The sequence below is a fragment of the Dipteris shenzhenensis genome, chromosome 11 (genome assembly GCF_047967505.1).
Source record: "Dipteris shenzhenensis isolate YYH24624 ecotype China chromosome 11, Dip_SZ_1.0, whole genome shotgun sequence".
Classification (NCBI taxonomy): domain Eukaryota; kingdom Viridiplantae; phylum Streptophyta; class Polypodiopsida; order Gleicheniales; family Dipteridaceae; genus Dipteris; species Dipteris shenzhenensis.
In genome coordinates this window covers 273915-344649 of record NC_141606.1, presented here as the reverse complement: position 1 = coordinate 344649, position 70735 = coordinate 273915, and the positions used below count along the sequence as shown (strand labels likewise).

General features: G+C 41.3%; 2 protein-coding genes across 2 annotated transcripts in view; one reads left to right on the top strand and one right to left on the bottom strand.

Moving 5' to 3' along the window:
• Nucleotides 1-10001: 10001 nt before the first annotated feature.
• On the bottom strand, nucleotides 10002-34321 carry LOC147896446 (small ribosomal subunit protein bS1c-like). Its single transcript, XM_087381662.1, has 7 exons — nucleotides 33865-34321; nucleotides 32058-32333; nucleotides 13660-13740; nucleotides 13280-13561; nucleotides 10976-11086; nucleotides 10807-10893; nucleotides 10002-10658 (listed from the first exon to the last, which is right to left on the bottom strand). Exons 1-7 carry the CDS (start codon nucleotides 34318-34320, stop codon nucleotides 10557-10559), a joined length of 1395 nt encoding a protein of 464 aa, XP_087237788.1. The 5' UTR covers nucleotide 34321; the 3' UTR covers nucleotides 10002-10556.
• Nucleotides 34322-64878: 30557 nt separating this feature from the next.
• LOC147896445 (28 kDa ribonucleoprotein, chloroplastic-like) overlaps nucleotides 64879-70735 on the top strand; it is an 8597-nt gene continuing 2740 nt past the window's right edge. The window contains exons 1-2 of the mRNA XM_087381574.1: nucleotides 64879-65313; nucleotides 66677-66772. Of these exons, the coding sequence (XP_087237700.1) occupies nucleotides 64924-65313; nucleotides 66677-66772 (486 nt within the window). The 5' untranslated portion in view covers nucleotides 64879-64923. The remainder of the gene's footprint in view (nucleotides 65314-66676; nucleotides 66773-70735) is intronic.

Sequence of the window (70735 nt, the reverse complement as noted above, 5' to 3'; positions counted from 1 at the left end):
AAACTACACCTTTATGCGAAGTGTGGATCCTTGTGATTCGTGAGTATGCCAACTCCTTTTGTATCTTAGATGATGGCCTCATTGTGGGTTGTATATGCGCCTAGATGATGTGGACCTCCTACCATGGTAGCATCTATGGTCCAGATTATGCTCTAGGTTAGCATGAATCCTCGCACCTATAGTGGTCTCGTGGACCTTGTGGGAATTCATTATCATGCATGTAATCTTGGAGCTGTGGATTATTTCAGAGGATCATCATGTTGTTGTCCATGAAGCAGACGAGCTCTCAAGTTGCCTAAGCAACACTCAATTGTGGATAATTTCAGAGAATCATCATGTTGTTGTCCATGAAGCAGACGAGCTCTCAAGTTGCCTAGGCAGCACTGAATCATTGCTTTAATCCATTTCCTTATCCAAATTATGTTTAGGAGCTGAGGGTATCGTATGGGATGCCAGTGCTCACGAAAAGCAATTTGTACTGTATTTTTTCAATTGAACTTGAGAAATCCAAGTTGGGATTTGACATTGCCTTTAATTTTAAGAGACATTATATATGAATTTTATTTGAAAATCCCTGTATTTATATCATTTTTAGAAAAATTAAAAATCCAATCTTGTTTGACATTTAGGATTGCCCTTAATATTAAGGGCATTAAAAATGTTTTTTTAAAGCACTAGTGCATATCCATCATCTGAATGGTCTCTATGTATGGGAACTCTACTTGGATTAACAAGATCGATGGCTTTCTTAGTAAAGGTATCTATGCACTTTCTTGGTTCGAAAAAAATGTTGCAGCTGCATCTCGAGTGAGTGGTGTCGATCTTGGCAACGATAATTGGAGGCAGAACATTTCCTCGACCAAAGGGAGGGGATTTACTGTCTTTGGTGGCACATAGTGGATTAAAGGGGCGCTAGCACAAATGCGATGGTAGGACATGGTGCGATCAATAATGATATGGCAGCTAGGCTACACAGACATTGGGCACAACTGTGATTTTAGGAACACTTTCTAAACTCAGCTTGTCGTTGATTCACTAGCTAATCTAAAATCACAGGCGCTGGCATCCCGAATAACCACCCAGCCTATCTCATGGATCACATGTACAAAAGATACGTAATCCAATTTATTTTCATGCATATCCATAAGCCCTTAGTTCCCTAGATGGTTCCTTCTGCCACATGTCATCATTCTAGACTTTTAGCTTGGTACACCATTTACCCCTCTCTTGGGGCACACTTAAAACATTTGTCCCTTGACATTATTACACATTTAGGTGCACCTAGGCCAGAGCACTCAAAACCACCTAGTCGATGCCAATACACCCTCACCTAGGACCTTGGCAGTTACTTCCCTTGACCATTTTATTTATGTATATAAAATATTACAAAAGTCGGTCATCTAAGAGAAAATGCCCACCGATCTTTCCGAGGTCATGCTATCTCGGCTAGAGCATAACATTCCTTCCCTCTTCCAGCATCAACATCCTCGATGATGAAATCTGGGAATACTCTCTGTAACTGGTATATGGATTCCCAGGTAGCTTCTAATAGAGGTAGACCATGCCATGCAACCAACACCATGGGTATCTTTCGATTGCGCACTTGCATTGTTTCTCAGTCCAGGATTCTTGTTGGTTTGTGTCTTGCATTATCCTCTATCTCCTGGAACAAAACAACACCTTCGATTAGTGAGTCACCTGTATGCAAAAATTTCTTTAAACAAGAAACATGAAACACTGGGTGCACCTTACATCCCGATGGTAATTCTAATTTATAGGCTACCTTGCCTATTCTTTTTAGGATTAACCATGGCCCAAAATATCGAGGTGATAACTTAGCACACTCTCCTGCAGTCAAAGACTTAGAGTGCGAAGGAACTCTGAGAAAAACTTTTTCTCCTTTCTTAAATCCTCTAGCAGATCGGTTTTCATTCGCATACGCCTTAGCTCTATCCATAGCTTGGCGAATGTTAGCTCTCGCAGGTGCTAGCATCTCCCGCATTTGAACCACAAAGTTCGCGACAGTAGGCACTTTCTGAGGTACTTCAACTATAGTTGGATTCACTAGTCTATAACCATAGTTCAGTTCAAACGGACTGAACCTTGTAGAGGAATGTTTTCTATCATTGTAGGCAAACTCCAACAATGGCAACCACTTGTCCCATGTATGTTGCCTCAATGACACATATGATCTAAGCATATCCTCTAAAATTTGGTTGATTCTTTCTATCTGACCATCTGTTTCTAGATGATCCCCACTACTCATTCCCAACTCAGTCCTTAGTGTCTCAAATACCACAGTCCAAAAATGACTGGTAAATTTGACATCTCTGTCTGACAATATGGATCTGGGTAATCCATGCAGACGAAATATATGTCTAAACAAATCTGCCACTTGTGGGGCACTAACAGACTCTCTAGTTGGAATGAAGTGAGCTATCTTGGTAAGACAATCAACCACCACAAGGATAGAATCATATCCACCTTGTGTCGTAGGCAGCCCTACTATAAAGTCCATGGAAATGCTCTCCCACTTCCTTAGTGGTATCTCCAAGGGCTATAAAAGTCCGAGTGGCTTCACCCGCTCGGCCTTACTTACCCCCGACATGAAAAACAACGTGTCCCATATTCATGAATATGCTTTTTCATCTTTGGCCAAAAGAAATCTCGCTTCACGATATCATATGTCTTCTCGACTCCTGGATGTCCCACACATGGGCTATCATGGCACTGTCGAATGACTCTCTGCCTGAGATCATTCTGATTAAGTACTACTACCTTGCCATTTCTTTTCAGCATACCATCCCTTATGGCATATCTTGCATAAGTTTGGCCATTTCTGGATGCCAGGTCATCCTTTTCCCTGGGTTTTAACACATGAGCCTTAGGCCAAAGGTTCTGGACAAACTCGTCCACCTTTTGAGTTTCTCTAATCTCAGCCATTAGAGCACTCTCTAACACCGTGAAACTCATGTTATGCATAATGCGTGACAATGCATCATCAACTTTATTATCTTTTCCTCTTTTGTACCGAATCGTCAAATTAAACTCCTGCATGAGTTCTGCCTACCTAGCTTGGTGGCCTCTCAAGTCAGGTTGTTTACAAAAATGTTTTAGAGTATCATGATCAACATCCACATAAAACTCCGATCCATACAAATAATGTCGCCATGTTTTCAAAGCATGGACAATAGCATACAACTCTAATTCATGAGTTGGCCAATTTCTTTGAGAGGGAGAAAGCTTCTTGCTTTCAAAGGCTACTGGCCTTCCCTCTTGGAGGAGAATTACTCCTACTGCAATGCCACTTGCATCGGTTTCAAGGAACAACGATTTCTGGGGATCAACTATTTTTAACATCGGTCCTGTGACCATAGCTTGTTTTATGGTGTTAAAACTTTCCTGTCGATTCTGTCCGCATATAAAAGGTACTTTATCTGAGGTCAGATCAGTCAATGGCGATACTATTTCGGAATATCCTTTGATATGCCTTCGATAAAATTGGACAAATCCCAAGAATGATCGCAAAGCAGTCAAACTCTGAGGGATTGGCCAAGTCAATATCGTAGCCACTTTCTTTGGATCCATTTCTACCCCCTCTAGAGTAATTATGAATCCTAAATATTCAAGTCTAACCATACATAGTATAGTTTTCTTCTTATTTACATAAAGACTGGCTTTCCTCAAAGTACTGAACACTATTCTTAAGTGTTCGTAATGCTCAGTAATACTTTTACTGAATACCAGAATATAGTCAATAAAATGTACTATAAACTTTTCGATATACGGACGTACTAAATCGTTCATAAGCATTAAGAATGTAGCTGGAGCATTGGTAAGTCCAAAGGGCATTACCAAAAACTCATAATGACCAAACCTGCTTTTAAAAGCGATTTTATGCACATCCTCGGCTCTAATATAGATCTGATGGTAGCCACACTTAAGATCTATCTTACTAAAAATTACGGCCCCATGTAATGCATCTAGCAAATCATCGATCCGAGCCATCGGATACCTGTGCTTAATAATGATATTATTCAATGCTCTGTAATCTATACAGAGATGAAAAGTATCATCTTTCTTCTTTTTTAATATCATTGGCAAAGCAAAAGGTGAAAAACTTGGTTGAACCTGCCCCAGCTTGCGGTATTCTTCCAGTTGTCTTCGCACCTTAGCTTCTTCTGTAAAGCTTAATCTATAGGGAGGTCTATTTATAGGTTCTGCCCCCGGGATAAGCTCAATTTTATGTTGAACATTCCGCTCTGGAGTTAACCCATAAGGTAACTCATCCCTAAAAAAATCACAGAACTTCTCTGATATCTCTTTAGCTAACTCGGCCATTTCCCCATCTTGGGTAGCCTTAGTGCTAGCCGATGTATCATCCATCGACTCTACCGATGCTATACACAGACACAGAAACTCTTTTGGAGTCTTCCGAATTTCCATGGCTGAAATCAATGGTCCTCGAGGTAAATCCTTTTCACCTCACAAAACATATTCTACCCCGTTCATCTTGAACTGGTAAATATGCTTTTTCCAATCAATGGCTAGATTTTTACAAAAATGCCAAGCCATGCCTAGGGCTATATTTGCGTGAGCAAGCCTGGTCAACTCAAAGTCCAGCTTCTCAACATAGTCTTGTATTCGAAGTTCCAACTAGGTAACCCTCTAGTCCCATACTTTAGTTGAACTTCTGTCCGCCATCCTGACCGTATAAGCATAGTCAGACGGACTAGTTTTCAACTTGAGCCTCTTAATAAGCTTCGAGTTAATTACATTGTGCGTTGATGCTGAGTCAAACAACACAATCACATCCTGATTGGCTACTTGCCCTTTCATTTTAATTAACTGGGGCTCATCGAATACCGTATACCCCGTTGCTGTGGGCTTTGAAAGGATGTTATCAGGTGCACCACTTACTAACTTAGTAACAGACACACTTAACGACACAGGTACTAACCTCTAAGAAGGTCCCGCCAATTGGATCTGCATATATTCTGCATTGGGACTCTCCTGCATTTCCGTGTCGCATTCAGATATTATCATATTGGCCATGCGACGGTCTTTGTTTAGTGGACAATCTTTCCACTGATGTTGCTGAAGGCAGCCGAAGCACAATCCTTCTTTTCTAGCTTTTTCTTTTTGCTCAGGGGTCAACGAGGACTTGGACCAAGCCCGGGCTGCCATTGGAGTTACTTTCCTTTTCACCCCAATGGTGGTACTTGTCTTTGCTTGTCCCTCAACCGGTTTCACCTGCTTGGATTGGCCACTTGGCTGTGAGACACTTGTCTTTGAAGTCCATTTCCTCTGAAATCCCCCTTTTCTCGGGTACTCATGTTGAGTCCTTGCCTGCACAAATCCACTAGATCTGCCTCTCGCATCCTCATAGCTCCTAGGCTACTACAATAGATTCATCTAATGTAGTCACATATTTAGCCCAAACTTCCATTTTAATCTTGTCGTTCAATCCATAAATATAGTCTTTCAACTGAACTGACATAGGGAGAGGGTCTGTTATTTTCATAACACATTCCTTGAACTTGTCAGTGTACTCTGCCACCGATAAATTCCTCTGACGAAGGTTTCTGTAAGCATCCAACTCTTCATCAAGTGGAAGAAAGCGTTTCTTAAATTCAGCCTTAAACCCTTCCCAGGTGGTAGGGGCAACTTGATCTTTCTGTTGTTTGATCCACCACCTATCCGCTGCCTCAATAAACAGGTGAGTGGTCTCACAAATTTTCTTTAGATCAGATCTGATTTCACAAATGGCGAAGGCTTCTTCCCACTTGTGTAACCAAACCTCGATCACATCAGAACTGTGCTCGGTCATCCGACCAGGGTACTTTTCCGGTCTATAGTTAGCAATATTAGGCACCTTGACCTTCGCACGCTCTGATGAGTGTACACTGGGCTCTGGCTCTGCTGGAGCTTTGCCCTTTTCATTTCTAGATGGTCTAGCCGATAAGGCTTGTACCATCTCTCTAATTTCATTTTGACCAGCGTTCACTTGAAGCTACTGGTTCATGATCTGTTGTAAAGCATCTTCTAATACAAAAATCCTACCCACCAGAGTAGGTGTTGTGTGATGAAACATCCAGGAGTCGAGAAGACATATGATCTCGTGAAGCGAGATTTCTTTTGGCCAAAGATGAAAAACCATATTCATGAATATGTGACACGTGTTTATCATGTCAGGTAAGTAAGGCCGAGCGGGTGAAGCCACCCGGACTTTTACAGCCCTTGGAGATACCACTAAGTAAGTGGGAGAGCATTTCCATGGACTTTAGAGTAGGGCTGCCTACGACACAAGGTGGATATGATTCTATCCTTGTGGTGGTTGATCGTCTTACCAAGATGGCTCACTTCATTCCAACTAGAGAGTCTATTAGTGCCCCGCAAGTGGCGGATTTGTTTATTTTTTTTATTTTTATTTTTTCACTTCGAATTTCCTTCTGCTGTACAGGAACAAATCGACTGCAAACTGGAAACTAAAATTTATATCACAGGAAAAAATAATGCTCCCTGGAAGCTCCACGTAATTCGAGTTCGTGTCAATCTATTTCTCCCAAGCCCTGTCGCTTCAGTAAAATTGTTGAATCGCTTCCCAACTGCATGCTCTGCGCGATGTATTAGTCTTGGCCAGTTCGATGACAAAATTCCCACATCGTTGAGCTATTGGAGCTTTTTTAAATTTAATCCCGTAAGCAACCTGCGCATGCGAACCTGCGCTACCCTGATTTACTGTCTTGAGGAGCTGCTTTGTTCACAAACACCCCCTGACGTGCCTTCGACAATCTCGTCTGTCACCCATCCGTCGAAGCTTGCTCTCTGTTTTGGATTAATCAGCCGCTCATCAGCCTCATGCGTCACCGTTCCTTGGCTCCAAGCTAACCGTAAACCAACGGTTTCACGAAGACAGCTCTTAGAGCGCGATGTGTGGCCGTGTGGAGGTGGCATCCTTCATACGTAATCCCCTCGTCCACCTGAGCTTTGATACCAAATTTTACGAACACGTTCTAAACTCTCAGCTTGTCGTTGATTCACTAGCTAATCCAAAATCACAGGCGTTGGCCCACCCAGCCTATCTCATGGATCACATGTACAAAAGATACGTAATTCAATTTCTTTTCATGCATATCCACATGCATATCCACAAGCCCTCAGTTCCCTAGATGGTTCCTTCTACCACATGTCATCATTCTAGACCTTTAGCTTGGTACACCATTTACCCCTCTCTTGGGGCACAATTAAAACGTTTGCCCCTTGGCATTATTACACATTTAGGTGCACCTAGGCCTGAGCACTCAGAACCACCTAGTCGATGCCAATACACCCTCACCTAGGACCTTGGCAGTTACTTCCCTTGACCATTTTATTTACGTACATAAAATATTACAAAAGTCGGTCATCTAAGAGAAAATGCCCACCGATCTTTCCGAGGTCATGCTATCTCGGCTAGAGCATAACATGTGACATACTGTGACATGTGGTAGAGTGATGTGAAGCAGACGTGGGAAGACTTAGAGAGCCAACTAGTGCAAAGCAAACAAGGTGCTGACATGCAACTAATGTGTCTGACCATAAGCATAGACAATGCATGGTGTGACGGTGCAGCAATGGCATTCTGTACTGTCAATGATGTGGTGTGACGGAATGTGCAGTGTGGCATGCATGCCTAAATCTATCATTTATCAGATTTTCAATTTGTCGAATGGTAATTATGGGAGATGTCGTTTTCCTTGTTGATGTGTCATTTTTTACTTTGGTTTTACTTTTTTGATTGTCTTTTGAACCTTAATTTAATTTAGAAGGGGCTTTAATCATACGGTGGAGATATGTCTTCCTCTGACCTCCAACCTTGATGGTAAGATTATGTAGCTTGACAAAAATCTGTAGTTACTCGTCTGCCCCTTTGCTATCTCTTAGGTGTCTCAATCCCATGCAAAAGAGGATACGTCAATGGGAGTGGCAACAATGGGGTACCTTTGAAGTGTATGTTATTTCGTTTTAGATTCTATCTACTATTTTTTTTTGAACATGACTAAAATAGTATCTTCGATTGCTTTTGTCTCTACCTACCTTCCTATCAAATGTCTAAAAAGATATCCCCTATGTGCATCCTTGCTTTTGTCTATAATGACCTCCACGAGGTCTCCTTGCCATTAGTTTTCTAGGGAGCCTCCTTTGTCATAGGTTTCTTTAGCTAACCTTCTCAGTTCAATCCCCCACCTTGAACTCTTCATTTCTTTTTTATCAATTTATGTACATATCCCATTGTCATTCAGTATCCTATTCTAGAAATTTCCATTGAAATAATCTTTCAAAGTGTTTATGTTATTGCTAAGGCACTTGCTTTTTGCATCCAATTATATCTTATCTTGCATGTGCACTTTCGGTATCAATTTTGAGGGCATCCAATATGTAAATGTTTGTGCTTGAGTTTTCCCCCATGATTCATATGGATGGCATGTATTGTCTCTACTAATGGTATTATAAGCAACTCTGGGCTATCATGCATGTAGATAAATCCCCCCTTGGAAGTACCTACCCTTGATAAACTAAGGAGAAGAGTGAAGATTTAGTAGCTCTCTCTCCCATTTTGCCTAACCTTTTCTTGACTATTGGGTCGGTAGAAGGGTTTTTTTCCCACCCTCAAGATATTCTATTTTGGAACCCATCCTATGGATACCAATTCCTAAAAGCTATGGAGTATCAAGGATCGCCACTCAAATATAATCCCCTTCATAATTGGTAATAACGACGACCATTCAAAGGTTGGTGCATGTGACCAAGGCATGTAGAATACTTGCAACTACAAATCCTCTTGGGAAGGTGTGCAACAATGTGCTCTGCCCATTGAAAAGGTCACTAGTTTGTAGCAACCCCAGTCATCTCACCAACATACCCTTGTGGGAGGGCTTACATGACCAATAAGTGATGGGGGGGGGGGGGGCGGTGGGGGAGGGAGAGAGAGAGAGAGAGAGAGAGAGAGAGCTTAGAAGTTGTGCAATAGCATTAATACTTAGTAAAAAAGGCTGACATTTAAGGGAGCTTAGAAGTTGTGCAATAGCATTTATACTCAATAAAAAAGGTTGACATTTGACGAATTCAGATTGAACAAAGTTTGTAAAAATGAAGCAAGAGGTAGCATTACCTGTCGTGACTAGGAGTATGAGGTAAGCCTTCCCCCTTCCAACATCTCTAGAGAATTGTAAAGATTCAACTTGCGATGATTATCTCTTAATGCTTAATGTTGTCTTTAAAGAGGGTTACAAGCTTTAAAATCTTTGCTCCAAAGTTCCACTTGCAAAATACCAAGATTTGATGAAATTATTTCAAGCAAAACAAAAGTGTCACGTAAGGAGCTGAAGGGTGGTAAAGCATACTCATGGACAATGTTCTTGCTTTGCTTGTATATTCATAATTATGATAACCTGATTGTGAGTTTGGAAACTCACACATTGCTTAAAAGTGAAGGCTTGAAGGAGGGGTTATTAGTCCCAATACCATTCATATATTGCCTAACGATATAGACATCTTAACTTGGGGATTGGTTTGATGGTTTTAACAAGGATCTAGACTTGCTTTTTGGCTTGCCATGGAAGCCTTATTGACGGTGGGTGAGCTTCTCAAAGCGAAAAGAATTTCATCCATTTTTTGTGCCCTTCTCTAATTTCCACATTCCCTCTTCTCTCTTTCTATTTCAAGGCAAGCCCCCTCCCCCCCTCTCTCTCGTCTCTTCTCCTTGCTGCACATCCAAGTCCTCTCTCTCTCTCTCTTCTTTTTCTTCTTCTCCCTCTCAGCTTCTAGGCCTTTGTTCTCTCTCTTAGCTTCCAAGGCAAGCCTTTCCATTGGAAGTTTAAACATAAAAGAATAACTTTGGTATCCCCATCTTCGGATAAATAATGAAGGAGAATAAATCGTGACATTTACAAGCATTCTCCTGTGCACAAAAAGAATATGCCATACATAATAGAAATGTAAATTCACTCCCCTCTTGACTGACTGGATATTAAAGACCTTGTCAACAATTTTTTGCTACCATTGATACTTTTGTGATCTAAAAGGGTTTCAGTCTACATATACATAAATCACATGGCAGTCATTAAATTATACAGAATCTGGAAACCAGCGGTGTGTACAAATGAGTTGGCTTTGGACACAATTTTTTGCAATTAGGGGGCCGCGCAATCACGCCTAGTCACGCTAAGCCAACTTACAATTACAGATAAGCCATCACCTAGTCAATAACCAAGCACAACCTCAATAGAAAACCTCATTTGCAGGGGTTCATCCTTCCAAGCTCAAGTTATCTCACCTCCCCATTCCCAATACCCTACTTCCATAACAGCTAGCAGCACTCATTATATCATATACATTGCAATTCAAGCGTCAATACTAACGAGTAAATTGACACCGGCAGCTTCCTGATAGCAGAAACAAAAATCTGAAATAATTTACATCTGAAGAGAAGTTGAAAACTGCACCCAAATAAGTGGGATATATCCCGTTGCCTTGTGACAATGAGCAAAAGAGACTTTCACCATTTTTATAGTCTATGCCTCTACAGCAGGCGGTATTGAGCTAAGATCCAGTTCATCAAGGGAAAGACCCAGGTTTCCCAAAGCTGTGTCTGATCTGAAACCAAAGCCACCACCCTGCAACAAATAGCAAGCTAACATCAGCTGCTTATATCCACACGAAGGGTCAAAATTGTACGACCGCCTCAACGAGGATCGAAGTTACACAACTCCATATCATTGGACAAGCTACACCAACTTTACCACAGGACCAAATCACACTCACCTCTTGAGTCATACGCAGCTCTTCAGCCCGAGCTGCAGCCTCCGCTTGAGCTACTCTTTGCCGGAATGTCTGGGCCATGTCCTCTGCCTGCAAAAGGCACCACCCAATTAAACACAAAATATGCATTACATGAACTCTGATACTAGCAATGTAGCTTAATGGGACTTACCGATTCATACACGAGCGATGGATTACGCAACATATCTCCAGGTGTGGGTTCTAATTTCTTAGTAGATAAGCTGATCCTCCCTCTTTCACGGTCTTGACTTAAAATCATAACCTGTATCAAGCAACATATGCCCATGATTAGTCAATACCTCTGAAAGCAGAATGCAATTTTTTGTGATTCTTGTCTTTGTCAGAGCAACAAACTCAGCCCTCATCTGAAAATTTAAAACAGTACAGCACTGTCAAAACTATAAAAGTACTGTATTTTAAAATGCAGGAAAAGACTAGAACAACAGACAAAACAAAAGTGTTGGAAGAAAATAAGGGTCACTGGAGCCCCCAAATAAGGATAAAGGGGTAGAACACCGGCAAGAAGATGGGTATGAGCGGGGTATAGAATCGAGCTGCCATGGTAGATCTAGGAACTATGTTACTTGCCGCCTCCCATCCGGGGAAGACGTTCCCATGTCAGCCCTTTGTCCAAAACGGTGTTCCAGACGTTTCAAATATCGGACCATTCCCTTGGTAGCTATGCTATAAATAGCATCCCTTGGGGTCTTTAGAGCAATCACTTGGAGCTCTTCAATAGCCACTTCCACTATCTGCTCGCATGGCCGGAGGAGATATGTAGTACTAGCAAGATTGGGAACCCATTCTGGTGCTGGATCTGAGCAGCCTTAGTGTAGATGTGGGTTACACTGAGGTACAATTTTATACTTTGATCTATCTATATTTGGTCATAATACCTGGCTGAATTGTGTGTGTTCCACTTTACTTGCGTGCACATGCTAGGCATGATCTAAGGCTAGTATGATCTGTGCGCACCCATCATTCCACTGCGGGGGGTTTGGATACAGCAAGCCAGCCCTAGTATGTCTGACAGCTTGAAGGTAAGCAGTGTTTAGTACCTTCACCCACATCTTTGGTTAAGCTCTGTAGAGGTCCTCTTTGCATTCTACCTGCTGTATATTTCCAGGTCTGAGTCTCTGTTTTGTGCACAAGGTGTATAGTGATTAAAGTGACTTGTAAGGTATAGACTTTTTAAACTTCCTTGCCTACTAGCCCCCCCTTCCACACTTCTGTTCCTCCTTTCTTTCTGGTGCTCCTCTCTGCTTCACCCACTTCTGTTCCTTCCCTGCTACCCCAGCCCGCCCTGCAGCATGTCACTGGTTGCTTGGCCCAGTTTTTGCGCTCGTCTTGCTTGCACCCCCCCCCCCTTCTCTGCCCCATAGCTGCACTAGGGCTGGGGCACCTGCTCTCAGCCCATCCAGTCCTCTAAGCGCCCATCGGGTTTCTCTGCCAGCCAGAAGCTGGGCTGTACTGTCCAAGGGCATATACCTTCATAAACTAGAATATTTCCAATCTTACAAGTTAAATTTTTTATAGAACAAGCAAAAGAACCAAGGAAATTTTATTAAAACAAGTGAGTAAATGAGAAAAATAAAAAAGAAGGGAAAGAACTTTAGTAAGCAAAGCTACACTTATATTCTCATCAATAGCCAAGCATAAGGTGCCATCTGTGTTTTGAAAGTTTCTGGAATATCTTGGGTACCCCGAGCTGGGCTGTACTGTCCAAGGGCAGCCGGTCTTGCTCCCCCGTTTGCAGCCCCTTCAAGGCCCTTTTAAGTCTCGTTGTGATCGGCACTCTCTTGGTGGAACTGCTCCTATGTGCTCTTCTTTGAGAGGGGGGCATCCTAGCTTGTCCTTGGTAAACTTTAAGTTTTTAAAGTCTCCTCTAGCAATCCATGAGTCACCCCAGACCTTTGCATTGTCCCCAAAATGGTCCTCTACTACCTGTATTTAGGAAATGGTCCTCTACTACCTGTTATTAGGAACATAACACATTCAAGGTTCCTATTCTGACATCTCTTGCTCCCAAACACATTCAGACCACATGTCTTCTAGTGAGCTCTTCCTGGTCCACAATGTGGAGTGCCAGAGTCGGGCAAGCAAGATGTAATCTCTCGCAATCTGTTCCACTACTGGGGACCATACCTATAGACCTCATCTCCAAAGAAGGTCCCGCTTGCAAATATCTTCTTCTGAAAACACAAGGAGTCCACCAAGCTGCCCACCTGGAACTCCTACCTAAGGATCAATCTCTATGGTTTCTGCCATGGTCATGAAACCCGAGCACACTTCAGCTCACCATGGTGGGGTAGTGAAGACAGACAGCTCGAGCTCAAGGTCCATCATAAAGTGTCGTTGTGTTCCTTGACTAATGGTCAATAGATACGTTCATATTACAAACCTTTCCTACTTTGGACAGTCAAAATGATTAAAGCCCTCGGTTGGATCAACTCACCTTAAGCTTATCGCCTGGCTGCAACACATTCTCAACATCTGTGATTCTGTCATGGCTGATTTGGCTAATGTGCAACAGGCCACTAATACCTCCAATGTCAATAAATGCTCCATATGGCTTGACACTTTGAACGATACCTTCAACAACAGATCCTACACTTAAAGATGTTTGATTTTCCACCAAGGCCTTCTTGTTGCTCAAAACAAGTCGAGTCTGCTCCTCATCGACCTCCATAAACTTAAGAGGGATGACTTTGTCTAATAAGTCTTCCGGTGTTGACCTCTACACATGCAAAAAAAATTTTAACTAAGGAAAAATAAATATGCTAATGAACCAACAGGATAAACTGATGAGGAAAGGTGGAAATTAGAAACACTCACTGACGACACTTGAGAGAAGGGTACAAAACCTCTTAGTCCCTCTATAGCTACCACAACACCACCTCTGTTTGCAGAAAGGACCTGAAAAACATCCAGCCCAAGCTAAGAGAGGAAAAAAGGAGAAATTGTACATGATTTATTCATAATCATCAACTCGATTCGGAAGACCAATAATCTTTTACATTTACAAGCTGAAAGCATGAAGAACTAGCTACAAATACTAAAATCGCACTTTAAACATACCAAGAAGGACAACCATATTAGCGCTCCATATGCATGATTGATATAAGGGAGACCCAATCAACCATACATTGTAACAAAGGGGCTGGTTAGTTGCTATTTTTAGTAAGCTTCTAAGAAGTTGTTTATCCCATATACAATCTTGTATCTTACAGCCAGCCCTGGAACTATAAATAGGGCTCCTGCTGTACTTCATTTGTACATAGCATTGATCATTCAACCATCATTAATGTGATTCTCACAGCTGAGTGTTTGCTCATGCTGAATTCTAAGGAGGCCAATCTTCCTGTCCTTGTGCAGCCCCTCACAAGCCCTGTTGTCGGGTCCATCCCATGACCTGCACTCTTTGAAGGTACTCGCTGATGTTTTTTCCTGCAATACTATCCTAGACTGGATCAGCTAGCTAAATGCACATTTTCCAGTTCAGTCTATGGTCATTTACTGTTCACCAGTTGGGGATTGGTCAGGGAACCCGGAATAGTGCAGTCAGTGGTCAGTTTAGCTACAGATAACCAGAAATAGGGCTAGTCCTGTTGCATACATGCTGGCTCATGCAATAGTCAACATATCAATCAATCGAAAGGATTCAGAAAATTCTGCTATAACGCTTCACAAATCCAACCTGAAGAACAAAACACAAAGAAAGTGCAACTTTGCCTGTGTAATTAACATCAAATATGCATGTCATCATCTTGTGCTTGAGCTACAACACCACCATGACACAAATCAAAAAAATGCCCAAACAGCATAAAGCAGCATCCTTATTTCCCTACATATGATATCAAAAGAGAAACAAGAAACAACACACTAGAAAACACAAGTCAAATGAAGTAATCTCTAGATGAAACTTCGCCTCAATGTTTCCTACCAAGAGTCTTTGAATGTATGGTTTAAGGGATTCAGTTGCCTGAAAGCAATATCAAGCATAAGGACATATGTCATCTTCCTTACTAAGTAAGCGATATACCAACATATTTTGAACCTTTTTGTAAAGGACACAATAAGGGGCGTGTGAGAAATGAAAGGGGGGTGCACAACGGCGAAGGAGAAACAACTTGCTAAACTGTTGTATTCAGAATAAGAAGCTGAAATGAAGTACGAGGGATAACCCTAGGGTGCAGGTTAAGACCCTTAAAACAACTACCTCAACCATTAACCGTGACTAAGGGGAAAACAGCTCAATGAGGAAAAAAGTGCCCCTAGCCTTATTAGTAACCTTACATTGATTTGCAATACCCCCCTGTAGGAACAATGTCCTAATGTACACGTTGTGATCTCAATCACCAAAAAGTTTCAAACTTTTCTCGAGTTAGTAGCCATGAAACACAGGATTTTGTGATATTGCAATAGCACTCTAACTGTTAGTGAGGATTGGAGTGGGAGACTCCAATGATGCATGTAGATCTATCTACAAGCAATCATCGCAACCAAATACACTCAATTGTTGTTGTGAAAGCTGCCCTTTACTCAGCTTCACAAGAGGAGGTAGCAACGGTTGATTGTTTCTTACTCGACCATGACATGCATGAAATAGTTTCCACTGGCTGACTGCCAAGTATCATAATCACCAGCCCAATTTGAGTCGTTCTAAGCATGCAACTGCAAGTCATCCCCCTTGGGAAACATCAATCCCATGAACATGTGGGCAGAAACCACGCTTAATAACTTGCCAATGTATTGTCCTTGGGCTGGGCATAAGCCTACTCAGCTACGACATTGCAAACTAAAATTCCTCTAACGGGATAAGAAGAAATGTTGGCGCAAGGAACTTTCTTGACAACAGGAGTAGACAATTTGTCAAAACAAGTCCGTTCTGGAGGTTATGTGCCTGGTTGCACAACTGTCAAAATACCACGTGTCAGTAATCTCTTTGACACTGGATGAGTAAGACTCCCAATAGCTGCGAGTGAAGAATGCCCAAACATGCTCTACAAAGTTGGCAGTGCATCATCCTTACTAGCATCCAAATGTGAAGAATCTGCAACTGCCATGCCAGACTCTTTCTTTTCTCCCTTGCAATCCTCTTTGGACACTCAAAGATATGGTGACCTGACTTTTTGTAGTGATAGCATTTGCCCTTTTTCTTGGGCTATCTGCGTCCTTCTGGTTCTTTCCAGATGCCTTTCCTGCAGCATGCTTTGGCTGAAAACCAGCCAACTTTCATTTTACTTTGTATTTAGCAACAAAATCCTACTCTCCACCACGGGTATTACCTAATATGGTTTTCCGCATCTGCTGCTCCTGCAACAGAAGTCTCACAAGCTCCTGAAAGGTGAGTTGGCTCGGATTACCCGGGCAAATTGAGGGACATGAAAAGACAAATACAATTCCGACAGGGAGTTCAAAGTTGTGGAGAGACAAGCTGAGCATCTGAAATAACTTCGTCAATGTTTAGAAGTTGCTCCCTGTAATCGTGGATTTCAGTCACATGGCCGGACGTTGAGTGTCCTTATTGCATCCTTACTGAATCAAGATCCCATTTTAGAAATGAGACCTTTGCCTCATTGCAGGCTTGATACAATGCTTCCAAATTGCCCCAAAGTCTTACAACCTCTTCATTGAAAGTACAATTATAGACAAGGCATGTGCATCTTGGGCGTCCCATCTTCTCTAATCAATGTCTGCTGCCCCTGGCCGGCTTGCTGCCCCCCAAGGCCAGCACCTCTACTAGCTCCTTGTTGCAGAAGAGTGCCTGGCGCTATAGCTCCAAGACGAGCTTCATCGCCTATCACGAAATTCCAGAATCCTTTTGAAACCAAAAGATTTTTTGAAGCTCCAAAGAGTATACTCTTGAGCGGGGATTCCAGACACATCACCAGGATTTTGAACCATCTCAAAGAAATGCACAAATATATGGCCTCTAAAAAATTCACTTGCTGTGAATTAAAATTGCACCAACAGTATGCATTGCTCCACAAGCCAATGCTTGGCCAAAGTCTGCACAATCTCACACAAGTACCAACAAATGCAAACGATGGAGACAAAAAGCCTTGAGGGAAAAAGAAACTCGAAATGCAAGCAAAGCTGAGGACTGAGCAGGAAAGTTGCAGCCTGTAAAGCATCCAAAAAACTGCAATATCCTCCTTCAAAACAGCTCCAGAACAGGTCTAGACAGCTGATGTAACTTCCAGATTAAGATTTGCTACAGGAATTCAAAACAGGAAGCAGCCTGTTTGAGACCCTTAAAAACATATCCAAAACCCTAAAAATGGGGAAGGAACAGATCCAAGAACCTAAAAACAGGTCTAGAAACACCTCAGAACATGTCGCCCTGGTCAGACACGACTGCAGCAGCTCAAAGTCAGCAAAAAGACCTGCAGAAATGTGTCAAACTGATCTACAATAGTAAGGAATGACTGCAGCAGGTGGCGGCTGCGTAACAGCCATACAGTCCCAACCGTTGAAAACAGCTCCAGGACCTGAAAACAATAGTCCCAAACGAGACAAACAACAAAAGCACCTCAAACACAGTAAATCTGTAGACAATTTTCACAAAAACAGGGGCGGCTTGATGTAGAGCAGTTCCAGCAGCTCTCTCCCAATGCCAAAACTGAAGGCAGCTGACTGAAATTCTGTTGTCCAGCACAGTTCCTCGCGAAAAAATTGAGGGTTTTCACAACAGAGATGCTTGCCTAGGAGGAGCCAAAGGCAGCCTGACATTTGTAAGAAATGAAAGAGGGGTGCACAAAGATGAAGGGGGAACAACTGCCTGAACTGTTGTATTGAGAATGAGAAGGAAATGAAGTAGGTGTAGGTTAAGACCCTACAAACAACTTATTCAACCATTAACCGTGTTTAAGGGGGGAACCTCAATGAGGTAAAAAGTGCCCCTAGCCTTGTTACTAACCTAACATTGACATCTACCTTGATGTTTCCAACAAGACGGAAAATCTAGAAATGTGCAAATCTAGCATGAGCACATGGTATTCTTCCCTCAGGAGTGGCCGAAAACTCCTAGCTTTATAAGCCCATAACTTTTGATCATGAAAGCAAAACACAGTCATGTCAATCAAATCAAATGGCAAGAGATGATCTACACGAATGTAGGCCATTATATGGGCTATCCATAGGTGCCACTCATTCCTTGGTATGTGCCTTGTAGGCCTAATTAGGAGCAGTTAGGACAGTTGGTACAGTTAGCACATGTACCAGTTTGCATTGCCAATTGGTGCTTTTGCCTTGCATTTTTGCACTATGGCTGGCAATAAGGATGATTTTGTTAGAAATGGACCAACAAAGGGTACGCGTAGCGGAAGATTGATAGAATAGCCCAGGAGCTCACACTGTGTGTGTGTGTGTGGGAGTAGAATCACAAACTTCCTTAACTTATGTGCATCCATAGATGTGCAGATTAGTAAATAGACAATGATCCAGCCAGATATAGAAACCACCAAAAGAATATATTTCCATCCAAAGCTTATGAACACAATACCAAAGAGATAGATCCAAAGTCCCACCAGAGCGTGGTCCTTTAATCTTACCAAAAGGTACTTCTACTACCAGCCTCAAGGCTAGCAAGAGGGTGGTAAAACACTAACCAAACAAAAGCCTTCACAAAAGAATACTCAGCAAACACTCCACAGACAAATAGGGGAGCTAGAGCACTCCTGCACAAATACAAAGACACAGACTCGCCCCAAAGCCTTTGGCACCCCTTTCGATATTTCTTTGTTAATTGAATAGTGCCACAAAGAGATTACATAGTAAATACCAACTCCCAAACGCATTCAATGCTCTTCCCTCACTCAGAGGCATCCATATCACAACACATTAGCCCTACTAGGCTCTACTATCACACCCATGTGATCATAAGCATCCATACTCAATGCAAACACCTGCATTTAACATGGGAGCCATCATTTACAGCCCAAACAAGGCCACACGCTCCTCAATCAATCACAAGTGTTCAGTCATTCACTCGGATACCCAAACAATAGTTGAAAGCATAACTGAGCTGCCCCCGGTGCTCAAAAGCACAAACAATATCTGCAAGCATACATTGTGATCACTCTGCCAAGCAAGTCTCTTCAAAAACATGGCCCATTGCTCTCGGGCAATCACTAGAGAGCATGTGTGAACCCTTTTTCAGCCCAAAGTTCATCTCAAGCTCTTGCACGAGCCAATGCACAACTCTCTACTAGCTTTTTGCTCATGTGGCCATGTAGCGGGATACACCCAGCTCCTTGGATCCCAAATGCTTGCACACGCAGCCAAAAGCCTCACGGAGCCCATCCACTGTCCGTACACCCGAGAAATGATTGACTCGTATGACTGTCCGTACCAGGGTTTTGTATGACTGTCCGTACAAACAATTATTACTTGTGCAGCCCAACCGTACAGCTGCATTCAATGCTTCCGCAGCCCTTCCGTAATGTCGCCTTTGAAGCCTGCGCAGTTGTCTGTACTGCCGTACACATCCATACGTAGCCGGTGGCCATTAATGATCCGTACAAGCCAGCCCCTTCCGTATTTGCAATATTTGCTAGAGATGCAGCAAATGCCACCAGATAGACTACCTTATAGAGCATGGACTGCCAGCACAAAGCTTCAAAAGAATCACAAAAGTAAGATCATCTGTACAGGGTGGGCAACAGACACAAGGAAATGGTTCAGCCGATGGAAAGTAGATGCATACTTGACCATGCCCCCTGAAAAAGGTCACCATGCAAGAATTTCAAATGTCCCTATTGAGCACTTTGCAGACCCACTGGTTGACAAATGAAAAGAGGACAAAACTGGAGTATTATCAAGACAACATCATGCTGGTCTACATACATGTCCATGGAGGCCTCTGCTCAGCCCTACATTAGCACACCTATTCCCCTTCTCTATCGCAGAAATATAGCTAGGTTTCGCACCAGATCTCATACGCTTGCTATAGAGAAGGGAGCTTGGATGCATCAGCCCAGACACGCGAGAGTTTGTACTCTCTGCGACTTGCAGTCAGTGGAGATGGAGGCACATGTAGCTTTACAGTGCCCCCGATATGCACATATTAGGGAGGACTACCAACAGACACTGGAGGACTCTGCTCAGTTGACATCAATTCTCTCTACTGCCTCTCCAGTAGCGTTGGGATCTTTTGTCACCCGTCTTTTTACATGTCGTCAGGAACTCATAGATTCCTGACCCCTCTTTTTTAGGAGACTTTCTTTACATTGTATTGAGATGGTTCCATGGGTCATTTTTGCCCCCCGTGGACGTTAATAAATTCTACTTCTACTTCTACATTAGTATTTCAGTTTATGACATATGTGTTTTCTAGTACTCAACGAGGGCCTTAGCGAGCCCTTCGCTCCAGCCCACTATGGCTTGTATGAGTTTTTCCGCACTTTTGTCCCATAGGCCCGCAAGGCCTCCCGGGGACGTTAATACATCTCTCTCTCTCTCTCTCTCTCTCTCTCTCTCTCTCTCTTCCGTGCAAAAACCAACCTCCATGAGGCCGACTCCTTCTACGTAATCCGCCCCCGCGCCATTCTTTTCCGTCAACTCTCTTTGCCCAGGGCCTTCCTTTCCAAAAAGGTATGCATGGGCTTGCCACGTGGCAGCCCATGCCTTGGGTTGCCCCCAAGGGCCTCATTTGCTCCTAGGCCCCGTCTACTGGGGCCTTTTAAAAAAGGCCACCGATGACCAACTTAAAAGGCCTAAGGTTTTTGGGCCCCTCTTGGCCCTAAACCTTTTAGTTGCCCCCAAGGCACAATTTCCTACGGGGGAAACTTGCACACCCCTAGGCCGTGACCTCCCCACTTGATTCCCAGGGTCGAGGCCACATGCAAGCATTAAAACTCATGCCCTCCTGACATATAGCCTTCAAAACAAGACACTATCGCAAGAAGTCAAAGTTAAAGATTGTGAGTCTTCACTTGACAAATAGTGCCGGTGCTTGGTGGGGAGCTGCAGAAGAGGCTCCAAAGACATGGAAAGACTTTGAGAATCAGTTTCTCCCCAATAATTTCTTTGATGATGTTCATACAGCCTGGGAAAGTGTATGCATGGCAGCCTCTGACACCATTGAGGCGTATAATCAAAAGTTTTGGACAGCTTATCTTCAAATCATGCCCTTCGAAGAAATTTCAGAAAAGACGAAGCTTTGGAAGTATCGAGTGGGATTGCTTCCCAACATACGAACTCAAGTAAGCATTGATCCAAAGAGGACGAAGCTTTGAGATTTGATGCATTCAGCTTCCGTGGTTGAACTGCTAAGGGAAGACCTCCTTCAAACTATGGCAGAAAAAGGAAAGGGTGTGGATACTAGGAAGAGGGTTGTGGCACCAACCCAAGGTTCAAAGAGATTTCAGGCCCATTCAAGCCTTTCAAAGGGAAGTCAAAGTTTACTCCAAAACAGATTGAAGCCTTTTGAAAGGAAGGTAAGTGTTTCCATTGTGGAAAAGAACGGCATATGGCTGACCAATGCCCCGAAAGGCTTGCAAGTCCAAGTGAGCAAAAAGCGCCAAGAGAACCGCCGAAGCCTATGGCAGGAGAGTCCCCGATATGTTGAGCAGAACAACAAAACCAAGAAACCAAGAGCTTTGCCTCGCATGGGGTAAAGTAAGAGATCAGAATGCTTTAATTCTTTTTTATCCGGGAGCTACTGATAATTTCACTCTCAGAAGATCTAGCTTTGAGGCTAGGAATTAAGAGAGAAGAATTGGGATTATCTTTGGATGCAGAGCATGTTTTTGAAGGGGATCCAGTCAAAGTGACACCTTTAATTGGAAAGCTCAGAATTCATGTACAGGGTTATGTGGACCACAAAGAGTTTTATGTTTCACCTCTCAAGCATTATGACGCTATTTTGGGTATGTCGTGGTTCCATAGAAAGGAGGTAGAAGCAAGAACTCTCAGTTTTGTGCATCGGAATAAGCAACACAAGATTTTTGGTCAAGGAAAGAGGCGAAACCATTCCAGCTGTATCAAATATTTCCATTGCTAAATCAATAAAATCTGCAATTTCTGCGTATATGGTCTTTGTTAAAGAAAAAGAGAGTGAACCTCAAGTGGAAATAAGTCCTTTAGAAAAAGAAAATTTTCAGTTTCTCGAATCTTTCAAAGATTGTTTTTCAGATTCTCTACCAGGAGAGCTTCCTCTAGAACGGCCTGAAGATCATGTTATAGAGCTCCTTCCAAGAAGTGAGTCCCCGAATCGAACGCCTTATCGTGTGAGAGCAGCCCAGACTGAAGAAATTATGGCACAGGTACAAGATTAGCTCTCCAAAGGACTTACCAGGCCCAGTTCCTCACCCTTTTGTTCATCAAAGCTTAGTTCAAAAGAAGGATGGCTCTTATCATATGTGTGGATTATAGAGCTCTTAATAAAATGACAGTCAAAAACACAGGTTTCCAATCCCTCGCATAGACGATATTTGGACAGACTGAAAAGGACCACGATTCTCAGCCGTATTGAGTTAATCAGATAAGGATCCACCCACAAGATGTCCATAAGACAGCTTTTCGGACCACTTTTGGACTTTATGAGTTTTTCGCGATGCCTTTTGGGCTTACCAATGCACCAGTATGATGGACAAAATTTTCAAATCTTACAGGCACTTTACACGTTGGTCTTTTCTAAGACAGAAAAAGAGCACAAAGAGCACTTGGCTACTGTGTTCCAAGAACTTAGAAATCATAAGCTTTTTATTAATGCCAAAAAGAGTGAATTCTTTCTTGACGAGATTCATTAGCCCAAGACACATTAACCAAGGAAGGGATTCAAATGGATCCAACCAAGATTAAAGCTATACATGAATGGATAGAGCTCACCTCGGTACATGAAGTACGCAGCTTTCTTGGGCTTTGTTCCTATTACAGATGCTTCATCAGACACTTTGCTGATACAGCAACCCCCTTACATGACTTGACCAAGAAAAATGCACTTTTCAGGTGGGGAGAAAGACAAAGGACAGCTTTTAATACTCTCAAAGAAAAGCTAACAACCGAGCCTATTCTCATTGTTCCAGATTTACAGAAACCGTTTGATATGGACTGCGATGCATGTGGAGAGTGTGTGGGAGGTGCCCTCCATAAAGAAGGTCGGGTTATAGCTTATAAAAGCAGGAGGCTGCGTGATGCCGAGATGTTTTTCGGTGTGTATGAGAAAGGGATGCTAGCAGTTATTCTGTTGGAATGGTCACCTCCCCATCTGTAAGCCCCCATGTGAGGAGAGCATGGGGGGGGGTGAACCTAGGACAAGAAAGAGGGAGGGGGCTGCCACATGGGCAGCACCTCACACAAAGAAAGGAGAGTACCTGGCAGAAGAAAGCTTGCCTCGAGGGCAGATCTGGAAGAGAATGGCCAGGTGACTGTCAAGGACAGAGCAAAGCAAATCTGCACACCCTCTCCATCGAAGGCGCGATGATGTCAGCCACTGTACGGATCTGGACGGGCTGCTGCAGGGCAGTGTACAGAAGGTGTACGCACAGGACATGGCACCGGCAAAGGGCTGCAGCATGACGCAACATGGCGGAGGTCTATGGGCAGATATACAGCCTGCAGGAGGGTCTCCAGCAGCAACTAAGGGCAGCCTAGCAGCAGCCCAAAAGGGCTTGGCTAGAGCCCTTATATAGGGCTGGTTGGACCAGCCAACCAGGTCGGCCAGCAAGTAGACTGGTTGGCCAGTCTGGTCGGCCAGGATGAGGCTGGCTGGTCAGTTTTATGACAGCCCCTTGGGGGACTATAAAAGGAGAGGCCTCAGGCCTCATTTCATATCCAGCAGAGCAGCTTTGGGAGGAGCAGAAAGGAGCAGCACATCCACCATCCTTGGTCCTCTACACAGGAAGTGAAGGAGAGAGGTGTTGCTGCAGACTTAGCTCCAGAAAGAGGCTGAACGTAGACTGTCTTCTAGGGCAGAAGGTTGCTGAGATCATCATCACTTGGAGCAGCCCTCAGGACAGCAGACAGGAGCAACATAGGGGGAGCCTTAGGCCTACATTCAGGAGGACAAGGTGACCTAGGAGAAGCTGCAGACTGAGCTAGAGTGGCTGCACACCTTGGCTGGCTTCCGGACAGCAAGGTGGAAGGGATCTAGAGTCTACATATGCTCGACGTGGAGCATGCAGGCTCAGAGATCTAGAAGTGCCAGGCTTGTAGTTGAAGAACCTTTTGGTATTGTATCCTGTCCTAGTTTCTGGACGGACGGAAATATAAAGTGTTGCTTCTATATTTGTCTCTGAGCATTCTCTATTTACTGGCTTGCACATCTATGCACATAAGTTAAGAAGTTAGTGATTCCACACCCCACATCACACTGTGTGAGCTCCTGGGCATTACTATCAGTCTTTCACTGTGCGTACCCTCTGTTGGGTTCATGCTTTAAATATTTGGAAGCATCATCTTCTTGGAGCTGACTTTACAGTCAAGACCGACCACCAGAGCCTCAAGTATTTCTTGACTCAGACCAAGATCTCCAAAAAGCAGATGAAGTGGGTAAATTTTCTGTCCATGTTTCATTTTCATATTGTCTATACTCCAGGAGCTCGGAACAGAGTTGTGAATGCTTTATCTAGAAGGCCTAAAGTGAATAATGTCACCATAGCATATCACCGGGACTTGGAGGCCATGAAAGAGCTTTATTTACAGGATCCAGATTTCAGAGAGACCATGAGAAATATTCAGCAGGGAGTATTATCCAGCTAGTATACACTGAAAGACAGATTTCTCATGAAAGATGATCATCTTTGTGTGACTCAAGACATGCGAGCCAAAGTTTTGGAAGAATGTCATGCTCCTCCTCATGCAGGGCATCGAGGTATTTTGTCTACTACACAAGCCATTGAGAGATATTTCTTTTGGCCAGGGATGCAGAAACACATTCACAAGTTTGTAACCGAATGTCTTACGTGCCAAAAGGTAAAGTATGATAGACACAAGACCCCAAGACTTCTCATACCGCTGCCCATAATGTAGGGACCATGGGAAAGTATTGCAATGGATTTCATCTTTGATTTTCCTAGATCCAAATACGGGAATGATGGGATCTCAACCATTATTGACAGGTTCAGCAAACAAGCCCATTTCATTCCAGTAAGAAAAACTATTAAGGCAAACCACATGGCCAGAGTATTTTTGGCCCAGATCTTCAAGCACCATGGGATGCCTAAGTCGATTGTTGGTAATCAAGACCCCAGGATGACTATTTTATTTTGGAGAGCATTATTTGATAATATGGAGACGAAGTTGGACTTTTCATCTTCTTTTCACCCTCAGTTAGATGGACAAGGTGAGAATCACAATTCCACAGTATTGAATCTTCTCAAGTGTTATGCCTCTGAGCAAAAGGTTGAATGGAAAAAGTATCTTCCTCTCGTGGAATTTGCATACAATAACACTGTTCATAGCCCCATTCGAAGTTATTTATGGAAAGGTGATTATGCCATCTATCCTCTAAACAAAAGACAAGATATTTGCAGCCGACCAGTATGTCCAAGACTTAGATACAGCTTTCTCTCAAGTTTGGACAGCAATTGAAAGATCTCAACAAAAGCAAAAGAAGGCAGCAGACAAGCACCAAAGGGAGATGAATCTCCAAGAAGGAGATTAGGTGTTACTAAATTTTGACAAAGCACGGCTCAGAAAGATGAAAGGAAAAGAGAAAGTACACCCAAAGTTGTCTCCCAGGTATTATGGACCATTCATAGTTAGTGAGTCCATAAATGAAGTCGCTTTTCAACTAGAGCTTCCCGAGACTTGGAAGATTCACAATGTTTTTCATGTGAGTCCTCTAAAGAAGTATCAAGGACCAGAACCCACATAACCAATTCAAGAAGAGCCACCTGCAGTGGAAGAGATGGAGGAGATCCTCCAACCAGAACAAATTGTATATCATGATGAAGAACGGACCCAGAGGCCAAATTATCCGTAGATACCTTGTCAAGTTTAAGAATTATTCAGCACTTGATGCCAAGAGAATAGATGAGAAATTCTTCTCAAAGTATCCTCAAGTTCTACACTTGTATCAAGAAGCATTTCAGTTGAGGATAACTGTTTAGAAGCCGAGCCAAAACAAATTGTATATCATGATGAAGAAAGGACCCAAAGGGGCGATTTCATCTGGTTTGGGTTTCAATATTGTGCATAGGGCCATTGACCAAGAGAGAGCTGAAAATTCAGGAGCCCAAAAAGGTTCCCCGTTGGCTCCTTGACACTCTGAACGACAGCAAACAAGATGCTTCTCTGCCAGCCCGTACTAGAGCAGCTGAAAGTCTATGTTACCCAACCTCCTGGCTTTGAGGTTGCACGTTCTGAAAGCAAGGTATGCCAGTTAAACAAAGCCATCTATGGATTGAAACAGGCACCCCGGCCTTGGTATTCAAGGATACATGCTCATTTGCTAAGTCTTGGCTTTCAGAACAGCCCTGCAGAGACTATCCTTTACATCCGTAACATGTTGAGCAAATTGCAGCTTTTAAGCTTGACTTGCAAAAGACATTTTCTATGTCTGATCTTGGTCTTTTGCATTATTATCTGGGCGTTCAATTTGCTAGCAGTGAGGGGAGTATTTTGATGTCACAATCCAAGTATATTGGACATCTTTTGCAGCGTTTGCAGTTTGAGGATTGCAAGCCAGTATCCACACCATTAGAGCCTGGTTTTCATTTCTCATCTAAGGATGGTAGTGGTGCACGTGATCTCACTCTCTATCAGTAGGCAGTTGGTTGTTTGATTTATTTATGCCTTACTAGACCCTATCCTCAGTATGATGTTTGACAATTTGAGCAAATACATGCACAGCCCCTCTAAACACCATTGGCAGGTCGTGCTCAGCATTTAAGCCTTCTCTATGAGGCCAATTCTTCACTTATCATGCATGGATTCACTGATAGTGATTGGGCTAGCTGTTCCGACACCATTGTGTCACATAGTGGCAATTGTTTCATGCTTGGTACTTCATGCATCTCTTGGTTCAACAAGAAGCAGACTACAATTGCTACTTCTAGTTGTGAGGCTGAGTACAAAGCAGCTTTTACAGCTACAGTGGAGAGTGTTTGGCTCCAAAAGTTACTTGCAGATCTTCATGTATGCTAGACTACTACTACCGTCATCTTCACTGATAGTCAAAGTGCAACTTTTACAGCTACAGTGGAGAGTGTTTGGCTCCAAAAGTTACCTACAGATCTTCATGTAAGACTACTCCTACCATGATCTTCACTATGTCAGAGAGAGATTATCAACAAGTCATATTCAAGTGTTGGCAGATCTTTTTACGAAGGCTCCTCCGCAACCTTGAGTTTGAAGCTTTCCAACAATCTTTAAACTCAATACCTTTTGTGACTTGATCTGTTATACTCTGTACATTCATAGGTTACTATATCCCTACACAAAGAACATGTGCAACCATGACATTAGTCCTTTACGTATTCTGAGACGTGTCCAAGATACTTCAGCCCATACCATGGAGGGGGTTTGTAGGCCATTCTATGGGCTACCCATAGGTGCCACTCATTCTTTGGTATGTTCCTTGTAGGCCTAGTTAGGGGCGGTTAGGACACTTGGTACAATTAGCACATGTACGAGTTAGTACAATAAGTACCACTAGACACCTTGTCCTAGGAGGGGGTTTGTAGTCCATTCTATGGGCTATCCATAGGTGCCACTCATTCTTTGGTATGTTCCTTGTAGGCCTAGTTAGGAGCAATTAGGACACTTGGTACAGTTAGCACATCTACTAGTTAGTACGATAAGTACCACTAGGAGACCTTGTCCTAGGACCTCGTATTTGTCTTCATTGCTTCATCTCTTGTGCTTCCATTGCTTGCCCTAGTCTACAATGAATACATCATACCCTAAATATTGTATATCAAGAGTATTATCAAATTTAAACATGTTTATGAATATATGCTTAAATTTAATTCCAACTTAAATCAAACAAAAGCATACAAAGCCATTAACTTTCACAATTCAAAACATCAAATATAATAACCTATATCATGGCATCTGCAGCCCATTCCATGGGCTGCCTACATGGCAACCCTGCAGCCCACAGCAGCAGCAGAAAACAGGTCTACAAGATATACAGCAGGTACAGGTGTACGACAGGCCTGTGCAGTCCAGCAGAGGGCTGACATCAGCCAGTACAGCAGCTTGCATCAGCAAAACAGCAGACGTACATGTTGGCAGAGCCTGTACTGATTGGCAGAGCAGGCAGTGATGGGGAAAATAAGTGGCATACTTAGCCTCATGGACCTGAGGCTACTCAACAGGTAAGGACCTCAAAGGTATCCTTAAAGTCCTAAGGCAGCTTTGTTTAATCCACCGAAGTATTATTACATACATCCAATCTGATGCCAATTCCTTCAATAGCTTCCCAATTACAAGGAACAAGGGGAAATGGCAATAGAACACCTTGAAGAAACAATAAATAGTCAAAATCGGAATCTATGAACACATTAATACTTTAAAAATGACGTGTGAGGGAGGGAGCATGATGTTGGGGTACAAGCCCACCTATAAGGCCCAAAATGAGGAGAGCCCAAGGGCTTCTCACCTATATAGGCAAGTATGGATGAATGGGCACAAGAACCAGATGTCACATGGCCACGTGACTGCGGTCCTTGGGCTGCCATGTGGGCAGCAATAAAGAGGCTGTCAAATGGGCAGAGGGTGCTGGTCATGGCGCCATCCTATGAACAGCATAATGAGAAGCCATTTTGGCTGGATCAGCTGCCATATGTGCTGCAGGAGATGATGCATGGATATGTCTGGCCTGGAAGAGGGCACATCTGATGCATGTCAGAAACTAGAGGCTATGGAGGGCCCTGACTACAGCTGGATCAAAGGACCTAACTTTGGGCTGGAATCAACTTATAGGCCTGACCAGGATCGGCCAAACTTGCTCATCGGCCAGGGCACAGACCAAGTCAGTTGGGTCTGGATAGGGTGGCCTGGGACTGGGCCACTCAGCCTACAGACTGCTGGCCGCGCACATGCAATACTGCATGCATTTAGACAACCTTACATCTAACTATGTGATAACTTCTGCATTCCATGCTTGCCTTGGAGAGGACCTTCCCATGCAAGCATGATCATGTGTTATTGCAACAACATGAGTCTGGAGATTTGTGCCTCAGCTTCACACTTCCAAAGCTTCATCAATGTTCCATCCCCTAAAGTGAGATATCGAAGCTTGTGTATTATGTGTGCGTGTGGATATGTATGTGTGAGAGCATTTGTTTACACTATCGTCTACACCCACTGTTGGATCTTGACGATGTAACCCCCTAGGTAAGGAAACCGCATATTCTAATCAAGATTTTTCGATGATTCAAGAAGGGTAGATTGGGGATGCCTTGTGTGAAATTTGATGCTCTGACCTTCCCACCATGGCAATTGATTCCAAAGAGTCATAACAAGTTCAAAGGTACTTGCGAAAGTAGCAGTGCAAGACGAATGCTTCCATATAGAAATATGGCTTCCTTTTAAAGGATGATTTCAAGTTTGGGGATAGGATTTGATATAATGGTTCAAAAAAGGGGAAACATGCATAGATCGTAATCTCAAGCAAGCATTCAATAGAGTAACACTCAACCACCAATGATTTGGGACGAAATCCAACCCAATTCATAACAAAACTCTCAGCACCTTGTATAAACAAAACCCAATTCATAAACAAAACCATAAAGTTGTGCGGTACACAATTGCCAGTAAATATTTGTTAAATCATCAAAAGGAAGCCTAGAATTGGAATTGCTTGCAAAGGAAGCACTAGAACCAGAGAAAAATCTAATCAAGATTTTTTGATGATTCAAGAGAGGTAGACTAGGGATGCCTTGTGTGAAATTTGATGCTCTCAAATGCAAGGAAATCTTGCACAAATTCGCCCTAGTATCCTGAGGCTGACTATAATACTAACAAATGCAACGAAATGTCATTAGAACTTACTTTGTCTACGCTTATAGATTCTTTATGACCTTAAGTGAGACGAATTTCAACAATGCCAACATAGGCTCCAAAGGTGGTAGGTTGCAGAGTCACTATCCAGCTATAGGTTTTGTACATCAACCCTCTCCGGTTCTTAAGTTGTAGACTATTTTGAAGCAAGGTTCTTGTGAGAAGTGCAGCGGAAAAGAACGGAAGAGAGAGAGAAAGATAGCACGCCTCACACACACACACTGAGAAGAAGAGAAAGGAGAGACAGGCACAGGAGAGCTGCAAGTGATCTCTGGAGAAAACCCCACTACAACTGAGGGAAAACCTCGGAACCAACAGGCTGCTCGAGAGCTCTGACAAACAGCTCAACAACCACAACAGACCAAGGCACAGAGAGTGGATGAACTGTACCACACTTCCGCCCTAAGACGACTCTACAGGCAGGCACAGCTGCTCCACTGAGGTGGCTGTGCTGCTCCACTGGATGCTCCAAAGAAGGCTGAGGGGGGGGCTATATAGCCCCCCAGCCCCTCTAGTCGGCTGGCATAGGGCAGGGCCAACCAGCCTGCCTAGTGGCCGACCCAACAGGCCTACATGGCCGACTCTCCAGCCCTACAAAAGGGCTCCTCAGGGCTCTATATCAGGGCTGAGACCCTGCTGCAAACAGGCCGACCTGGCCAGGTGGGCAGACCCACCAGCAAGACTCCTACACATAGGGCTCAAGCCCACTGCCTAAGCACATGCCAAGTGGCCAACCAGCAGGTTGGACCACCACAACAAGAGCAGCATCTGCTGGGCCCTACACAACTGCCCACAGAGCTGCCTACAAGGCCACCTCCACTGGCACAAAAGGGCACCTCCACAGCAAGCCTCTAGGGCATGAGTACGGCCCACCACGGGGTCAACACCTATCCTCACGGGGGGGGGGGGGGGGGGGGCAGGCACACCCACAGCTCAGGCCCTAGCTCATCTACGCTAGCCTCTCACTGGGCAGGCACACCCATAGGCAAGGCCCTCTCTCTCTACATGGTGACATCAGGAGATGACCTCTAACAGTTCTACGATAGCATACTAGGTCACATGGTAGCAAGAGGTTGCATCAAATACGTAGGCCCTTACATGGCTTTAACAACATGCTTATAAGGTAGATTTATTGAGGTCTAGTTCGGGATGTTACCAAGGAGTGACATCAATGAGGCTTAAGCGTGCTTTCATAATCTCACATAGGATGTTGTTGGAGCTATTCGTTTGTCCCAAAGGTCATAGCTTGCAAATACATGCAAGTGATTAATAGGTGCATGTCTACCTGCCGAAGTGGCAAATACGCATCAAGTTCTACGAGAAAACTAGCAGTGTGCACAAGTGGCATGCATGCAAGGCCATGCATAGAGCCCTGTGGTCATGAAGTATAAGTGTATACATGTTTTGTCCTCCTCTAACTAGTCTACAGACCCTTGTGCCTTGCATACAGTCTAGCCATGAATGCACACTTTGGATCCAATCCATAAAGTCTTGGAGAATTCCTCAGCTATATGAGATATTTTCAGTCACTTGGACTTCTTCCCAAAAACGTGTGATCCTCCCTAAACTCTGATGCTTCTCCTCCTGTTAGAACGGTTTCAGATTCAAGGGTGCTCAGTTTTCAGTTGTGCAGTCCAAATGTCATCGGTTATATACACCCAAAAGCAACCAAATTTGAGCTCATGTTGAAGTGGTGAAGGTGCTGGGAAACTTAAACATCCTCATATCCCTGCTCTACTTTATAGTTCCAAGCAAAAGCTTCAAATCAGTATGGATTGACAGCAGCACTTGAGGAAGAGCTGAGGTCCTTGAGCCAGATGAGGGGGACGAAAAACATACATAAAGGAAGAAAATCCACCCAAAAGTAGAACAACAATGCTGTACATAAGAATGAATCCAGACTATAACCATAACAAATTCACTCCTCTTGAAATGTGGTTCTGATCTGAGAAACAGTGAGTCTGATCTGAGATGGCAGTCCCTCTAGGCTTTTCAGCAGGTCACTCTACCTGTAGATCTGATTTCTTGCGGAACCTTTAAAAGTTGGTCATTCATACCATAGCCCAAATTGCAGTTTTGACCTTTCATACAATGTAAGCTATGAAAGTCATCGGAAACATCCCACTAAAACAGAGTTACATTCTTTAAAAACTCTGAACCAATTCTGCAACTGCCAACTCACACAACCAAGCCAGATTTGCTACTTCCGGTACTGCAAAATGTAAAAGATTAGTGATCATTATAAAATTACTTGCACAGCAAAAGACAGTACTTACAAGGCCCTTGACAATAGCATCTTCTGCCTGAAGTTGCCTGCAGCGTTCCCATGCTAAGTCATATTGAAGCTTCCGAAGACTAAGAATCATGCGCCCATTTTCATCGTCATCCCTGAGTATGTGAAACTCCTCTTCCACACCTGGATAAAGGCCTATTTCTTCAACACTTTTTAGCCTGAGAATGGAGGCCTCAGCTAGAGGTAAAAAGGCTGGTGCTTTAGCACCAATATCAATCAGCGCTCCATTATTATCTGCTAAAAATACAACCCCTTTCACCTGCGAAAGCAGGACATAAGTCAATTGTCATAGCTGTCACTACACATTCAAGTATTCAAAACTTCAACCACCCTAACATAAGGGAATTCATTATACGTACAAAAATCAAGAAGACTCCCTCAAGCTTGCTATCCCTATCAATCAATCAGCTTCAGTTCACTTCCCTGCCACTTTTAATTCTCTACACTCAGTCACTAATCCTACGTACTTTAGAGCAGAGCCAGAGCCTGTGTGACTCACCAAATTAAGTGGCTTCAAATGTTCTCGTGAGTTGACGAGCACTACTTCAGGCAGCCTAAGTTTTTGAAAGGCATTCAAATATACACTCACAAAGGTTCCCTATCTTCGTAACCCCCCTTTAAAACGAGAGGTTAACCAGGCAAACAAGCTCGCAGAATCCAAACAGTTTTTTTGCAGGCAACCTAGCTTTAAAAGAGACTCAAGGCATTCAAACACAAACACCCAGACAAGTCTCCAATCTACAAAGCTTGCAGGCAACCTAGCTTTGAAAAGGCATTCAAACGTACAGCCAAACAGGCCTCCAATCTACATAATCCCCATCTGACATGAGAGGTGAACCTAGACAAAAGCTTCTCACACAGTCATTCATGAGGGTTTCCTTTTGAACATCAATAGCACTCTCGGGTGATCTCACATTAAAAGAAGGTTGTGGAACTTTTACAAGTTCTCAAAAAGAGGCATACAAAACTAATATATACCTAGATGAATCCAGAAACATTCCCAAACTCATCCTCTAAAAACACAACATAGTGCAGTTTCAATCTCATGATAGTCACTCACAAGGGACTAGCTACTATGACATCCCCACTGACGTCATCAGCGCCCAACAGTGGGTGTAGACCATAGTATAAAAATATGCTCTCACACATACAAATCCACACACCCACACATACTTGAGCATCCATTTATACAAAGTCTTCGTACTGAGTTTCTGTCGGCACTCCGGAGGTGAAGGGCAGACTCAGCCATGATGAAGGCTAGCACTAAAGGAGAAGGATCAGGCTAGATTCTTAAATGAGAACTTCAAAGGACATTTACAAAGCATCTTCCAATATTATGTGAATACAAGCGCATCAACTCGTATTTTGTGTTAATTCCAATCTCTAAAGGTTATTGGTTTTCACAGTGAGAGATCACTTACACACGCAGTTCACTAATACTGTCCGGAAACATACAAGCTAAAACACCAGGTTTCGATTAGACTCAAATTTCAATTTCTTTACAGGGGGGCAAACGTATTTATTGGCCCGAGTTCCTCTCTCTTGTAATTTCTTGACAATTTGCTTAACGTGTCTCTATTTTGGAGCAGCCCCTATATCGGGCATCCTGCAAGAGCTATATACAAGTTCCACTCACGGGTAATTCTCTTGCTTGTAGGAACAGCTTCTTTTGTGTTGTACTATGAGAGTATCAGTATTAGATAAAAGACGGACTGCCACTACGGGGTTGACGCAGTCAAAACCACGCGGCGGCAGTTTACACCAACGCCCCAAATAGGATGAGGGTTTACCATATCTCCAATCTCAAAGCTGAAATCGTATTTGGATAAAGCCTCCGAAAACTCTTCCTGGGTGAACGTTAATCCTTCCAGTGGATTCTCCACTGCTCTCAGCCAGCGCTGCTCAGCTTCTGCGAGCAAGTTATCCTTCTTCTTTGGGTTGACGAGCGACGTGACGCAGTGCACTCTGCTGACGTCTTTGGGAGCCCATCCATTGTTAAGCACTCGCTTTCCGGCGAGGCCACTGCTTCTAAAACCGAGGTAGGGGTTGGGGCTGAGGCCGAGAGGTTCTTTGAGGGCACCAGCTGAGGCAGCGACGTGCTGGACGGCAGCCATGGGAGAAGAAGAAGATAGATGGGGGGGGGGCCGGGGGGCTAAGCTAAGCGAGCAGCATTGATCGGATAGGCCACACACGCTATGCTGTAATCTCCGACCCAAGTTCATTTTACCACACTTGACTTGGTTCATGCCTTGGATCATTCGAGTGTACACCTTTCATATGGATCTTGCTCACTCAGCTCAACATGATCACACACCTGTCTTTGTGTGTGAGGGTAATAGTCACTGGATCACCATCATGCTCGAAATGCACACTGTAGATAGCATAGGTTAACATCATTTATTGGTCTGCAATCCATACATGATCCTTAAGTTCAACCTACAATTTACGGACATTTGTGGGGTTCGGAGGATCAAGAGGCCTTGGGAAGAAAGGACATTACAATTGGCTCTTAAGTCATCCTCTATGCACATGAGAGGTTCAACTTAGTAAAGATGATGTTGACTTGCATGAAGGGGTTACCTCCCGTTTCACCGTGTCTTTCACTTTGCCCAAGCATGTCCCTCTATGGGGTTAAGCACTACCACATCCTCATGTGTTATAGTTTGTACATGACCCATGCAAATTCTTTTGTGCATGCTATAATTATTGATTTTCAGCTTGCTATTATAAATTACTATTAATAGGTAGTGGGAGTAGCGCGCTATGAACTAGCAATGGTTGTAGGTCTTCAAACACTTATTGTAAACTTGTAGAAAACTATGTCTCAAATGTCATCATAAGATAATTGAGTTTGTAGCAAAGACCACATCTCTACTAAGAAAAACCCTTTGAGTGTGAGGATGTAGAGATATTATCCCTTGTTTTCTATGCTGTAGCCAGCAAATATGCATTTCATAGTCTTGTCATCTAGTTTTACCTCTCATCAGTTGAGGCATATGTGCATATACCATGCAACAAAATACCCTAAGGTAGTCCAACTTGTGTTTCATGTTATGCGAAAAGTGTATCATTGATGGTATTCGAGGCTTTGGTTGAGCATACGTTCAAAACATGTGCAATATCCATAATGGCTAGCATCTAGAATCTATGAGGCACTTCATTTTATCATACACCTAGCCATCTCTATCACACATCTATTCTTCCTCTCAGCAACACCATTTTATTGAGGTGTGTATGGCACTAAATATTTGTGGTAATACCCTCTTTGTACAAATATGCCATAAAGGTGTTTGACATGTACTCCCCCCCCTTTGTTTGTTCTTAGTGTCTACAACTTGCAACTTGTCTAGTTTTCAGCCATGGCAACAAACTATTGGAAACACATAGATACATCAAAGTTCTCCTTCAAAGGATAGTCCTAATTAAATCCCAACAAGTCAATAACAAAATAAGGCTATTTCCCATGGATGGTGTCCTCATCGGACCACACACATCAATATGTATAACCTATAATATTCTTACAACCTGAACGGATCCATCCCAACTCCTATTTATCTTTCCCAAAATGCATCCTTCATAGACATGTTTTGGAGGAGTCTCTAATGTAGCATATTCAAAATCATATTGTGTTTCTATAAAAGAAGCAAATTACCATAACATGGCATGCCATAATTTTACATCTTTCATTGAAGATGTTGTCATTACCTCTTAAGTGTTTTGTTTGCTATGGTTAGATGTATCTACCCAATGATGTAGAGTGCATTTCGTGACTAACTAGTAGTCATCTTCTCTATCCCTGACAATCTAGTTGTCATCCTAAAAGCTGACAGTATATCCTCTTCTACCAAAAGAGGACGTGGGAAGTTGACATTCTTTATGCCTAGAACACAAAGAACATTTGGAAGACATAAGTCGATATCATCTATTCATAACAAGACAACCTTCCCATCTCCCCTTATAGGATATGAAGAATTGTTGGGACATGGTAGTAGGTACAATTTTGCCAATAGCGGCATGCTATAAATCAATAAACATGCGTTTCATAAAAGTTATGTGTGTTGATGCACCATTATCAAAACAACAAGCTACATGTGGTGTCACTCACACTAAATGAACTATCCTCTACATTGGTATCATAGCCACACAAGAAAATACCACTCTTCTTCTTCGTTTTTGAGAAAAAAAAATATGTTATTACTATTCAAAAGATTAATAGTTTTGGTCCATTACATTCCACCCTCAGCGAGAGGGCACATTATCACATATATACAATTGTGAAATACAAGACCAAAGCATCAAAATAACAAAATCTATCACAATAACTAGTAACTGGGCATGTGAGCTATAGTGCAATAGGAATATATTCGTGACAAAACATATCATCAATTAGAGTCGCAATGCTTACACTGTTGATCTCCCTTGCCAATCTTGTAGCCCCTGGCATTTCTCCATATAGCCTTACATAGAATTAACCAAAGGAGGATGAACCAAAAGGGCTTAGTCAAAGGAATTGAGTTGCCTAATGGCAAGCAGATGGTGATGCAACAATTTGCGGACGACACCAACCTTATGCCTAGAAACTCCATTCGTGATGTGAGTGAAGTTATGGAATGCATGGAAACTTATTGTCTAGCATCTGGCTCACTCATCAATCATAACAAAACAGGTTATTGCACTCTCAATGGAAAAGCTCAAGTTGAGCTAGATCAACTGGGATGTCAACTGATCCAAAAAGGCACTGTGTTCAGACTGCTTGGCATACCCATGGGCTTTGAGGTGTCCATGAAGGATGGGAGTGGGTACTTAATAGGTTCAGCACACAGCTGGAAAACTGGAGAGGATTTCCATCAAACCTGGTGGGAAGAGGGATGGTACTAAATCATTGCCTGTATCCCATAACTATTTTTTACTTGTCTTGTTGGTATCCAAGTCAAGCGGGACTGGATAAACTTATCGCCAAATGCAAATCCTTTTTGTGGGGGGGGGGGTCTAACATAACTGCCAAGGTGAGATGGAACTTTAGCACTCGTCCCAAGAGTGAAGGATGTTTGGGAGTGGTTGACATAAAGCAGGCGGCAGCAAAATTGTCTACGACATGGATCTTCAAAGTTCTTCTAAACTCGGAATTGGGTTGGGCTACACTCCTCGCTCAAATTTTCAAGCTCATTCGGCCTGTCAGGGCAAAGAGGTGGAAGAATTGCCCAATTCTGTCTGTGGTGTTTTGTCCTTAACCCTTCGCAACCAAGGGAAGTGAGTTTGGCAAATCCCTGTGGAGAGCACTAGAATCAATCAAAACTCAACTGCGCTTCTCCGGCAAAGGTTTTTTTATGAGACTGGATTCTATTTGGGCATCAGTAATTCACAAAAATGCTTTAGTTAGCAATACTGATTTTATTAGAGCCTACTTCCTTTTCAACAAGGGCATTCAATCTTGGGGTCAGTTGTGGCAAAGGGATCATATCAAATGGAAGACCTTGCTGGAGATTCTGAGAGAATTTAGACTAACCAATCAAGATGCTATGTTTGTCACTGATAGACTAGCTCTTTGGGAAGGCGACACACAGTGGAAGGGGGACTCAATGCTTAACTACGCATTAGAGTTTAACTGGATACATTCCCCTCATTTGCTTCCGGTTCCTACACCTTATGACTCTATTGAAGATATGATCCCTGTATTGAATTCCCAGTGGAACACCTTCGACTCTACGCTTTGCTAGAAGAGGAGATTTCATTATATTTGGGCCAAAGCTATTCCAGAGAAGATGTCGATCTTGCTATTGTTGGTTATGCTGAAGGCTGTATGGACAAATGCAAGGGACCTTATGATTGGAAAAGGGGATGGCAAATGCCGACGCTATCAGGGAGCGCAAGAAGACATTTTTCACTTATTCGTAGCATGCCCATCAGCTAGGAAAGTCTGGAAGAAAGTGCAAATACAATTCGGTGTGCCAGTCAATTAGAAAGCAATTCTACTTGGGGATGCATCTAAAGTCAAACACTCACGATGGGCACTCATGCAAGCACATGCATTATGGTTTGTGTGGATTTCTAGAAATGAATTTCAATTTAATGATAAGCATACTAATGCATAATATATTTTTTCTGAATGGTTAGCAGGCATCGCGGATATATGATAGCGACCTTGCGTAGTTCTTCGCGGAGATCAAGAACCACAAGCTAGAGCACCGCTAGAACTTCAACCAAGAATGCCACTTCAAGGGATCCATTTATTATGAGACTAACTTAGAGTCAGACTGATTCAGTTGTGAAGTATCATCTGGATGATTCAAGATGTGCAAACCTGCGGATATAGCTGTTTCTATTTGGAACATAAATGTATATCATATGAACTTTTTATAATATAAATCCTTTTTTTCTCCCAAAAAAAAGGAGGAGATCAATTGTTATGGGATTCCTTTGAGAAGGATTTCACCAAGTGGGAGTCAAAACGGGAAGAAAGTGAGAGGAATTCAGCCAGCTAAACTCCATTGCATAGTTTAGAGTTTTCCCCCCATTCTATTGAATATTTCCTTCCCAAAGTGCTAACCTTTCTTTGATTAAATTAGCAACTTGGTTGGAGAGCCTAAACGGCCTTTAGATTTGTAGCCAATTCATCCATCTTACCTAGTCTTTTAATAGAGTTGTCTTAAAGTCTGCAGGACCTTTTATAGAGAATGCTAGAAGTGATGAAGTCTACATCATTTAGAGGGGATTTTTTATGAAACAAAGATACCCACATTAAAAAATCAGTTGGCTTTTGGTAGTCTCAAAGGTTGACTTTGATTGACTTCCATAACTGGTTGCCTTTAGTTGAGCAAGGCTCGTGAAAAAAAATGGTCAATAGGATAGGGTAACCTCTTCACTTCATAGTCCTTATAGGATTGACTTGGAGAAAGTCCCTAGAAAGGAGCTGAGCGAATCAATCCCTAGGTTAAGAAGAGCTTTGATGATCCAAGAAGTAGCAAGCTTAGTAATAGCCTACTTCACATGTATTACCCCTTCTCCTCTGTCTTGCTTGAGTCTTGTGTAGAAACTCTTAGAGATTCTCTTGTTGCCTCCCTAGAGAAAAGATTTGCATTTGGCTGTAAATTTGTCCAAACCTACTTTGTAGGGGTGCCAACATGATAGGTAGAATATAATAATAGGATGGATGCAATGGTTGAGTACCATCCTCTTACCTTGTTAAACTTGCTTCGAATCCTCTCCATCTATCAATGTTTTTATTGAATCTACCCATTACCCACTCCCATCTGTCCTTCATGGAGATGTCAAAGCCCATAGTTACACCTAGGAGTTTGAATACAATGCCCTTAGGAATATTTTGACATCCCAGCTGATCTCGCAAAACCTAACTTTTGCCATTGAGCATATCATGTCTTGCTTGAGTCTTGTGTAGAAACTCTTAGAGATTCTCTTGTTGCCTCCCTAGAGAAAAGATTTGCATTTGGCTGTAAATTTGTCCAAACCTACTTTGTAGGGGTGCCAACATGATAGGTAGAATATAATAATAGGATAGATGCAATGGTTGAGTACCATCCTCTTACCTTGTTAAATTTTCTTCGAATCCTCTCCATCTATCAATGTTTTTACTGAATCTATCCATTACCCACTCCCATCTGTCCTTCATGGAGATGTCAAAGCCCATAGTTACACCTAGGAGTTTGAACACAATACCCTGAGGAATATTTTGACATCCAAGCTGATCTCGCAAAACCTAACTTTTGCCACTGAGCATAGCATACACAATTTTTTAGTGATTAATATGTGATCTAGAGGCTCTACCAAAAGTGTTTAAGCACTTTAAAACCTCATTGACATCTTGCTGATTATTCGTGGGGTTAAGTTGGTATCATCAGCAAATTGCTAGATGACTAATTGTCTGCTTGAAGGCAGTTCAATACCTTGGAGTCTACACTATTGAGCCCTGTCTAGGAGAAGCCAACCAAGAGAATCTACTACTATAGCAAAGAGAAGGGGAGCTAAAAGGCAGCCCGGTCTTATAGATCTTTCATAAGGAAAGGGTCAGCCACCATAACCCCATTTACACAGACCTTAGTGGAGGCATTAGTCAGTAGCAGTTTGATACAAGAGACAAAAATAGGACCAAAACCCATGTCGCAAAGGGCCTGTATCAAAAAGTCCCATTCCAATCCATCATGTGCCTTGTCAATGTCAACTTTGACAAAGCAAATGTCTTGCTTAGTATCCCTGGCATATTTGCATACTTCCCATAAATTCTCAATGGCTTCCAATAGATGTCTTCCCTTTATGAACTCTTTCTACTCCTATAAGATCCAAAAATTCATCCTTCTTTAAAGTATTAAAGTAAGAGACTTGAAAAATATTTTGTAACTACAATTGAGCATAGTCAGGGGTCTCCAATTCTTTAAAACGTACTTTCTACTCTCTTGGGGATGAGCTTAATGATGCTACCATTGATATGAGTAGGAAGCTATTGAGCTTAAAAACTTTCTTGCTAGAGAGCCAATAGCCTCGAACAAACAACCTCCCAAAAGGATTTGTAGAACTCTATAGGAAGGCTATCTTCTCTTAGAGTCTTTCCTTCTTTAATGAAATCAACCACCTCCTTAAGTTCTTTAAGAGTCAAAGATATTTCTGATAAAATTTCATCAAAGCTTTGGACAGGCTTACTCCTTACTATCTTGCATGCATTCATTGCCTTGCCTTACCCCCTCATTCATATGGATTGTAGAGGAGAGAAGGTTCCAAAAGTTCTTAGTAATAAATTTTGATTCTCCTCTTCATTAGTGGCCCACGTATTTTGACCCCCACTTCAAGTAGAGGGATCTCTTCATTCTCCTCTTTCTTTTCCAAATAGTTTGAATACCTCCTTTTTTGGTGTGTCCATCTTGCCTGACCACTAGTTTTTGAAATAGACCTTAGCTTCTTGAAGTCCAACCTGTTCTTATCTTTTGAGCTCTCACTTGGCCAATAGCAAGTCTTCTTGAGCCCTTACATAGCCCTGTCTAGCTTGCAATTCTAAGTCTTCAATGATAGTTGTGATCTTGTCCATTCTTATGGCATGTATTATGGCTCTAGTTTTCTTGGCAGTTCTAGGGATGTGTTGAGTATCCTTAATAACTCTTTGCCAAAAGTCTGTAGGAGTCTCTTTAGTAGCAAACCGGTAGCTCCAAACATCTGTGATTTGTTTTTCAGCTATTTTCAGAGCAAATAAACTTGGATCATCCTTAAACCATGAAGGGGCTTTTCTTCCCAATCTAAACTCACAAACCATCATCAGAGGCTTGTGGTATGATATGGGACAAGTAGGCTTGCCTTCCTTCTCACATACTTTTTTGTTTGTAACCATGTAAATATTCCCAATTCTATAATTCTAATCCTTTGATAATAGTACCTTAGCCCAGCCACCTTTCCTTTCTACTTTCAACAACGTTGAAGTCCCTTAACACAACAACATCACCATCTAGCAATTCTAGAGACTACCAAGTTTCCATTCTGCCCAGACTACCAGTTGGGGCATACACAAAAGCCATGGTGAGCTGACTACCTTTGATTGGGTGCTACCATGCAAGCCATTCATTTTCAGTATTTGAGAGTTCCTTTATAATACCCTGCTTATAGTGTGAGAAAATCCCAAGGGCAATCCCTCCTCTTTCCCTAGTTTGTTTGGTATAGAACCACGATCTTGTTATCAATAGCTTTGAGTCTTTCCTCAAGTACGAGGTGTGTGATCTTGACCTCTTGATAGGCCAGAAAAGTAGCTGAGAGAGAATTTTCTCTCAACCAACTAGCAAGAATCTCTCCTCTAGATGGGTCTGTAAGTCCACACACATTGAGTGTGAGGAAAGAGATAGGCTTACTTACCATGGTTTTTCTGGCTCTGATTGGGGCACTTTGAATGGGTAGCTACATCTTTTACTTGAGAGAGTCTCCTCTTATTGTGAATAAATGCAAGGGCCTTGCTATGCACCGCTACATCCTTCTTTAATTGAGGACACAAGGGTAGCTCTTCCTCTGAGTCATCCTCATTATCCTCAGTCAACCTATCAACTATCTTGTTTGCTTCATCTTGAAACTCTTTTGACCATCGACTTTCAATTTATTCCTTTGGCTTCTCTAGCATCTTCTCATCTACCTCTTTTTTAGCTAGGGTATCAAAAGGGTCTTATTAGACAATGATGCACATATATTCATCTAATGGCCACATATTAAAATATGTCACTTCTTCTACCCACATAATAAGAAAAAGATTTACAAAATTCTATTTGTTATTATTTCTCAATATCATATTGGTATGGAATGGTATAGATATTGAGGAATATGACAAATATAATACTTGGACCTATACCAAAGTAGCATAAACAGTTAATGGAAGTAGTATAGCTACTTTCTATTGTTATAGGATAAGAATAAAAATAACCTCTAAATAGTTATGAATTGGTTAAATTCACTGTCTCTTGGTTAATAAGAGTTTAAGATCTCTTAAATATTCTTATTGACCATCTCAATGATGATACATGAACCTGAATGCATTGTTGATCACAAACTAAAAAGGAAATGTTTATGTCAAATATTTGCTCAAGTTTAAGAACCATTGGACAAATGATGCTCAGTGGTTCTTTTAAGCATTTCTAGACCTCATTAGTTCCTATAATCAAACATACAATCAACTGAGGTCAGTTGCAATCCAAGCAAGAGGGATGTTACAAATTTGTATCAATGTTTCTTGCTATGAATTTTTTTAAAACTTTTTTCATCGTATTTACTATGGCAAACTACTTCATAGGAGCACATCGGATGCAATAGGGTTCTAGTGAATGAATTGCACTGTTTAGTTAGGGACACCTAACTAACCTGTGTTTTGGCATGCTTCATGGTTGGTATTGTGGGTGATTCCATGTTAATATTGATGTCACTAGTGTTATTAGTATTATGTTTGATTATTGTACTTTAAGTGCAATTATATTAGGATTGATTGATTTGGTGATTTATTCAATGGACTGTAGCAACTAATGTAATTGGTGCCTTAAGTATAGGTGATGGAACTAATGCGAGGATTGGAATCAGTGAGAGGGTATTGATTGAGGTGTTGCACAGTGCATAACATATGGCCATGGGCCAATTTTCTATTTCATTGGTATTGTAAAACCTTGGGTAATATTTGTGTATAGAAGACATAAACCATTTTTGGATAAAGCAACCCCAAAGTGGATTTGCAAAAAGTAATCCCTTTCTTTGGGAAAAAGAGATGCTTTTGGATGTACTATTATTGGCTCTTTGCCTTTAGAATATGCAATTATAAATATTATAGATGGGAAGCAAGAGCCATCATCTAGAGGGGGAAGATTGGACCCCATGCAATGTTGTTTCTCTTCTCTCACCCTTATTCCTTTTCCTTTGTTCTTTGCATCATGTTTTTTCATTGTGACTCATTACTTTCTAGAATTGTTAATGCCAGTTTTTGTAACATCTGGGCTTTGATGCTCTCTATAGAAAGTGGTATCTTTCCCTATGTAATATTGCAAGAATTCCTTGGGTTTGGCCATAAGGTACCATTATAGTTCCAACCATTGCAGTTCAAGGTCTTGGTGCTCTAAATCTTATAGATCCTGATCCCGTTTCGAAGGGGACCACTAAATCCTCATCAATGGCATGTCAGAAGCCTCCCATCTTGAACCATAGCCCACTTCTCCTCCTTGTGGATTGTGTCTTGTTGCTACTATAGAATGGTGTGCCTCTCCTCTACCCAAAAATGCTTGAGGGCCTCATCCAAATGGTCTAGGAGTGGTCTCATAAAACTATCCATGTATGCAGTGCTACTAGACAAGCCTGATTGCCCTTGAATTGGACCATAAGGGGATGATCCTAAGTGGGATCGTGTCCTATGTGCCCTGCAAATGCTTTAGGAATCCCTGGGTAGAGGCCACAAAGCTAGTTGCATTGTAAATGGAAGTGGAGAATGTGTGGGGAATCCCTTGGACTCTAATTTTGAGAGTTTGACTAGCTCTTTACTACTACTCTAGAATGATGGCCTTTGTAGGCTCTCATTTTCACGATGTCTTCCCATCTAAAAGTCCATGTGCTGGCCAACTGCTACCTGGGGTGCCAACTCCCTTTAGTAAGAAAACCTATCAAAATCTTAAGTATGAGATGAATTTAACAATATGCCATGAGTATAAATTGTTCAAATTAACATGCTTGTGTTCTACACCAAAAGAGCTTCAAATACGTCTTGAAACCATATTTTTCCCAAGTGGTGTAACAGGAGCTTTCTTGTTTCCTATTATGAGAGGCAAATGTCACAATTTAAGGGCACATTCAATGGTCCATTGGGATCAACGAGAGAAATCCCAAGAGCATGTCTCCCCAATCTCAATAATATATGCATAGTTTTTTGCAATGCCAATCCTCTGCCTTCACTACAACAATCCCTTTTGATGTTTTCATATGGTTTTGATCCCCTATACTCTATGCAGGTGTACCTTAATGCAGAGACTATACCTCTAGATTCAACATGACACATATATTTGCCATGCATATTGTGCTAGAGATGATTGAGATAGTGGTTCCATGACGAACACTCCAAACTACAAAATATTATAGTAGATTACCTCAAATATGTGCAAGTATATTGCAAATCTCCTCTTTTGTGTGCTAATCAAAGATGCATAATATTCTAAAAATTAATAAAAATTCCCTAGAGCAATAACTTTATAAACATGTAACATAGTAGGCTCATTCGTGGAAGGGAATCTTTTAGCTTGGTAGACTTAAAATCCATTTACGAATAGGAAGGGGCTAAAATAATACTTATCTAATATAATTATTGTATGCACATGTCTGGAGTGGAAGTTTTAAATTCAAGATTAAACCATGTGTACATATGGAAGAGGGGTAAATAATTATGCAAAAAGATGTATAACTTAAAATCCAAGGGTATTTTGAATGTGTGTGAGCACATGTTATAAAGTTTTTAATAGAATGACCACCCTGCAGAAATTTCAATAAAAAATGCAAATTTATCAACAAACAGATTCTCTTTTGTAGTTTTGACAATCATAGTTTCTACACGTTATCTAAAGACAAAAAAAACCATGGTTGTGCGAATATTTTGAAACACAAGCATCTTTAGAATGACGCATCAATCATTCATAAATAAAAAGAGTTCACATGATAAATAAACTTATGTGCAACATTATGGAGGATTCATGTATTCAAATTCTTTCAAACATAGACGCATGTTCAAGAAACAAGCATGTTAAAAAAACAAAAATTGTTGTTATAAAATAATCATTTAGGGAAAGAAATCATGCAAGCTCCCACCTATGTGATCAAGAGACTTTGCTGAAATCTAAGGCCATCTACCCATCATGAAGCTTGATTACCACAAAACCTACATTGCTTATTGCTCTAGGGTGGTGTCCAAAAACATTAGCCTTGACTTATTTATAGAAAAAGGTTAGATTTTTAAAATTTTGTGAAGATCATTGACAATCCATCTTACCTCCAAAAACATTTGCATTTAACATTAACTCACACCCTAATATTCAATAGGATGTATTTCTATTAGCTAGTCCATCTTGAACAAAATCCATCAAAATATGTGAGCCTAAAATAGGTGAGGATCGAAACCTAATAGCAACCTTTTACATATTAAAAGGTAGGTATACTAGTTTAGTATGCCATTGTAGGATAACTATCCATCATAATTTCCTTAAAATAGAGCAAACATGAATTCATTGCAAACTTTATAGAGAGGTAGACATAGCATTAAAATATAGGTATATTACTTTAGTTTTCCATTGTGTGTAACAAACATCCATTATAGTTTCCTAAAAAGGAGTATATATGAATTCATTGTATTTATTATAGAGAGGCAACAAGTGAAGTCATGATTTTAAGCATCGTATAGGTTTGAAAACATCATAGATTATGGTGAAATAATGTTTATTTCCATGATGTGAGCCTAACATTCATGGATATGAAACCTTAGGAAGATATAAAATTCATATGGTGATTCAATCACCAATTTCAAGGAATTATCTATTGTAAAAATCTAGATAAATGTCACTAAAATGGAGAATAAGATGAGACCCTACCATGGATAAGGATTGTTTGAATTAGATCCTCAAGTTCGAATTTAATACTCCAATCCACTCTTTTTTTTGGGTTGGGGGGGGGGGGTGGGGGATTTGCTAGGTTCTAAAGTATTCTTTCAATGGCACTACAAGGAAGAACTTAGGAGTCTTAATACTATGACAAATCACCAAAATTGTCAATCTTTAAGTAAAACAAAATGAGACTAAATATTTTGTAGATGCCACTTTTGCAAGGGAGCATGATATTAATCTTAAGCTCAGACCTTATGAAATTAGCATAAATGACAATTAGTGAAATAAAAATTTGCATAGAATTTAAACCAAAGATAGTTGCCTTTGGGAGTAAAGCAAACATTGGGAATATGCATATGTAGAATCACTACCCAAATCATAGAGTCTATATTATTCTAACGCTTTTGGAAGTACATAATACAAGAGGGAAAAGCTCAAAACCTTACCCTAGACAAAAGGGTAGCTATCCGAATTCCTTAACACATTTATACAAATGGTCTAGACATAGTTGGATTAACATATACACATAAAGAAAGCTATATACAATAGCAGATTCAATTGACCATTACTCCATACAAAGACATCCTCAACTAGAGTGCATTTCCTTAGTTCGGATTCAAGTTTCTTAGCAAAAGGTGGAGACAACCCAAAAACATTGCGAGCAAGAAGCTTCACACATCAAGAATGAACTAGGGATAGTCAGTAGGTCAAGTTAGGTTGGTTATGTTTAGTTAGTGGGGTGGGAGTTAGGTCAGTTAGGTCTAGCTAGCTAGGTTAGGTTAGTTGGCTAGTTAGGTTAACTTAACTAGGTTCAATTAGTAGGTTAGGTTGGGTTACGCTAAGTCAATGTCCTCACTGTCTTACCAGTCTTTAGGTTAGGAGTCCTAAGTGTCCTATGTGACTTAGGGACCCCCCCCCCAAAAAAAAAAAGAGAGGCAAAAACTCAAAATTTTCCAGCCTCTTTAGGGGCTCTCCACAACCCTATTTTGACTCATTCAAGCCTCGTTTCGAAGCTTCTTTGATGACCTTTCCATCTACATGTCATGTTTCCATGCACTATCTTAGGTTTTGCTATCCATTTCTCCTTGCCTACATTCGAGCTCCTCTCTCTAGGGCCAGTCACACCATGCCACCGATCATGCCCCTCGTGATATATTGCATGACAGTGATGAGGTTGCTCGGTATGACCAAGTGCCTGCCATAGTGGCTGCATCCACTGGTGGTACAGAGGTTTCTTCTACTCAGCCTCTCTCTCTTGCATCCTAGGAAGTGTAGGTCGCACAGACAGAGTTTCTGGAAACCTTGAACAAAACCACTTTGGGCATGAGTTGACCTAGGCTCTTCTTAAAAATACATAAGTCAATGACTTCTTTAGGATACAATAAGTCAGTATGGTGAAAAGAATGATAACTTCACAAGGGAATCATGTTTTGAAATCTTTATGTAAGAGATTGAAACAACCCTGACTCTAGATTAAAGATAATCCTTTTATGGACCATGGACCTACTAATAACTAGGTTTGACCCAAGTCCATGATCCTGACGAGCTCAATTAGACATTGCCATCTTTTTCTTATAGAGCCTACTGACCCCCTAACAAATTCTTCATTCTCTTCTCGAGCGATACGCTATCTCGGCTCCTTGGCCTCCTAAGCCTCGCAATCCCGGAGTTACTTGGCTTCCCAAGCCTCATGATCTCGGAGTTCCTTAGCTTCTAGAGAACCACGATTATGTTCTTCTTTCACCTCTTGAGCTGCTCTGTCGCATTCTCTAGTAGCTTGCTCACCATCGTCCCGCATTTGGAGATTAACCATGCGATTGAAGAGACTCTTGAACTATTGTTGGTGCATTTGCATCATCATGGCAGACATCGAAGCTTTTGCAGGGTTCCGTGGTGATAGGGTTTCGGAAGTGGATTCCTCATCTCCACTCGTGTTGGACTTCTCACTTGTACTCATGGTGTCCTTTTCGGATCTTGTCTGTAGCATAAAATAGTGGGGCTGCCACTAACCGACCCTCCCTATCTCAAGAAATAAAATCTGAAGTTTGGATACCAATGTAACACAAGTAGATACCCTAACTCACTCTCTCTCCTACTCACTACTATCTGACTAAAAGAATGATGCACTCAAAACACAATGTGAGAATCAAAGGGAGAGAATATAGCGATCCTCCGAGGAAAGATTAAATACTGAACAATGTCTGGCCCAGATGGCTGATGTAATGAAGGGGAAAAAGGGGCCAAATTAGAGATCCTTTACATGGGAAATGTATATAATTCTCCATCTACCACCTACTATGTACTTTTTGATGTGACATCTAATCCTATCTACTCTCCCTTCCTCCTGGCTAACCAAACAAGGAAGATGCCAAAAGGCAGCCTCACTTGAGGGGTTGGAGATGAAGTATCAACGATGTATGAGGATTCATAGCTTTGGTTGAGGGTGGAGCACCAGAAGATCATTTAAGCCACAAACCAGGGGAAAGAAAGGGCCCAAAATGTAAGAGATAGCCAACGTTCATAGCTCATCACATGCGGGAGTGAGAGTCGACAAGGAAGGGGGAAAGCCTAGTGAAATTAATTAGCAATGAATGATAAATTCATTATTCCTATAAAAAAACAAACCCTCATGCATAACTATGAATACTTCCAGATGATTATTTCTCATAGTGGAGCTAGCAGAGGCAAAACATACCTTCTTTTGCTTATAGTCCAAGGTTTATTATGGTTTTATGTGCAGATTATGAATTACTGCATGTATTAATGTTAGCTTACATAGGAAAAGTAGCTGACAACATAAATGGCCTTACTATACAATCTGCATTACATTTGCCATTACAAACTAAAAACTTAACCTCCCTCTCAAGGGAAAAGCTTGACACACTCATTCGTCTTTTTGAACAATTACAACTAATTGTGTTTGATGAGATTTCATTAATGGGAAGATGAACTTTACATTTCTCAAACCTTCATATGAGAACCTTCAAAAGAAAACATGTAGAATACTTTGGAAATGTCAACATCATCTGCTGCTACATAGATTTATATCAGGCCAAATCAATGAAAGACAGTTGGGTATTTGAACCAGAGAAAGAATCCTTGCAAACAGTAGCGAACACATATTGGCTTATAAAACCACGATGTTATGAACTCTAAAAAATAATGCAACAAAGCAACAACCAATTCATATAAGCGTTGAACTCTATTAGAAAGTGTACACATAGCATCGAACAAATATAATACATCAACCAATGTTTCCTTCGTGACCCACCCCAAGACATACTTTCCCCCACCTTTACTATACCAACATTGAAGCAAACAAACATAACGACAAAGTTTTCCATGCAGTATCAGGTAAACAATACAATATCAAAGCAATAGACACGTTCACTAGTGACAGTTGTATCTTGTCTAAAATACTATAAAATCCTAAAGTGATAGACGAATTGTGAATAATAGTATGAATTAAAGGAGGAATGTTGGTTGAACTATGTGCAAGAAGCATTAATCAACAAGATGGATTAGTAAACGATGTAGATGGTGTTTTCATGGGCATGTCCACATACCAGAATAATGACATTGTATGGATTCAATTTTAAAACCCGTGAATAGGGAATGAAACCCAGCAAAACAACTTCCATGCATACACAACCACCATCAATTGCAAATGGACACTGATATTCCAAGTTGCAAGGGGGGTACAAATTGGCCCCTCTTAAACAAACATCCTCACTCAACAACGATTCCCATTTCATGTAACTGCTACTTGAATGATCTATAGAGCACAAGTTCTAACAATGGATAAATTGGCTTTCTCACCGACAGGAATTTGGACACATGGTCTTACAAACACGACACTTTCACACGTAAAAAACACAGAAAAAATTTACTTACTTCAACCACTCCAACTTCTTTACTTACTTCAACCACTCCAAGAACAACTTACTTACTTCAACCACTCCAACAACAACATTTCCTTATAGATAGAGACATTCATGATGAGATGGAAAGACTGACAACTCAATCAAGATGGAACACCCTAAATAATAAAATCCAACAAAAAAAAACACAACTATACTTATATAATCTTTGAACACTAGGTCATTAGAGAAATACAAAGATGACATACATGCCACAAAGACACTTATGAGCTTCGATATTGTATGTTTACAAGAGACCAAAACCAAAGACTGCAAACCATATCTCATGCCAAATTTCTAGTATATGTTTAAACAATCGCTCCAATTGCACCCTAGTGCAAAAAAATATTCTCATTGAAAAATTAAAGAAAATTTCACTACCTGGAATTGAGATCACAATAATTTGTGTCAATGCAGAACACATGACATGAAATTTTAAACATATATAGATCACCATCCAATCAGACAAAAAAATTCTTTCAATTACTACACAAAACATTGTCAACAAAATGTCATTCTCATAGAAGACTTCGACATTGACATGCTTCAACAAACAAAAGAGTCACGAACATTACAAGAGATTACGAATAGTTTCGGCTACATGCTCCAATGTCATCACATCACAACTATATACGGAACACAACTAGATCATATTTGGAGTAACATAACTAACATAAATAACCACTGTGGATCTGCATATACATATTGGATAGATCATTCTATAATGTATATGCATGCATAGCAAAAACCCACATTCCATCAATCATTCATCACTACTTAAGAGCACTTGATATTAAAAATAAAAATAAAATTATAGTCCACAACTCATACACCTACAAATACGACTTCAACACATGCAAGACAACACATACCCCATCTTTTTCAAATTGAAACATGAACACTTTACAATGGCAACTAAACATATACATAGACAAATCATAGTGCTACAAAATAATTCCCAACAGATAATCTTAGAAAAACAAATCAGACAATCCTCGAGTCAACATTGCTATAAAAAAATCATTAACTAAGTACTCTCATGACCAATAAATACCTAAACAATTTGGCTCATTTACCAAATTCAATGACCTATTTTCGATCACTTGTACATGAAAGAAAGAAATAAATAATATATATGCGTGGATGCTTAAAGAATCTACTATTTGTGTGTTTTTCTTTGTCATTGTTTGCCTATAAAAAGACCTGAATATGCAGAGTTGAATCATATATATAGTTGTGAGTAGTGTTTTGACATTGTAGGTGCAAGGCCGAAGTCTCTGTAGCTATAATGAAGGTTGTTTGGGAGTCATGGCTAGTGGTTGTGCGAGATAGATATCATTGAATCGGTAGGACGTGAATCTTTTTTTTGGTTGTACTTGTGTTTGGTGTACAGTGTTGTAGACGGACCTTGCCCTTTCATTCAAATTGAATATGTTTCTCATGTTGTTCTTTTGCTCTTAACTGTAGCTTGGTTGTTGGAGATGGGAGGTATTTCTTTTTTGTTATCTTGCTGTGTGTCCATTTTGGTTTGTATGGGTGGTTTGAAACTGAATGTGAATCCCCTATAATCATTTTGAAAAGCCCTCGATGGGGTCGACATGTTTTACATGCTGTTTTGATTTTAGTTTTGGTATGTCCAATTAGTATCCCAACACATTGATCTTTATCTCTAGCCTATGGATGTACTGATTACATTTTTCCACTTTTTATAATAAATGACATATCATCTAACTGACCTCAATGGTTCAACATCCCTGAATCAAGAGGAACCCATACATTTTTATTCAACACCCCTCTGTTTCACCTCTCTATCTCGCTCCCTCCTCCTTGAATAATTGTACATCTCTTGTTGCTCAATGAAAGGTCTTTCACTGTTCTCCCTTCTATTTCAGAGTCTTACATCCCTCCTTCTTTCATCCTACATAGTTTAAATTGTGAAGGCACTTCTGACAATGTGAGCATGTATGGTTTTTCCTTCTGATGGACCTACCCTTGACCTTATCAGAAACCCCCTATATGATGTTAGATAGATCAATTCGAAGACATTTTCTCATCTGAGACTCCTCTGTTCTCATGCAAATTATTGAGTCTACCTCCCAAGTGTTTCTCAAACAATGCGCAATTACTTGTAGTTATTGTTATTGTAGTAGCAGAATGGAGTACTCTTCCACAAGAATTATTCATAGAATTGATTTTGCCTAGCAACATGCTCTGAGAGTCCAATCTCTCCATGCCATTGCGTGAGAGATCTCAACAACAGAAGCGGAATGGAAAAGGGTGAGAGAAACGTAGAGCTAGAAGAGAGAGCCACACAAGTTTTTGGTGGGTGTAGAACACCCTTCTATGTCATCCATATATATATGTGTTTGAGTATTGTACATAACCGGGGTTAAGGTACAGTGGCCTTCAACCCCCACAACCTCCTACTTAAAGGACAATGTGCCTTTAAGGGAGAACAACCAATGAGCATACTATCCAATGCCCATCAAAACATGACAATACTCAAAGCGCTGACTAGGTAGGCTCTTTATCAGCATATTTGCAGGGTTATCATCTGTATGAACCTTGACAAGCTATAGGCGCTTGTCCTCAAGTACCTCCTTAATAAAATGGTACCTGACCTCAATGTGTTTGGTCTTTGCATGAAAGACCGGATTTTGTGCTAGCTGAATAGCACTCATGGAATCACTATGCAATGTTGGTACACCTGTATGAATCCCCAAATCTCCCACTAGTCGATCAAGCCATATAGCCTCCTTGCAACCCTCTGTGGCTGCAACATACTCAGTTTCTGTGGTAAACAAAGCAACACACTTCTATGCACAAGACATCCATGACACTGCACCACCTGCAAATGTGAACACATTACTAGAAGTGGATCTCTTGCTATCCACATGCCCTGCATAGTCTGAATCTATGTACCCAAATACACGCATCTCTTCTCTACCAAAGCAAATACACACCTTCTTAGTACCCTTCATGTACCTCATGCTGCACTTAACTGCCTCCCAATGCCTCTTTCTTGGATTAGCCATATACCGGCTAACAACTCCCACTGCAAATGCAATGTCTGGTCTAGTAGCTATCATAGCATACATAAGACTCCCAACCGCTGATGCATAAGGAACCTTGGCTCTCCTCGTCTGATGTGAGACTATCTGCCTGACTTAATTTCACACATGGAGGAAATGGAGTACTTACTGCCTTCCCCCCCTCCATATTGAAATGCTGCAACACTTTTAGAACATACTCCTTCTGTGAATGCCAAAGGATTTTCCTACTTCGGCCATGTGTGATGCGCCTACCAAGAATATGACCTGCAGGTCCCAAATCCGTCGTGTCAAAAGCCTCATGCAACTTGGCCTTCAGCATCAAGCTCATAAATGTTCTTGCTAGTCAATAACATATCATCCATATAAAGTGCCAGGAGTATCAGGCTATTATCCTTAGCCCTTGTAGTGTAGAGGCAGTGATCAATCTCACTTCTTCTGAAACCCTGGGACCAAATGAAAGCATCAAATTTGTGATACCATTCTCTAGGCACTTACTTAAGGCCATAGAGACTCTTTTTTAGCTTGCAAACCAAATGCTCTTTGCCCTTTTCTTGAAAGCCTTCTGGCTGTACCATGTAAATTTGCTCATGCAAATCCCCATGCAAGAAAGCTGCCTTGGCATCCATTTGCATAAGCTCCATATCCTTTGTTGCCATAAATCCAAGTACACATATAAGTGTGGTCATCTTCACAATTGAAGAGAATATCTCATCAAAGTCCACACCCTTCTCTTGCTTGAACCCTTTAGCAACCAAACAGGCCTTGTACTTAGGCACATCATCACCTGTGACCTTCATCTTGTAGACCCATTTCCATGGCAATGCATTCTTTCCATGTGGCAAAGAAACCAAGTCCCAAGTCTTATTCTTAATGAGTGAACTCATCTTTGATTGCATAGCATACTCCCACTTGCGCTGATCCTTGCACATCATAGCATCTCTGTAGCAAGAAGGCTCCTTGCAATTAGTAAGCATCACATAGTCTACCCCTGCAAGAAATCTCTCAGGTGGTCTAGACACTCTAGATGTTCTTCTCAAGGGCATTTCAGTTTGCTGTCGTGCCTACATATCAGCCACATTTGGCTCATCATTGTCACCAATAGATGATCCATCATTTGCCCTTGATTGTGTATATGTGGGAGTACCTGGTGGTACCATTTCCTGCACATTCGTCAGTGCATGGACAGCTTGCTGTCTATCAACATATGCAGGTGGAGTCACATCGTGGAAAGTGATTCTCCTCATTTCCACATCCCTCATGGGTTTCTTATGCATCTTCTTCTCATTGAAGACCACATCATGGCTTCGTATGATTTTCTTTGCTTTTGGATCCCAGAGATGATATCCCATCTCTCCACTTTCACCATAACCTAGAAAGATGCATTTCCTAGACTTAGGATCTAGCTTCTTCCGAAGCTCTTTTGGCACATGTGCATATGCCTCACACCCAAATATATGCAAATGAGAGTAAGAGGGCTTCTTGCCACTCCATGCCTCTTCAGGAATACCACCATTCAAATTCTTGCTAGGTGATCTACTGATCACATGCACTGCAGTCTTCATTGCCTCAACCCAAAAACCACCAGAAAGACTTGCATTGTAAAGCATACATTGCAACCTTTCTTGAATGGTGCGGTTAATCTATTCTACAATTGGATTTTGCTTTGGAGTACAAGGGGATGTGAGCTCCCTCTTGATCCCACGTGTATCACAGAAATGTTGAAAGTCATGAGAGATATACTCTCCACCATTATTAGTCCGTAGGCATTTAAGCGTTCTACCTAATTGATTTTCAGCCAAAGCCAACCATTTTTGAAATACCTGGAACACATCGCTCTTCCGAGCTATAGCATAAGCCCATACTTTCCTAGTTGCATCATCAATGAATGCCACATAGTATTCAGCCCCGCCTAATGATCATGTAGGCATGGAACCACATACGTCTGAATGCACCAAATCAAGCGTTTCAAGCTCTTTCTTTCCCCTTCTTTTATGGGCTGATTTAGTTTGCTTCCCATAGAGATAATGTTCAAAAATTCAAAATTAGAAAAACTCAAATGCGTTACATAAGTCAAATGGCATAAGAGTTTCATTCCATTCTGGCTCATGTGCCCCAACTCGCAATGCCACAAAGAAGTACTTGGTTGCTCGATTATTGCAACAACATGATTAGACACCCCTGATACATGTAAGGGATACAAAGTCCCACACTTGGCACCCCTGGCCAAAACCATAGAGCCCTTATGAATTTTCCAACTTTAAAAGCCAAAAGTGGTCTAAAAACCATCATCATCTAGCTGACCTGCTGAAATAAGACTCTCGGTCAGCTTAGGCACATGTCTCACATATTTCAAAACAAATGCAGACCCATTTGAAAAAGAAAACTTTGTCACTTGCTCCCACATATGCATAGTTATTTCCAAGATGCACACAACCTGTCTTTCCATAGTCATAAGTGGAGAACTATTCCCTATGGGAAGTAACATGGAATGAAGCACTAGAATCCAAAATCCAATCTTGGGAATATGCATCATATGAAGTGGTAAGCAAGTTTGCAGGTAGACTAGACATGAAGAGAATGTCATTGTCACTATCATCAGTGACAGCATTAATCTCCTTGATCTTCATCTTTCCTTTGTCTTCCCTTGAACTCTCTTCCTTCTTATTTGCACCCCAATTTGCATTCTTTTTCTTATCCTTTTGCTCTCTTTTCAGCTTGTAGCAATCCTTTTTCATGTGGGCCTTCTTGCCACAGTGGTAAGACTCAATGTTTCGTGCCCTGGATTTGCTACGAGACTTCCCTCTTTCTTGGGACTTCTCCCTGAATTGTGATCTGCCCCTTTGCACATTTAAGGCTGCATCCTGCTTGTTGCCATCCATAGACTTCCGCCTTATCTCCTCTGCCAACAAGCTACCCACAACATCATCAAACTTCAGTACTCTACCAACAAGCTACCCACAACATCATCAAACTTCAGTACTTCGCCAACAAGCTACCCACAACATCGTCAAACTTTAGTTCTCCACCAGGTGCAGAGTTACTGAGCAGTTGTATGGAAGGTATCCCATGAGGATGGCAATGAACATAAGAAATATTGCCTTAGTCTCCGCATCAAAATTCATCTTCTGAGCCTGAAGCTGGCTAAAAATAATATTGAATTCATTCAAGTGAGAAGCAATGGAGACTCCTTCCTTCATTTGCAGCTCAAACAACCTCTTCATGAGGTAAACTTTATTAGAGGCAGTTTCCTTCTCATAAGTGGCACATAATTTCTTTCACAAATCTTTCATAGTCTGCTCATTTACTACTGTGAAATAAACTGACTCTACAAAATGAAGTCTTATAGTAGACTTTGCTAATGCATCCAGCTCATTGGCAAATATAATGCCACAATAACAGCCAAATAGAATAAACACCATCCACGGGTATAACCATCAATATTGTCTCATCCAAGAGATCATAGCACAACTTGTGCATCCACTGCAATATGTTAAAGTTGTTTCTCAGCATAAAATAGCATCTGTGTGCTAAACGTCCATCAATAAAGCATCCCACAAGGTAATCTGGGCCTATCAACACATCTAACAAGGATCGTAATGCATCCAAATGGCCTGTAAAGCATCCATTGCAACCCAATGCAAACCACAAATGAGCGCACACGGCTCAGATTGCAACCAGAGTGATTTGCATAAGGTATATCTAAGAAATCACGACCCCACGACAATGACTGCTAGTGAAAATAGAACCTATGATGTCTCAAAACATGGGTGTCACTGCATAATTGAACTCAGCAAGACAATCTGCAAATATCTCTCTTCTACCACAACTCCAAAATCTCATCCAAGGATGGAGTTAGAGCCAGTCAACCCTAAAATGAACCTTAGGAAACTTAACTTTAGCCAAAATGCCACATGGCAATCAATGAGAAGGTCTTGGAAACTTTGAGAAATTTCCTTCAAAGAGACGACAGAAAAACATAGAGAATCACAACTCCCTCAATTCTTCATGAAATGGCAAGCAGCTTTGTAGACATATGTTTTAGGCAGTAGTCCTGGATCCAACAGGATAGACAGCTCTGCAAATGGAGGCCCAGATGTTGAGTTTCCACTCACATAGAAAATGACAGAATGAAGACATTGGAGTAGACATAGCTTCACTACAGCTTTAGAACTTCACAGAATCACAAGCAGCTTCACAAGTAGAAGTTTTGGACTGCTCTGAATCCAATGGGAGTGTCTGAACTGCAAATGGTGGCCTGGATAGGGAGATCCAACACACGAAATCCGCGCAAGAAATTGAATTTCGTCACTTTTTGCAGGACCTGTAACTTTTCACTAAAAACTCAGATGACAGAGATGTAAAACGAAAAATGAAGTACTCAAAGTGTTCTACAACTTTGCTTTTGATCTCAGGTAAGATTCATCTTCTAGAGAAAGATATCTTCATCACAAGACTCTCCAGTCTAAAATAGAATATCTTTTTGTCTCCAAAACCACTTGCTGGCTTGCAAAAAACCACTCAGAGAACTTTTCAAAGGTTTCTATAAGGTCTCTATACATATGGATGCAGGTAAAGAACCCAACGAAGCTTCTCCTTCTTCCCACAGAGCTGTAGCAATAGACTTCGCGTTCCAAGCTCACACTCGGGCTCAACTAGAACACCCACGCTTTGATACTAGTTGAGAGATCTCAACAATGAAAGCGGAATGGAAGAGGGTGAGAGAAAGGGAGAGCTAGAAGAGAGATCCACACAAGTTTTTGGTGGGTGTAGAACACCCTAATCTTCTATGTCATCCATATATATATGTGTTTGAGTATTGTACATAATCGGAGTTAAGGTACAGTGGCCTTTAACCCCCACATTGCGGATGCCACAGGTTATCCCAAACATCTATTATATTCATGTGTACAAACCATGGAAGAGAGAAGAATGAATAGGAGCAAGATAGAGCTTACAGTTGCCTTTAGTTCTCAATGTAGTATTACTTCCCGTAGTTTTACCCAACATAGAGTGGATGTTAGAAGCTCTTTCTTAAGCTATTTTGCCTATATTTTCTAGAAAATTGTAGGAATATTTTACCCTTCTTCCTACTGCTGTTTTTTCTTCAGTATCATTTAGATTGTGGGTTCATGCTTTGTGTACCATTGTTCGAGAGATTGGATAGAGTTCCTAGATCATTCTGCCACATATGAGGTTGAGGTTGGCATTACCTTGTCTAACATGGTTTTAGAACCAACAACCATGCTCATTTGAAGGAGAAAATTAATATCTTAACATGTCAAATTGTTCATGAGATCACATTTGGAAATTCTAGATCCTCCTTAGGATGTGTATGCATATAGAAATGTAAACAATGCTCAGACTTGGAATAGATAGCAAGACACGAAGACCAATGAGAGGACCCAAATTTTTTACAAAAGGCACACTCACAAAGCACATTATTTGGACAACAGGGTGCTGGACTGAGGCCACAAACCATTGCTGCTCACTCTTGCTGCATGCCTCTCAATGAGGTCTTTAGTTGCTACCCAAATTTTATCTGTCAGTCTCAGTACCTCTTCTGCCTAAGGTGAACTTCTCACTTTTGTGCTCTTTATGTAGAGTAAGGACTACTACTACTATGGCAGAGTGATGTGCCTTGCTACTCCCCTTCACTCCAATCTCCTAGTTCCTTTTCATCCTTTTAAGAGTGAAGGAGAATCATATTCAAGCATGCTTAAGAATTGTAGTGACATTAGACATGTACTTTGTGTCACTGCCCTCTTGCTCATGCAATGGATTTGATAGTAACATGTCCAATGTGTGTGCTTTTTTGAATGATTATTAGATTTTTCGGTTGAGAGAATAGTTGTGGGAAAGGCTACAACCTTCCTTGTCATGAGTCTCTTGAGTGCACAAGTTCCTATCTGGGTGGTTGTTTCTTGACATATGGTGGTTCGCTTGAGAATATATGGTTCGTTGCTCAATTGTATATGTACTATTTCGTGTCTTTGTAGTGTCGTTGTTCTGCTACCTGTGGTTATTGGTGACTATTATGGTTTGATTGCATGCATATTTGAGTTTGTACTGTCATGGCCATGTCTTCCAATGTGATTGAAAGACATTATCTCTAGAAGGCCCGACATCCTCTCTTACTTAAAAATGAGATTCATCATACCAAAGACCCGTACGTAGCTCAAAGAAACAAATTTGGCTCGTCCTAGTCATGCAATTGGTTCCTATTAGGGAAGGTGGGATTTAAATTGAGTGTTGAGAGCGAATACTCGCCTAGTGTAAGATCTTTACTGATCCACGAAGTAGACTTATTCGTCAAGAATGGCATATTCGAGAGAAAAGTATGAGACTTGGTCCTTACAAAATGTCAAGTATCCAAAGACAACTAGATTTAATCGACAGAGAAGGGGGCGAATGTATTACCCTCACAATAGATGGGGTGTACTATACGAACTCATCAAGACATTGAATATCAGAGACTGCATAAAGGTTACAAATTTTTCAGTCTGTAGCAGAAACACCCAAAATGATGGAGGAATGTCCAATTATACTTTAGTTTTTGATCCTTTGACTAGGGTCGAACATTGCAAACCATTGACAGTAGACCCGATATTTGTTTCAAAATCTAGTATAAGGAAGATTACAAGGACCTAATAAACAAAGGGTAGGCTAACTACCTCCCCAAGTATAAATAAGACTGCAAGGACCTAATGAACATTACTCGAGTCTTTCATCAACACATCCAACAAATTGGGTATGAAAATCAGGTAACGTTCACCTCCCATGGAATGTTGTAATTAATTTCCAAACATAATTCAGTTCATCGGTAGTTAATGCTCGCTGCATTTTGGTTATAGAAAGCGGTGTTCTTACTATCACGGGGCTGAACTCAACCTTGTATGGGCCTGTGTGCTCTTTTTACAAACAGGGGAAGATTTCAGCGACCCTGTACGGGCCTGTGTGCTCTTTCTGCAAACAGGTAAAGATTTCAGAGGAAAACACAGTAGCCCGCTGTCTAACAAGCGATTGAATCACCACTCTAAAGTCAAGGGACTTATTACAAGTTTAGATGGCACAAGTATAGGGGTTGTATTGAAGAATACATGGGTGGACAAGGTCTTAGATTTGCCTCGCCCATTTGTAGAACTGCTTGAAGACACACATAGTTCCTGAAAATCAGAATTGTTCAAATAGAGGATCGAAGGAAGGTTCCTGGATAATATGCATGGTCACTTCATTCCTTTAAGGGGTAATGTTGCTTGAGCAGTTAATCGAGCACATGTGAAACCTACAACACAATTGGTAGTTGTTCGTCGCTCTTTTGTTATTTTCCAAAGTTCAAAGCCGTTAGATTTCTTATTGTGCCCCCACTGTACAGAGTGAGATCATCGGCTCTGTTCATCTCCTGCATAGTGGTAGCCTGATGTTATCCGGTTTCAGTATGTTTCATTACATAGTTCAAGCTCAAAGTTCTGGTGCTTTTTGTCCATTATACAATGCAAGATCGTCAGCTTCGTTGTTCTATAACACAATAGCACCCTGCTGCTACACAGTTTTAGTTTGTTTTTTCGAGTGAGTAAGGGAGATGTAGCACTTGATGTCCCCTCTGTAAATATGCTTTACCTACATTTTAAAAAAGAAAAATTTATACATTGAAAATCCTTGTACATGTTATGTCCTTTTTAAGCGACTACCCATTATGCATGATGTAATTTATCCTTATACACAGTCACGACTTCTTACTTAAATAAAGCTATTTATGCTTCACTTACACTCATTTGTTACATGTTATATTCCTATCATTACCTATTAATGACATTGTTTTTTGAGAGTACTCATTCTTCAAACATACTAATAGAAGTTTGTTGCTTCATGAGCACATCTTCCTTGCATTTACAGAGCAATTAAAATTTTCCTTACTTTGTTTATAAGTGATCACCCATAATGCAGAATGTCCTCTGATCATTCGAATACTATTGATTATGTGCTGCTATTCGTTTTGAGCCTATTAATCGCATGAATCTCTTTATTTGAAACTTTAATGTGAGACTACTACACGTACTCATAAGACAATGATGAAGCTTCATTCTTTCATTATTATTGCTAGTCTTAAATGGTAGCTACAACTTGAACATTTTTTGCAACTATCATTACTTACATACTGTAGCATCTTCAATACTTGGTACATCCAATCGAACATGCTATGCTTGCAACTGCTTCATTCCTATGAATTGTAAGAGACAAATAACATACGCTAATAAAACAACTTTTTTAACACCTTTTGCCCTAACTTTTGTACTCTTCCACCAATCTTTCAAGATCTTTACAGATGTTCAAACTGAAGTCATGGACATGGCAAGCAAATGCCCATCTGAACAAATAGGCATCTACCCAAAATTCCTCGAGCTGTATCCACAAAACAGGTGCATCTTCTTGCGCATGTCTTATATGTTGGAATTCCATATCACACCGGAAGCATTAAAGAAAACAACACACTTACAGTGTACAGAATTTTGCAAATATCTAACTTTCAACGGGCAGAATGGGGTCAAAGTTCTTTGAATCTAAAGTCTTCCAAGAACTTTACCCAAACTTTAGAAGCATTTCCTAGTACCTAGAAGCATTGTTAGATAATAACTACTACTACTATGTCGAAGACTTATTTTTTACGACATGTTTTCTTCTAAACATTTGGCTTCAGATTTGAAACACGTCATTCACAAAGTGAATTTAACAATAATTCTTATTAAACAACACAACTCACGCGTAAGCCACAAAAACTACGGTTTGTCATAAAGTACCCCAAAATGTTAATTTCCTCACATAAAATTGAGACCACAAGAAGAAAGTATACTCGTTGGACAGAAGGTCACTACATTGGAAGACATCATTACTAAAAATAATCTCATTTCTACAAACGATGCATTGCATATCTTAAACGAGAAATTCCCAGCAGCATTGGTTCGCAGTGACACTACTAGACTTAAAATGTCGAACATCAAAAAAAGAAAGGCAACCACAACAACAGCATACGAAGATGACTGCAGTAGCAATCAAGACACTGACCAACGTGAACAGATGTAGAAGCACAAGAACATGCCAATAATAGCCATACCAGAAGAAAACTCAATCTCAAAAGTAACAATACTAAAATAGAAACAAAACTGAGCACACATAACAAATGAGTGTATAACATCGCAAAAATATTCACAGCAGCGTTTGGAACGAGCCTTCAAAGTTTGTAGAAAAATGTATCAACACAATTCAAGATACTCCAATGTATGAATACTTATCTTGCGAGCATCTACTATTTAAGAAATAAACATCATACGTAAGGAAAGTACGCACACTTGGATAATGAGCAAAAGACAGCACAATTTTCCTTTTGAAGGAAACAAACAATGTATTTGCAGAGAATGTAAGACAACCATAAAAGCAAACAACATACCGAAATACTTCATCCCCCAACAAATACAGTGGAATGCCAAGTTGTCAGAATTATCACATGGTGGACAGTGGGGTACAAGGTGGCATTGTTAACATGATGACTGACACAAGTAAAGTGCAACACATATCACCACAATTTATTAATGAGATGAATCATCGATAATACTTGTAATTTATTAAAAAACTACAATATAAGAGCACGTACTTGCTCAAAAAATTTCGTCCAACTATTTTGATGCAAGCACTACACAAACTTATTCAAATGCCACTTTACAAATCCAATAATGTAGAACTCAACCAACAATGGACTGAGCATTTGGAATAGAATATAGAAGAAGAAGAAAACGACAAACGATCTGGTACAGATGACACTGGTATCACATCTTCATAGCTACATTAACTAGCTTCACATCCGGATGCCTCTTCTATAGAGTAGCTGCATAGTCCACAGCGACTTGTGACATGTTTAGCACGCAGCCATACACACAATTCTCGATGCAGTCATCTTTTGATCGACTAGTCTTTGATCCAGGTGGACCTGACTTTCTGCATATTTCCTTCCTCTTCCTTTTGGCCTATCTTTTGGGTTTTATTCCCAAAGGCAAAGGATGACCGACAACTTAAGCGAGAAAAGTCCATGTTATGTACAGGATCGTAAGTTGTACTCATTGTATGTGCTTTCGCTTCGTAGTCAACGTCCTCACACACGCACATCCTACTCTGATTTCTTTCAGTTTTGGATGCTATCATATGCACCAAATGAAAACCACAAACAAGTCTTGTACATGCACCCTCTACTTACCCAGTGAATTTAAGAGGGGGTGCTAAGGATGGTGTAAATTGCACCATCTATACAGGACAGAGGGGCAAACCCTAACCCTAAGGGGTTCACATAAATATATTCATGTTCATGTTTAATACATTGAGTGTACAAGTAGCTATATCGTGTGTACTCCTCTCTCTCTCCCTCTCTCACTTCTGCTATCAATTACAGTTGAACAAGTTGTAGATTGTGAAACTGACATCAACTACGTATCCCCTTGTGAGAACAACAAACCACTGGGATTGCTTCAAGACAAGAATAGTGAGAATTTTAATTTCCTACACTTTTCTTTGGCTCAGAAAGACATATTTAAAAAATCCTAGACTCACGTACCAAGACATTCTAAAGTGGAAATTAAGACATGCACCCCTCAAATTCTTGCAGAATATACCAAACCTTTTCTTGAAATCAATTAAGGTCCTCATCAATCAAGTAACAGAATCCGATTGGGTGCAGTTACACAAAGGTGCACTACATAACATAATAATATATGCAAAAGGCATTAAGAATGATACCAACATTGAAGCCATTTTGAAGTCCAGAATTGGGTACAGGTACTTCCAAAACCTGCACACTTCTTCGGACCACAAAGAGAAACTCAAGGAAGATGCATTTGCCATGATGAGGCAATGAGGGCCTCCAACCCTGTTCGGGACGTTATCATGTGCAGAGAGACTATGGGAACCTTTAACGAAATGTTTGCACAACATAAACTCAACCAACAGCAAAAAATGCATGGCACAAGAAAGCACGAGTGCTAAAACAAGGGAATTGATAAAAGATAATCCAACAATTTGTGCGAGATATTACACTCACAAACTCCAACGATTCCTCAATTTGATAATGAAGGATGAAGAAATACTAGGAAATGTATTCGATTACTAGGAAATACTGGAAATGTATTCAATTACTTCTTCGTCATAGAATTCCAAAGCAAAGGAAGCCAACATGAACATGGCATCATCATGTGGATAGAAGATGCATCGACGTATGGTATTCATGATACTAGCAACATCACGTCTTTCGTTGACAAGTACCTAACGCATGACAAGAATCTACTAGCACCAAATATCAAGGACATCCAAACACACACACATACATCTACATGCAATAACAAAAAAAAGCAATATCTCAGATTCCACTATCCTAAACCTCCACTAGACAAAATCATGACTCTAACACCTCTGCAAGAAGACAATGATCTTCACATTTACAAAGAAATATATATACACAACAGTTGCTACACGTGGAGAGCTGCAAAGAAGCTGTAGAAGAGGGTAAACAAACTAACAAGGCTTCCAAAAGAAAACACCTTTTCCCAACTGAGGGCCAACAAAAATTCACCCCTGCCCTGAAGGCCTTATGTCATTGTGGTACTTTTGTGGAAAATGGGAAAATCCTTTTTTCACCAGATCAGTACGCCCTTAAGATCCTTGGAGGGGAATCTACCTTCTGCCCCCCCGCCCCCCCCACACATTCCAACTAGTACCTCCCTCCCAGCCAACCAAGTTGGAAGGCTATGGCAACCGCGTGTTGCTTGTGTACCGTCGGCCCACCCATTACCTCCTTAAGCCTCGTGACTTTTTCAGTTTCTTCTTCTTCGTGGTCGTTATCACTATCATCATCAGTGGCCAGCCTCGCGTTGCCTAACCTTCGGGGCCTATGCGCCTTCCCGTCTCGACAGCCTTCTCGTAAACAGCAGCTTTGCAGAAACGCAGTCGATGTCGAATCCCTGGAATTAGACTTAGAGGCTTTGGAGGCGTTCGACAGAGGATTCTATGAGATACCAACTGTGGAGGGTATTCCAGTGGGAAACAAATTGAAGCTCTTCAATTTGCCCTATAACTGCGATCGTCAGGCGATCATGGATCATTTAGGGACCCGTGGGGCAATCGTTGAGAGTCTAGAGGTGCGCTTGCTTTTGCCATGTGTGACGAGGTTCTTAACTGTTTGTCAATTGTCGGTTTTGTGTCCGTGGGAAGGCAATCCGCCATCTGTATTGCGCGTCATTCAGAAGCATTATCTGCCAGCATATAGTTGAGCGATAGTCTCTGCCAGAGCGTTGCTTCCCATGCAAATGCCAAGGTTTCTGCATTTGTATTCTAAGGATAGGAAGCATCACTTCCTCAACACAGTCCAGGTTGTGTTTCACGAGACACTTAGATACCTAGAACCCGATATTCCACACGAGTTCGCTTTCCATCTTTGGAGAGACTTTTATCCCTCAGCTTCAGCATCTCCAGGGTACTCTCCACGTCCTTCAGCTCCTACAGAAGGAGAAGAGCTGTGGTCAGAGCCGGGGAGGGAAGTTTCATCATTGGAGGTGTCAGAGCAAGTTCGTGATGGTCATTGAAGGAGAGTCATGGCTGGACCCGTTTAGAACCTATGCTCTACTGCCATTTTAGCAATGCACACGTGCTCGTGCACACACACACTTTTTGTGTGTGTGAAGATTTTGTTGCTTTATGTTACACAGTAGCTTCCCCCGAAAGGGGAGCTCTCTCTCTCTCTCTCACACACACACACACACACACTTTTTTTATATAGTGAAAACTCTCTCTCTCTCTCACACACACACACACACACACACACACACACACACACACACACATTTTTTTTTGGGGTGAAACCACTGTATTTACATTAAGAAAATATGATCACAATAGTCTCAGAAAAAAACTATTCTGAAAAATCAGCAGCAGTGGAAAAACACCTCAAGACAAGATCATCCTGCTGACAAGCATCATATAGAGATTGTCTCAATATGATGCGTATGCACACATTTTTTTTGTGAAAAGCGTGCATGCACGCACACACTACTCCGAATCTAATACTGGTCAGAGTTTTCCAGTCACCAAGAGAGACAGTAATCAGCCAGTACAGGGCCGAATGAGGCTTTCTCCTTCAGCCTAGAAGAGCTTTACCATAGCCACATAACAGAAGGACAACAGCTCATAGTCTGTTCCAGCTGGTAGTCAATTCTATGCTTCGCATGGGCATACTCAATGTCCTGGCTCTTTCAGCAAGAGGCACCCATGTAAGTGTGGCTTCCATCTTCTGCCCACGTTGAGTTAGAAGTAAAGTAAATACTCTCTTTGGGGGAATGGGGGGGAATCCTACGTTGCTGGGTGTATTCAATGTGAGTAGGCTATCATCACCACTTGCTATGGCGTATATTCTGTTGAGTTGAGCTCCACTTTTGAGAATGTGATCTGCGTATATTTTTAATGTGGTTTTTCACTGACTAGTGTTTAGTCTATTGGATTGTGCAGATTACAAACAATGAGGAGGAGGGAAATGCCTCTGGTGTTGTTGTTCTTGGGTCTTTTAACCAAGCTTGTACTGCTGTTGATCAATTAGATGGAGCAGTAAGTTTTATTCTTCCAAGGCACGTTATTCTTATGTTCTTTCTTTGTTAATATAAGTAATGGTGTCTGCGAACTTCAAAACTGCTCTTTAAAAGGTCAGTCATATCAATGGCTGGTCTATCCTAGTAGGTGTCTTCCACCTCAACGGTTCAACCATTGGAGGTTTGGCTGTGCGAAGGCTCCATTGAAATTGATTGTTGATATTGGTAGAAAGTGCAGAGGATTCAAGCATTTAATTGAAAGTTTGCTGGAGAATAACCTGGCTTGTGGTTCGTTACCTCAATTTATTGACAAGGAATCAACTCTTTCTGTGATCTTTCGTATTTAGTCATATTGGTGCTTAACTGTTACTCCTTTGGATGATGGCCTAGGCCCTTCAAATGTTGATGTGCCACTGTTGCAACTATGTGATAGCCAAAGATATCATTCTCTTCTTGCTCTTGCTAATTTGAGCCCTTGGTTGGTCATCTTTTCAACTAGCATTATTGTTGCAGTACAACTTTTTATTAGTTTATTTCAGGCTGGCCATTCATAAAGAACTTCAAGCTGGCCATTGCTTGAACCTTTTTTAGATGCTGTTGTGGTGGGAGATGCAGTAATGCACAGTGTTCATTATTCTTGAGCTCTACTTGTGCTTGTAATATCTGAGGTCAACTCATTGTGGATGTCCAAGGATTCCGTTTTGAGAGTTTTGGAGAGAGTGGAAATGGCATCATGGTGTTTATACCTTCAAATCATTCATTGACTTCGCCTGAATATGTCATGTCGAGCGCCATTTCTGAGCACATTAGAATAGAAAACAACAAACAATTCTGACTACCCAGTCATTATAGGATTGAATCTTGCTTGCTGGGGAAAACAATATCTGCTCAGTGCTACGCACAAATGATTGTGCGAGGTGAGGATGAGATGCATTTGTGGCTGCCATTAAGTTCCGGAGATGGGACTAATTCTGAAAAGGAGCCTGGTGTTGATTTATCCGTAACACAGCTCAAAACTAATGTTGGGTCAAATATGTGACAAATGGATAGCTAAAAATGAGTCTTTGATAACTAGTGATTTTTTACAGGTTGAAGACATGTCCTCTTTTACAATTTTGCATTTACCTCCATAATTAGCCTTTGATACTTGATCATGCCTATGAGTAGGGACATCCCCCCTTGAGCTTTGTATACTTTGCCTCCATAGGAGTGGGTTTCTGCATCCTGGAGGACCAAAGGATCTCTCCAGCATATCTTTGACATGATGTGAAGATTTTTAAATCTCTTTGTTGTTCCGATGCTTTGCAATCCGAGTAGATGGCCCTTAGAGGATTGTTTAATTTAGGGAATGTAGGCTAGGACACTGGTTGCTATTTTAGTGGGCGTAAGTGGCCTTGAAGGCTGTTGTGCTCCCTCTTAGAGTCAGATGCTGTTACTGCACATGTTGACAGATGTTACATCAATATTAGAGTGGTGTAACATTGCTGATGTAATTGGTTAGGAGTTGAGACAGTGGTCACCACTTACTGGGGTTAAGAGTGACCCACCCTAAGACCTAGTAAAGCCTAGTTAGGATAGTTAGGGCAGTAAGTACTAAGCACACTATCACACATTTAGCAAGTGATCATTGGGCCTGGGCATGGTTGGGTGGCGGGGACTTCCTGACGCTTTGTAGTGGTCTGAGGCCTATACTGGTTGTGGGTTTCTAACATTGGTACCAGAGTACTAGATTCTCGCTATGACAATGTAGTTGGTGCATCAATGAACTGCAATCTGCTGGTTAACAGGTGCGGTGTGAGAACAACTGGCTTGCTGGTTTTTGTGATGTGTTGCGCATGAACGCTGAACAGATTCGGATCATTGATATTTGTGTTGATTTGGATGGTCAGTCCGTGCGCGGGTGTCCAATGTGAATAGACACGGGTGGCTGTTTGTGCACCAATGGAGGCTGAAATGCTTGGAGGAGTGGCGCTGAGTCTGTGGCGATTACTTGTGTGTCAATGAGCAACTAACATGGAATGAAGCACTAGAATCCAAAATCCAATCCTAGGAATATGCATCATCTGAAGTGGTAAGCAACTCTGCAGATAAACTAGACATGAAGAGAATGTCATTGTCACTATCATGTGTGATGGCATTGATCTCCTCGATCTTCACTTTTCCTTTGTCCTCCCTTGGACTCTCTTCCTTCTGATTTGCACCCCAATTTGCATTCTTTTTCTTATCCTTTTGCTCTCTTTTAAGCTTGTAGCAATCCTTTTTCATGTGGCTCTTCTTGCCACAATAGTGACACTCAATGTTCCATGCCCTGGACTTGCTACTGGACTTCCCTCTTTCTTGAAACTTCCCCCTAGATTGTGATTTGCCCTTTGTGACAAACGTTAAAAGATAGTGTCTGAGTGAAGCACACTTTTATGCTATAGGGTGTTTGATGCATCAAAGCTTTGAGCAGTGACTTACTGTTGTAAGTATTCTACAGCTTGTCAAATTGAATACGAGAGATATGTCTGTAATCTAGTTGAATATTGCTTTCTACTTTGAATATTGTATTTAAAAGATTGTAGATTACTGTTTTAGCAATTGGGTTATTTTGTTTTCAAGATAAATTAATTTTTTTTCTTTGATCAGAATTTGTTTGCTATGGTTGCAAAATTTATCTGAGATTGAACTGTAAGCCTTATCTTGAAGAGCCCCTTGTGTGGGGGATTTGGTAGACAAATGTATAAAGGCTTTTTGTTTATATTCATATTATTTGAATTGTTGCTTTTATGTAGTTTTGAGGTTTGTGTGTGAATTTTTGAAGTTTGAATTTATGCTTCTATATAGCCTTGAGGTTTGTTTGCAAATTTTCATCATGAAATCCTCTCATGCGCTTGAACAGGTTTTTGTTGAGGCAGGCCAAATGCTACATGTAGACGAAAATCTGTCAAATCCCTAGCCCAGGTATATGCTCCAATGCCTGCTTTTGATTGTGTGTCAGCTTGTCGATCATCTTTGGAGAATTGCCATTCTCTTTCTGAGAGCACAATAGTGGACATGCATTTTCCATTTTTTGGCTTTTCTGGTAGAAAGCCCATTTTTTGGCTTTTCTGGTTTCTTTGACTCTCTCACATACAGAGAGAAAAACGGGGGAAGGTGGGGGGGGAGGAGGGGGGGGAGGGAGAGAGAGAGAGAGAGAGAGAGAGAAGAAAGATATATTAACGTTTTCAGGACACCTCACGGGCCTATGGGACAAAACGCACACCAAAAAGGTAAACACCAAACATCAGTTATAGACTGAGAGTCTTGTGGGATTGTGTATAGCACTTACAAAGTTATTACAGGTTAACTATGGTCTAGTACAAAAGACGATCGGCCTGCATTACATCAGTTTAAGACTGAGAGTCTTTAGGTTTGGATTTGAACTCTCTGATTAGTGCTTTTCCATCTCTCTAAACAGCCCATTTTCCTTCCTTTCGAACATCCTTCACTTTAATAAATTCAGTAGCCTTCAGTTTGAGCTGAGTTGGGATGAGCTCCTCTGCTATCAATATTTTAGTACCTTTCAACTTATTGGTTTGCTTGAGAATCTTGCTTCTTTTCATCTTGTTCTGGAAGCATACTTTGGCTTGTGTCCCCTCCTTTAAGACAGCTATTACATCTTCAGCATCCCACTCTATTTGTGGGGTTCTTTCCATGATATTTTCCAGCTTTTCCTTTTGGACTCCCTTCAAACCAGCCCTCTGGTAGACCCCCTATGCGTATGAGTTGTGCATTAGCCACCCTCTTTTCCTGTTCTTGTACTTCTTCATATACATCCGATGTGTTGAATTTAGTATCCAATGTTGCTGTAATTTCTTGTTTCACTGATTGGAGCTTAGTTGTAACCAAGTCCTGGACTTTAGTCACCATCTGTGGTGTGGGTGCTGCTGTATTGTGTATCTGCAGTACTTTGTGAATGATTTCCTGTTTTCCTTGTCCTTCCCATGCGTTTGTTTTCCTC

Bases quoted from the DNA above. Each gene is read 5' to 3' on its own strand.
- LOC147896446 (XM_087381662.1), bottom strand. From the start codon at position 34,320: ATGAACCAAGTCAAGTGTGGTAAAATGAACTTGGGTCGGAGATTACAG. The intron at 13,741-32,057 runs GTAAGTACTGTC...GATGTTTTTCAG, and splicing joins ATGCTATTGTCAAGGGCCTT to GTCCTTTCTGCAAACAGAGG. The intron at 13,562-13,659 runs GTGAGTGTTTCT...TTGCATGTGTAG, and splicing joins CCTTCTCTCAAGTGTCGTCA to AGGTCAACACCGGAAGACTT.